This window comes from Danio aesculapii, chromosome 22, assembly GCF_903798145.1.
Source record: "Danio aesculapii chromosome 22, fDanAes4.1, whole genome shotgun sequence".
Classification (NCBI taxonomy): domain Eukaryota; kingdom Metazoa; phylum Chordata; class Actinopteri; order Cypriniformes; family Danionidae; genus Danio; species Danio aesculapii.
This window is the reverse complement of record NC_079456.1, coordinates 16,677,663-16,749,751: the sequence shown is the minus strand read 5'-3', so window position 1 is coordinate 16,749,751 and position 72,089 is coordinate 16,677,663. Positions and strand designations below refer to the sequence as shown.

Below are 72,089 nucleotides of genomic sequence, written 5' to 3'. Positions count from 1 at the left end.
TGTGATAAACACCCATGCCTGGTAATGATCTAATCACCACTTCTGCCTCTCTGAGCTGGAGGCGAGGAGTTAATGCCCTATTTGCTGACATGAGAGCAGTCGTTTTGTTTTGGTTAGTTGTTTGGGTTTTCTAATGGTTAAACATCTGGGCTCATAACCAAGAGTTCACAGAGCAGAATCTTAACGGGAAGTTAAAGGGATGGTTCACCTAAATGATGAACACTCTGCCATTTATGCGTACACGAGTTTTTTTTTCTGATCAATTTGTTTTTATTCTGTTGAACGCAAAAGGAGATATTTTGAAGAATGTTGGAAACATGCAACCATTGACAATCTCTCTCTCTCTCTCTCTCTCTCTCTCTCTCTCTCTCTCTCTCTCTCTCTCTCTCTCTCTCTCTCTCTCTCTCTCTCTCTCTCTCTCTCTCTCTCTCTCTCTCTCTCTCTCTCTCTCTCTCTCTCTCTCTCTCTCTCTCTCTCTCTCTCTCTCTCTCTCTCTCTCTCTCTCTCTCTCTCTATATATATATATATATATATATATATACACACATACATACATGCGCGCGCACGCACACACACACTTATATATATATATACTATATATAAGTATTGTGTAATGTCATGAGAGAATGAGAGATTAACGTTTAAGAGGAAAAAAGTAATGTAAATTGTGCGCTTTATTTTTTGAATTTTTAATTTTTTAAAATTTTTTTAAATATAATGTAGCAGTTTTAAGTCACGTTGAGATGGTTTGTGTCTTCTCTCAAATGTGACTTAAAATATTGCAATTTCTTGTATAAAGCTTCATTGTGAACGATATAAACTTGCAATTATAAAAAATAAACCCATTTTCAGAAGCGATCTGATAATTGTAAAGAATTATATTGTTGCAAATTACAATAAATATTTCTTTCTTAATTTATTTTACAGTGCATGTACTAAGTGTTCTTAGAAAGTACTAGGTTATATAAGGTAACTACATGGGTTAAAGTAAGGGTCAGAGCTGGGGAAGCTTTAAGGCTGATTTCTACTTCTGCATCAAGTGATCGACGTGATCCATGCTGCCTGTCTTATGCGTAGCCGTGCATTTGTGCTGTTTGTGTTGCTCTGCAATAACACTTCCAAAACGCTAGCTGGCAGTAGGTTTTCATGTTTCTCTGTGTCGAGTTTCTTTGTGGGTGTTTTTTTTTTGGTTCTTTTCTAAACGTTACCTTAATTTGAAAGTAGCTAAAACTCGCTTGTTCAGAAGGTTGAACCGGCGGGCATGCAACACCTTTAATCATAAGGTAAACACAAAACAACAGTTTCCATCTGGAGCTCCTTCACGGGACTCAACACTTGTAAACGCTTCCTCCAACGGGCTCATGCGGCTCTCGGTCCCACCCACACTGGTCACAGCTACCAAGCCGACCAATCACAGAGCTTGCGATATCCATCATGACATGTAGTTACATTTTTTTTGTGAGGTGTGCGTCGCTGTCAGCCACAATGAGGGCTATGCGACTGCGTGAAGGCTGCACCAGACCATACGCATGCACTTGATGCATAAGTATAAATCAGCCTTTGGGACAGTACCTAGTTATTAACCAGTTTATGTTGTGACTATATACATGCATATTACATACGTTTAAAGGACTGTAAAGAGAAGTGCCATCCTTACAATATTATGTAACTATTATTGATTTATTAATGATTATATACCAATATATTTTCTATAAAATATGAGCCAAAGTAACCACAACCTATTAAACTGTTTAGGCATTACTTTAGGATGCTTTTTTTTACCCACAAGTTTCTAAGTGAAGTGACTTTTTAGTACACTGTTACAGCAACAATCCTTCCTGCAGCATGCTGTGGTCAAGTGTAACAATCGAGGACACAGGTTGTTTATAGATTACCAGGCCACTAGTCTCTGCAATTAGCAGTCCGTTCAGGCTTCAGATTCAGGCCATACTGGTGGTAATTAAGTGCAGCTCATCCACACCGTCCGTTGACACTGCACAAGAGGATTTCTGCAGTAAGCTCTTCGTCCAGTCAGTAGTGGAGGGGAGGAGGGAAGCTGCGCTCATTCGATTAAACCTGACCAGCCCAGGAACAGTTACATAACCACCGGCTGAGAGTTAGACGGCCTGCTGTATCGGATGCACACACATCTGTCAGTACACCCAGACGGAAGAAACAGACACTGCCGCCTATTGTGTGTCTGCTCCTGTGGACTTCAGTGGGACTTGTTTGTGTTGGAGAGCTGCAAAAGGCTCATACCTGAGCACACTCAACTGATTGCTCCATTAGAGTGATGTAACTCTGCCAGCTTTTGATAATCACTCACCTGCTGTGCCCTCTATCAGCACCGATTAGGTTTGATAAAACCATCCATCTCGGGACAGCATGTTTCATGTTTGGATGGGATTAGTGATGAGTCTGTGACTAAAATGTGTTCTAAAGAAAACGTACAGATTTACTGTGTTAACCCTTTCAAGACCCTGGCTTGTCACAGATGAAGTTATTATAGTCAGTCGTCTCTTAACTAGTCCACATCTTAAGGTCGGTGTTGCTTATATGCCAAGTACACAATCACTTTTTGTAATCGGTGTGTTGAATACATGGGAGACGAGTAGAAATAAAGCTCTAAGCAACTCATGCAAGATCCAAATTATGGGTCAGAGCATCTCAAGTAACTTGTGGGTTGGTCAGCAGTGGTGAGAATTTGTGAAGTAGTCCTGGAGGGAACAAACCACAAGTCTCGAGACAGGATGTTGAGCAACCAAGGCAGGGGACACTATCCCCTCTGACACAAGTCACATGCATCACACGGCCTAAAATAACCCGTCAAAAAAAACATTGAAAAAAAACAATGGATGTGTAATCTTTCATTCATTCAATTTCTTTTCGGCTTCCCTTTATTAATCTGGGGTCGCCACAGCGGAACTTATCCAGCATATGTTTTTACGCAGCGGATGCCCTTCCAGCTGCAACCCATCACTGGGAAACATCCATACACACTCATTCACACACATACACTACAGCCAATTTAACTTACCTAATTCACCTATACCGCATGTCTTTGGACTTGTGAGGGAAACCAGAGCACCCGGAGGAAACTCCACACAAAACATGCAAACTCCACACAGAAACACCAACTGACCCAGCGGAGGCTCGAACCAGCGACCTTGCTGTGAGGCGATCTTGCTACCCACTGCACCAGCGTGCAGCCCAGATGTGCAATGTTCAGAACCATTTTTTTTTTAGCATCTCATGGCCAGGTGCATTTTCACCAGAATGCATTGTGTGTGACAAAGTCTGGTGGAAGAAATGTGAAACCCAGGGTCCAGCCATTCCCTACATACATTAGCTGGTGCAGTTGTAGCCTAATGGTCAGAGAGTCCAAATTGTAAGTAATAGGTTACAACCAATAGTTTAACCAACACTACTGCTCTACTACTACACCTCAACGCTACAGCTAAACTACTACACCTCAACGCTACAGCTAAACTACTACACCTCAACGCTACTGCTCAACTTCTACTACACATCAACACTACTACTGCCCAACTACTTTTACACCTCAACACTACTGCTCAACCACTACTACACCTCAACACTACTACCACTACTACTACTACTACTACTACTACTACTACTACTACTACTACTACTACTACTACAACACCTCAACACTACTACTACACATCAGCACTTCTGCTTAACTACTACTACACCTCAACACGACTACTTCTACACATCAACACTACTGCTCAACTACTTCTACACCTTAACACTACTGCTCAACCACTACTACACATTAACACAACTACTACTACTACACATCAACACTACTGCTCAACTACTTCTACACATCAACACTACTGCTCAACCACTACTACACCTTAACACTACTGCTCAACCACTACTACACATTAACACAACTACTACTACACATCAACACTACTGCTCAACTACTTCTACACATCAACACTACTGCTCAACCACTACTACACCTTAACACAACTACTACTACTACTACTACTACTACTACTACTACTACTATACATCAACACTACTGCTCTACTACTACACTTCAACACTACTGCTCAACTACTTCTACACATCAACACTACTGCTCAAGTACTTCTACACATCAACACTACTGCTCAACCACTACTACACCTTAACACAACAACTACTACTACTACACATCAACACTACTGCTCAACCACTACTACACCTTAACACAACTACTACTACTACTACTATACATCAACACTACTGCTCTACTACTACACATCAACACTACTGCTCAACTACTTCTACACATCAACACTACTGCTCAACAACTACTACACCTTAACACTACTACTACTACTACTATACATCAACACTACTGCTCTACTACTACATATCAACAGTACTGCTTAACTACTACCACTAATACACCAACACTACTGCTCTACTACTACTACTACTACTACTACTACTACTACTACTACTACAAATCATCAACACTACTGCTCTACTACTACTACTACTACTACTACTACTACTACAAATCATCAACACTACTGCTCTACTACTACTACTACTACTACTACTACAAATCATCAACGCTACTGCTCTACTACGCATCAACACTACATCTATGGTAGTTATTATTAAGGAGTGAGTAAACAAACAAACAAACCCAAAACTAAACCAAAATCAAAAACCTTGAAGCATTTTTGTCAGAGGCAGATGTGTTCATTTCTACTCGGAGCAGTGGAAACCTAACATTTCAGACTCATCTCTGATTGCTGTTTTTCCCTGCCTAATCGACTCGTGGGCATTTTTCCTTAATCTGCTTCCTCTGCTACTTTTCATTAGGCACCAGACAGACTGCTTCAGCCTCATTAGACTGACTAATTGCTTCAATGTTGTCAGATGGATGTGTACATATGTTTAGTGTGGTGAAAGGAATTTTTAGGGTTTTTTTGAAGGGGAAGTCCACCAGGTTCGATTTGTTGGCATATGACTAATGTTAATGAACTTTTTTTCAGGCCCTTCAGCATGGATTCCTGAACTTCGAGACTTTCGACGTTAACGAATATGAACATTATGAGGTAATGATGCCCCTTTTCACCTCCTCGTTATGAAATGCGACTTGCTCACGCTCATTAGGCAAACCAGCAGGCAATGTTTTACCCAGAATTACATTCATTGCTCCTCAAGCCGGTTACATAATCATGTTTATTCCGTCGGGCCCAAAGACATTTTAACATAATGACAGTCTCGGCTGAATCAATTGGATTTAAATCGCACACATCGTCCAAGTGATTATACGTTACGTACCTGTTTGTAATCCACTACAAAAGTTGTACATCTAGGGTGTTATTTAGACAATTGCTGGAACGATTCACGCCAAATGAGCATTCAATTGATTTGTCCGTTCGAATTATGTAAATTTTCCAGCTTGTGCTAATCAGTCACCCACAGTGCCCTCCACTTTGATGGTGTTACGAGTCTTGTGCAACCCTGCGGTTCAGGACAGCACAGCTCACCGATTATAAAACAAACTCATTCAGCTTGTTTTCATTGTACACTTTTATCATGTCTCCACTCATTTTCGGGGGATTCTCTTGTTTATTTAGCGTGTTGAGAACGGAGATCTGAACTGGATCACCCCAGGCAAACTTCTTGCTTTCAGTGGGCCTCATCCCAAAAGTAAAGTAGAGAACGGTAAGACTGCTTGACAGCTTTTTTTTTTTTTGCAAGTACTTTGTCATGATTTGATGCATTTCATTCGAGTGACAGTAGAGGGCGCTCTTGTTTTAGTAATGAATTCTTGCATCACACACACTTAATATGTTAGGAGAAATGTACTCAGCCAAGGAAGTTAAGGTTTTACCCAAAATTGTAATGCTGCTACTTGCATATAAAATATATTTTGGGGAAAATAGAATTAATTAATAATAACAATTTTATTTATTTATATAAATACATTAAAAAATATACTGTTACATTTATTAAATATACAGTTTCATGATTTACAAATCAATGAACTTTGTAAAATATAAAAAATGTAAAAAATTTTAACCTGAAATTACCTTAAAATTAATTTAAATTCTATGTAATACTAAAATCCCTTTTAATTTTATCATGGGTTAAATGGAGAGGGTATTTAATACTAATATATTTACATGTCCTTTTCAAATAATTATTAAATGCATTGTTTAATATAACACTAAATAGGTAAATTGATAAAACTTTACATAAGTAATGGTGACATACATTTAATAAATCTATATAAATTAAATTAAATATACATATTTAAATTTGCTTTCATATTTATTCAGTATATAAACTATAAAGTGAATCCACTTTTTTTTTGTGCCATAGGTTACCCTCTACATGCGCCTGAGGCGTATTTCCCGTATTTCCGCAAACACAACGTCACGACCATAGTTCGCCTCAACAAGAAGATCTACGATGCCAAGCGCTTCACAGATGCCGGTTTCGACCACTATGACCTGTTCTTTGTGGATGGCAGCACACCCAGTGACATCATCACCCGTCGCTTCCTGCACATCTGCGAGAGCACGGGCGGAGCGGTGGCTGTGCACTGCAAAGGTGAGACGCCACTTAAATCAAAGACATGCAAATGACAGCATAGCCTCGTTGACCTACTTATTTTGCGCTAAAAAGAGGATAATTGACAGCAAAATGGCTTTGTTTTTTCTGCATTCGAGATCAGACTTGGTTTGTTAATGTTATTTACAAACATTAGCTCCTAAAATACATTTGCTCCTATTTCCACCTGCTATTTACATGCGTTTCCTCGGTCATGTTTCTTGTGACCACATGTGTTAAGATTTGTTGAAACTCTTACTTTATCATGGTCTACATCACTTTACCAGGAGTGCTCCATGTGAGATACAAATTTACCAAGCAAATTAAAAGGAGATGGATAGCAACTATGATGCTATACTGTAGCCATTCATGTGTCTGCAACAACATTAGCATTTACATTTTGAAAAGTAATCATATCGAATGTGTTTTCAGCTTCTAGGAGTCAAAATATACAAGCTTAAATAATTTTAGGTCTCGTTTGCATCAGCGTTTACATTTGATACCAGGTGTAAATGGAGGCAAAGTAGTCAAAAGTGGGTTTGCTTAAACAAGTTCACACCGTTTTTTTTTTTTTTAAATATATAATAATCTTTTTCACCTTTATTGATAGGACAGTGCAGGGTTCATATGGTTGTGGAAAACCTGGAAAAGTCATGAAATTTTGACACGGCATTTTCCAGGCCTGGAAAAGTTTTGGAAAAACGGAAAAACCCACAAAGTTTTCGAAAAGTCATGGAAATTCGCTTAACAAATATCTGTATTCTTGAATTAGGGCTGCGTGATATTGAAAAAATCTGACATTACGATATTTTGTCTTCTGTGATATTAATTGTGAACAGGTTTATTGAGATTGATTGGGGGGATTTTGTAAAGGAGTGAAATGTTGAAATGTTCACACAGTCACAGGCCTTAAAGGGACAGTTTAATCAGATTAAAATTTACTCATTATTTACTCACACTTCGCTTGTTTCAATATGATAGGAGTTATTAAATAATTCTTTTTGTGTTCATTGTAAATCAGAAAACTCAAAGTTTGAAACAAGTGAAGGGTGTAATGAAAATGGTAAATAATTTTTGGGTGAACTATCTCTTTAAAAACGCATGCAGATGATAAACGTTTTCTCCATTATGATTAAACTCTATATTAAACTATAATCCCAGCATTGCATATCTTGCGACGTGACTATTGCGGATGCGCACATTGTGATATCGTTGCTGAAACGATATATTGTGCTGCACTTACTTGATTATAGGTTGGTTGTCTTTTTTTCTGTCCTTAGCCAAAAACTTGCTCTCACGTTGTTAGTGCTGTGTAAGCATCATCAAAATCAATATAAAATCAAATGTAAACAAACTAGATTGTTGCGTGTTCTATGATGTGCTGTAATAAATTTGAACGTCATTGTTTTTCTTATTATTTACCATGTATATGTAGACATGAAACATTACGTCATGAAAATGTGCTTGAAAATTCTGGAAAAGTCTTGGAAAAGTATTTTAATTTTAGTAGTAAAAATCTGTATGAAACCTGACAGTGGAGATTTACAGACAGGAAAGTGTGGGGAGCAGAGATGGGGGAAGTATTAGCAAAGGACCTCAAGCCGGGAATCGGACGCTGCGAGCACCTGGGTGCTATGTGTCGACGTACTAACCACTAGGCTATTGGCGCCGACCAGACCCTGTTTACACCTGGGTTTAGAGTTTACCTGTGAATGGGTTGGCCAAAAGGAATCTTAATACCAGGTGGAAATGAGGTCAAAGTAGTCAAAGCCGGACCAGTTCAGATCCAGTTTACACCTGTATAGGTGTGTTTATTTGCTTAATGTTTATTTCAGGTGTAAACTTACTGAAGTATTCAAAAGTGGACAAGCATAAACAAATTAAGACGCAGTTTATTCCTGTATTTAATTTTGTCCACTTGTGATGGGATTAATGAAAATGCACATTAATGTTACGTGTAAATAGACCAAAATGGTCAAAAGTGGACAAACTTGAATCAGTTTAAACCCAGTTTACGTTTAATTTTGTATTTAATTTTGTCCTCTCAAATTATTTTCTGGTGTAAAGTGACTGAATTGGTCAAAAGTTGGCAAGCTTAAAATGTTTTTTACCAGGGGTGGCCAGTCCTGTTCGAGGAGATCTACCTTCCTGCAGAGTTCAACTCCACCCTGATCAAACAGTAGGACCTGAAGGAGCAATTGGTAATTAAAGACAGGTGTGTTTGATCAAGGTTGCAGCTGAACTCTGCAGGAAGGTAGATCTCCAAGAGCAGGATTGGCCACCCCTCATTTAGACCATGTTTAAACATCGAATTAGCATTGTGTACTTGTGTAAACGAGACCCTAAAAACGATCTAACCCTTTTCTGTCCAATCACAGCGGGTTTAGGTCGGACGGGCACTCTGATTGGCTGCTACCTGATGAAGCACTACCGTTTTACATCTGCCGAAGCCATTGCTTGGATCCGCATCTGCAGACCTGGCTCTATTATAGGACCCCAGCAGCATTATCTAGAAGAGTAAGTCCCACAATGCACCACTTTTAGCCTCTCAACGCCTTCTTTTCCTCTATTGTGTTACTTTTACATAACGCAGACAAGTGCTCTAACTTTGGTGTATTTGGAGAGCGGTTTTCAAGTGCGCAGATCTATAAGTTCAACTCATGTTTGCGTTCTGCCTGAGTCATCCAATTCAGGCTTGGAAGTTTGACTTGGCGTTTGTCTATCAATTTCGTGCAGCATATAGCCAGATTGTGGTTCATTGTCATGTGTGAGTTAAAACAGAGCACTGGTCATGCGAAGGTCAGTTCAAGCTAATCTCGCAAGTGTTTTGTTTTGATGCCGCAGTGTAATTTTTGAATGCCCACCACGGGATAGATGAATGTTATCTTCAGGCATATTTTCCTCCTTAGGCCATTGTGAGACGTGTGAGATTCTGTTCCTGCTTGTTGAGCACAAAGTATCCGTTATCTGGCATTGAGTGCATGGTTCAGTCCGAGTGCAGATTTTTTCCTATACAGCTCAATTGTTTATGCAAAACACCATATCTTCAGGACATTGAAGGGGAATTGTTGTCTTTTGTACCTGTACAGGAAGCAGGCCGGTCTCTGGGCTCATGGCGATCTTCACCGGTCCAAACAGCGGCAGTATCAGGACAGATCCGTGCCTCAGCTTATCTCCAGCATGGACAACCTCTCCATCAGCACCTCCATTTTTAAATCCCACAGCTTGGATCGGATGGAGGAGGTGAGGCCTTCAGGGAATTTTTTTTTAAATTATTTTTTATGTATAATAAAAAATGTGATTGTTAAATAAATCATCAAATGATTTATATTGGGCATTACTGTATAGTTTTATATAATTTATTTTATAGTTATTTTATATAAAATTTTAGCCATTTAAGCTCATTTCAAAGTGTTAAAAATGTAAAATTGTACATATTAAATTATTTAAATTTTATTCATGTCAACTATTTAATGATTAACTGCTAAACATATTTGTTTGATACTTAGTATTATGGGAACCATATGAAGTATCATGAAAGAAGTTGATAAGTCTTATATTATTCAAGTAGTTAAGAAAATACTTTATGCCTTTAGCCATATAATCCTGAAGTTAAAGGAATTGTTCATCCAAAAATGAAAGTTACTCCATATTTTAACTTAAAGCCATCCTAGGTGTATGTGACTTTCTTTTTTCAGACTTGCACAATCTGGGTAGTTTTAAATTTAATCCATTCTCTTCTATGCTGTAAAATGGTGTTGGATGGTGGCTCTTATTTTGAAGCTTCCAAAAGTGCATAAATCATTCATTAAACTAACCCATACACCACCAGGGGGTTAGCCCATGTCTTCTGATGTAGGCCTGTGTTTTTTTGTAACAAAAATATTTTGCGTTAGCTACGTTTCCATCCACTTATTTCTATGCGCATTTTGGATGTGCTCGTTAAAAATCGGTTAATGGAAATTAAACAAGATGGAAACAAAATTTTGAAAATGCGCATAAAAACGTATGCGCATAACACTAAGAAACTTTTAATTCGATAAGAAAAGATGCGCATAAACCAGGAAGGAAACACTTTTACCAATCAAATTCCAGTATGCGCATTAAAAAAGGTCATGTGATTTTTGTTATAAGAGATCATGTGGTGATATAAATATGTGTGATTGGACAAACCAGCAGGCTGAGCATGTTGTAAAAAGTCTGAAATGTTGTTTTGATCATTCTAAAATCCCTTAACTATTTTGGTATTAGTGCTACTTTATTATTAATTACCTCTAGAACTGTCAAGAGCGTCTATGCATCGCGTCTTACGCCTTCAAACGCCGCCATGCGTTCATTGCGCGTCAGCATGTCTTCTAAGGAACAAGTCATTTATTAAATAAAGAAACCCAGCTTCTCCTACCGCTGCAAATTCCATTTTTTTCTTTTAATATTTGGTGCCAGATAAAGGAATGACTATTTTTTTATTTATTTATTTATTTTTTTTTACCGCCAACTTATCCAGCATGTTTTTACACAGCGGATGCCCTTCCAGCCGCAACCCATCTCTGGGAAACATCCACACACTCATTCACACTCATACACTACGGACAATTAAGCCTACCCAATTCACCTGTACCGCGTGTCTTTGGACTGTGGGGGAAACCGGAGCACCCGGAGGAAACCCACACGAATGCAGGGAGAACATGCAAACTACACACAGAAACGCCAACTGACCCAGCCTAGGCTCGAATCAGCGCCTCTGCATCGCCCGCTAAATATATATTTTTTTAAAAACACATCGATTCTCTTCGTAAGATTTGACACTTTTAGAAACTTCAAAATAAAAGTCACCATCCAACACCATTATAAAAAATGGAAGAACCAGGATAAAATTTAAAACTACTCCAACTGTTTGTCTGACACGAATCATTCACCCAGAATGGCTTGAGTAAATTATAGGTAATTTTAGTTTTAGGGGAAACCATTACTTTAATATCGGTATTTTACTACTTGGATAGTAAAATAGTTGGATAGTTTTAATGCTTTAGTTGAATACTTTGTCCAAGTTCTAAAAAAAATACAATGACGTTGGTGAGGGTTGAAATTACTGTATAGACCTTTTTCTTAGAACGCAAAATGACCATTACGCTTTGCATGTATGCGCAAGGAGAATGCTAAACTTCCGGTCGGCAGCTGATGCGTATATAAACGGTCACAGTTGGAAAGCTTTAAAATTATAGTTTTACTCTATTTTACTTGCTTTTAATGACTTTGAACTAATACTGTTGTCTATCAGCACCACCTCCTGAACTGATTATTTAAAAAAAAAACCGATTCAGTAGGATGGAAAACAACTGCCGCGAGTCATTTACCCTTACCGTCAGACTGCATCTTTGTGCGGTTTTAATGGAACCTCGCCATCGCTAAAGTCAACAGTTTCTGTCTTTTTTCAAATATATAACCAACCTAAACAAATGTAATTCACCAAAATGTTTGACACACACACACACACACGTCTTATCCCACTGACACATTGATTGAAAGACTGGCACAAAGTGAAAATAGGCGTTTTGAAATGACAGAAAAAACATACCGTGGTAAATACTACACACAAACTAACTAAATGAAACATAAATTGCTCCTGATTAGAATCAACATGCAGAACAGCCAGCAGAGTATCAGTAGCGCATGTTTATTGGTCATTTTTGTAAATTGCATGACTTGCATACCTGTTAAGTTTTATGATAGTAATCTGGTTTGCTCTATAATGCAGTGAAGTGATTGGTGCGTGCGTGCGTGTGTTTGTGTGTGAGTGAATTGAAGAGCCGCTGCGCTAACAGCTGACAGGTCGGGAACACGCGCACACACTGTATTTCTGACGGCAGACACGTGAACTAGGAGAGCGTTTTTCTCTCGCGCTTGAACCACATCTGACAGATCAACGGCTTTAACACACACCTTTCAAAGTTTTGTCACAAAAACACTCCGTAATCCACTCAAAACACTATTGAAACCCACTTTCGGAGCCCAATTACCAGTTGTAAACGCTGTAAACGGAAGTTCTAAACATTCTACCGGAAGGCGCTGGTCGCTATGGCGCCCTCCATGCAGCAGCCAAGAAAAAGGTCTATTCACATTAAGAGAAAGACGCAATGTAAACTACTACATTTAGGTCTCCTCTAACTCTCGACAGAATGATTATGCTGAGAACGATCTCGGTATGACGCAAGGAGACAAACTGCGTGCCTTAAAGGGTCGACGGCAGCCCAGGTCTGCGACCACTGGAGCCATAAGGTAAGACGCCATTCTTTTGTTTTATACGAATGGTTAATTTAAGCACTTGTCATCTTACAGTAGCGCCCCCTCTGGCAGCCCTGAGAATCTTCTTTAAAATTGCGCTTTGAGGACTTTGGTGATGTAACACATTATTTAAAGCCCAAATCTCAACCTGGGCATAAAAAGCGATGCTGGTACAAGACCACTATCACATCATCTATTCAGGTCTCCATATGCGTAGAGTAATGAGTCACATTACATAAATGACCCTCGTTCCGTCCGCTCGTGAATAAGGGGCCTTTTATCACGACTCTTTCAACTTCCATTAGCTTTTAGGTCCGTGAAGAGCTAAATGACGACAGGCCATAGTTAGTGTTTCTAGTCCACTCTTAAATGCAAGACACAGAGCGAAAATAAATACAAAAGAAACCCTGCGCTGGTAAGAGCGCTGATGTACCAGCTGGTTGGCATAGTAACATGGCGCTCTTGTCGTCTCCGAGAGATGTACCTCAGGGTGGGTACATGCTGCTTTTAGATGCTTTTTTTTGCACAACAGGCTTGAATGTGAAATGCAACGCTAGCAATACTGCTTTGCATTGTATACGGCATAATAATTTTCTTTCAAAATGAATCTTGCTTTGAAGTGCACTAGCATGCTACTATTTCTTACTCCACAGTGTAATATGTATATTATGTGCAGTTTTTGTAAACGTAGTATGCAGACAGATTTTTTTTTTAAATGCTTGGTTTGAAGAAGAACACTAGTATGAAACATATTGCACGTATCTGTACTGTGTACTGTTTGCAAAAATGCTAATATTCAGTAAAAATTGCATATTGTGCACTGTTTTTTGTTTTCGATTAGCATAAAAATTATGTATTTTTGGGAAAAAAAAAGTTTAGCGAATGTTGTAGATAACCGGAGTATTTGATAGATACTTAAAATGCACTCTCCATACAGCCCTACAAAGGCAAAGTGCAGTAACTACACATTTTGTCAAAGTTGACTTAGACAAAGAGTCCTGCTTCAGTTTGGTACCATTTTAGAGAAACAAAACTGCTGTCACTAAAAAAAAAAGTTAAAACTTTAAACTAAAAGGCATTTTGTTTAGTTTCAGCGTCTCTGTAGATAAACTGCACTTTGCATTTGTAGACCAGCATACCAATGCAGTGCTTCCCACACATAGACTTTACCTGGGAGGGCCACATATATATAAAGTGAATTTTTTTTACTATTATTATTATTATCCTTTTACTAGGGAAGCTCTGGTTAGGATTTTCGCAGCCGATACAGAGTACCGATTTCTTGTGATGGTAATCGGCCGATACAGAGTACTGATTCTGATGCTTCAAGCTTTATAATGCAGAAAGCACATTTTTAACAGATTATTTAATTACAGAAATATGTTCTTTCACCATTCATTTTGGACTTAAAATAATTTTATAGTTACATAACTATAATTATGGTACTAATTATTTATTTGATAACTGAAAAGAATATTTGTACCAATCAGTTTACAGCATACTGATGCCCTGTTTTTTTACATTATTGGTGATAATGGTTTATAATAAGTAATATATTTGTAGAGCAACCCATGTTCTGTTGTAATTAGTATTTTAATAGGTAGAACAAGCAAGTGATGCATCAAATTTTGATTTATATCAAATATATATTGAATGGTTATAATCTTTATAAATTAATAAATTAATTTTTATAAATAAATTTATAAAAATATAAAAAATAATTAGTTTAAAAATCTTGAATAATATTAATGATATGACGTAGTTCTGAAAACGTCCTACTTCTATGGTTATCTGTCTGATTTTTACGATGGGTTTCTTTTGACCGCCCCCCTGTCGTTTTAAAGAATATTACAACGGCAAACGGGTCAAGTATAAAAGCCTATAGTCTGTTTCGTGAGGTGCGTACGCAATCAGTGGAGGTGTGCAATGCCCATGAATTAATTTTATTAATGTCTACCCCAACCCTATACCCAACCGTCACAGTGATGTAAAAACAGATCTGGATCTGAAGTCTTTAATAGTTTAGTTGATTAACCATGTGGATGGATGATAACAGCCCTCTTAACCTACTAGTAGACGCAGAAGGCCCCTACTGACCCATATCTATCAGCTGATAACCACTGATAACGCTCATTCAATCGAGTGATAACATTCGAATCGGGTGGTATGACAGAATTAAATTATTGTAAAAAATGTCATTGTTTTGTTTGTGGCATGTAATTAACTATTTCTGTCATGTGGTAAATGGTGTGTTTCAATCCAGCTAACACTGCAAGTATATTTCAAACTTGTGGGAAGCACTGCAATGCATTTTAAAACACAAAACAAATGCTGCCTGTTAATTCAAAATACAAGCGGTATGTAGGATGCATTTATTAGCAATAAATTCACTCCCTTTTTCAACTACAGTTTATATAACCATCCGGTGTGTGCTTGAACCCAGTGTCATCTCAATGTTTTTCCAACAGAGTCGAGGATGTGAAGGTGCACACCAGGTCTCCATCTCAGCCTCTTAGGTAACGTTTTATTCTAAGCTTGCATTTTGCTTTCTTTAAAAGGCCAGAGGTCAATAGCATACAAAAGCCTTAAAGGTACGAGAGTGCAACCACCTGTTTAGGAGAGAAAATGGTTATGTGGCTTTTCTTTGGTGTATGAAAGCAGTTTAAGATCAGTAAACTTAGTTTACAGTTTTACAGTTTAAGTCATAACTGCTGACTATAAATGATTTGGGGAAAGCTGTTGGCTCAGTACACGTGTTGTTTTACCTCCTTGAGATTATTAAAACACTGTGTACTAGAGTCTATGCCTTTAAAGACAAATTGTACCCTGGAGTATCTTAATTTCCAGTACTCGTTGTGCATAACGCTAATAAAACGAGATGTTCAAGTACTGCTCGACGAGAACAAGATGCCGCATCATTATGTGCACGATGATGTCGTCAATAATTTGAACAGGGCCCGTTTTAGCACGTTTAATCCAGATGTAAATGGAACACTCCTTTGAGAGCAAGTACATGGCCCTTAATTATTATTGTTATGAAGAGCTGAAGAGGGCACTCGGATGCAACTGGCCCTCCTCCTCCCCCTCTTCCTGTCCGCACGAGAGTGAAGGCGAGCTCTTGGCAGATTTGTTTGTTTTTGCCTCTGAGAGACTAAGAGAAGAGAAGCAACTGAGAAGAGAAGTCATCATTTTATACATGCATACTGTGTAAATGAATAATGTAGAGTGTTTAATGTATTAATTAGTGATTGAAAGGAATAACTGTTAATCATATTTTCAAGCTTTTTGGATTTATTTGTGTTATATAATGTAAAATCGGGCTGCACGGCATTGGAAAAACATGACATTGCGATATTTTGTTTTGCTGCGATGTATATTGCGATATGAATATATTTTGAATAGCCCTATTCGGAAAGATTAATTTAGATTGACTGGGTGTGATATGCATCTGCATAAAATATAATACATTATAAGCAAATAAAAAAAAACAGCAGAGCAAAAATAAAACTTGATGTAAATCTACCTTTATTGATTTAAAATGAATAGAAAAGTAGCATATATTAGGTTGAATACACTGTGAAATTGTTATTGGCTTGAAAAACTATTAGCACATAATATAATATAATGTAACAAACTGATTAATACTTAATAAAACCACCGCTAGCGGTTTATTTTAAAACTTCATTGCTTGATTTTTTTTTATTTATTTTTTTTTTTTCCATTATTTCGTTGAGATGAACCTGAGTCAGAGTTTTTGGAGTGGGTGAAAGAGCAGGAGGAACTGTGTGGGAGACGCTGATTAGTGGCTGGGAAGCCAACTGTGCACTTCAGAATCAAAACCGAAAGAAAAAGAGTGGAAAATGGGCTCTTTTCCCACACCGATAGTAAAGAGGAAAGCATTAGATGAGTAAAGTTCCTAAAGGTTAAAATGACTTTTTAAGAGCTTTGTTTAGAGGTTTCTTTTAAGAGAACTCAAAAGTCACTAGCATAATATTGCTTGCACTAATTAGCATTGCGTGGTATCAGAAATAAGCAGTTTTCTAGCATCTTTAGTATTGTTACTATGGTTTAAGGACTTTGCTACCATGTTTCTGTCACATTGCTATCATGATAGTGTGAATTAGCATACTGCTTGCTTATATGAACATCGTGAGGATGTATTAGCATGGTGGGTAATACGTAAGCATTTAGCTAGCAATGCTGTGTAACATTTTATTAAGCATTTTAAAATATTCACACCTTCAGTTAAAGTCTAATCTTTTTTTTTAGATTTGGTCATGTTTGAAACTGAAAGTGGGATTCGTTTTAGAAAGCAAAGCATGAAGTTAGAAGATCTCGAAGGTCTGGCCTGAGTGTGGCTTATAGTATTCATAAATGTATATAAATTTGAAGACTAAATTATCAGCCCTCCTGTGAAATTTAAATACTTTTCCAGATATTTCCCAAGTGCTGTTTAACCAATTTAAATGTCTAATTACTTTTGTCTTTGCCATGATGACAGTACAGGATATTTTACTAGTTATTTTGCATCTTTACTACTCAAGGAGAAACGGTATATGGAGTGGAAGTATGAGTTGTTTTGGTCAAATGTAATTGGAAGATGATTTGAACCTGTGATTCCTCTGAGCTGGTTTTCTCGACATGCTTGGACCTTTGCCTTTGCATTTCCTTTTTTCTTAATCAACTATATTTTCCCTGCAACAACGCCTATTTAAATCTGCACATCTCTTTTTGTGTCTAGCAGAAGTGATATCCTGATTTGTATAAAGCTTCTTCTAAATAGTTTCATTCCTGGAAGACGTGTTTGGCAAGAACAAGAAACCCTGTTAGAAATGTGCTCAGGAATGTGAAGTGAAAGCTGGGGATTTTTCATGAAGCCAATCTTTTGGGGAATCTGATGATATCTCTGCTATTAAGACAGGATCTTGTTTATTCAGTGCTATGACTAAGACCTGCTTTAGTTTTCTTTTTACTTAAAATTCATTCAATTCCTTGAAATACTGACTGAAATCTTACTAGCAAATATATCAGAGATCATACTAGGCCTGTGCACAGTTATTAATGTTTCCTATTGTAGTTTGAATGTGTTATGTTGTGACTACAGATATGGGATGTTTTGTTTGGTAATAAGTATAGTGTGGGATGACTTTTTCTTTTGTTATATTATGCATGTTTTTACGTAATGTATGAATTACACTCATTTTGAATTTATTATAATGCAGATTAGTATTTCATAAATAATATTTATAAATTTATATGAAGTTGAAAGCTACTTTATTAGCCCTACTATGAATTATTTATTCTTTTTCAAATATTTCCAAAGTGCTGAGATTTTATAATTTTTTTTCAACGCAATTGTTTTAATAGCTTGTGGCGATGCAAGGAGTAACACCCATAAACAAACTGTCCGCCATCTTTGTCCATATCTGGAAGTCCGTCAATTAAGGGGAAAACATAAAAGTGAAGCAATAGAGGGAGAGAGGGTTTTCCTGGATGAGAGAGCAACCCGATTTACCTGAGAGCTGACTTCCACGTCATCCAAAGGCTGGCACTCTTGCTGTATCCGCTGGAGTAACGCCAGTAGCCCTAAAAGCTGGTTGCAGTACATTGTTGTTTATCCCTGCTGAACTTCAGGAACTATTCATCCTCAGCATAACTACTCCGAACGCCACTAATTTCTAATTTTTTTTTTCTCTGCCATGATGACTACTTGATATTTTCTAGTCATTTTGCAAGATCCTATTATTCAGGTTAAAGTGCAATTTAAAGACTTAACCAGGTTAATTAGGTTAAATAAATATTTAATATAAATATTTAGTTAGATTTTAGAAACAATAATGTTTTTAGTTATTTGCTAATTAGTTTATTTACTTGATCTCACCTGTTTAAAGAATCAGCTGTTATCAACAAATAATTCAGTAAATCACTCATTAAAATGGCTTATTGCACAACAGGGGATTGCTATGTAGCCAATTGATTTTTTTTAAGGGGCTAATAATATTGAACTTAAAATTGCTTAAATATTTTAAAAAATGCTTTTATTTTAGCCAAAATAAAAGAAATAAGACTTTCTCAAGAAGAAACAAATGTTATAGGAATTACTGCAAAAATTTCCTTCAGACAGCGCTTTGGAAATATTTGATAGTATTAATTACATAGACAGGCTTCTATCTTTCTGTCTGTTTGCCTGTCTGTCTATCTATCTCTCGATCTGTCTATCTAGTTATCTATCTCTCGATCTATAGATAGATGGATGGATGGATAGATAGATAGAGAGTGAAAGAGAGAGAGTTATTATTATTTTATTTTTATTTGATTACTCGTATATTAGCTTTATCTGATGTCAGATGACCTTGTGTTTGTGTGTGTTTTTACAGCCGAATGAAACCGCCTGCCTCCAGCCAGGGCTCCATCTCCCCCCTCAAATCCTCCAAAGTCCCAGCGTCGTCTTCCTCCTCTTCCTCCTCCTCCTCCGTCTCTGCCTCTGCCAAGCGAATCGGCCGCTCTTCATCTTCATCCACCAACCTGAAGAGGTGAGCCTGACCTCTGTCCTCCTCAGCTCTCCTCCAGTCTTCTCCACACTTCCACTCCTGTTTTCTCACTCGTCCACATCTTACACTTGCTCTTTGTTTCCAACTCTTTTTGTCTAACTGATTCATTCCTCCTTTTCTTTTCTTTTCTTTTCTTTTCTTTTCTTTTCTTTTCTTTTCTTTCTTTCTTCCCTCTGCTCTCAGTTCGCTGGTGGCCTTCTTTCCTCTGTGTGATTATCCTATGATCTGAAACCTCGGAGTCCAGCTGGTTGCTCTGTGCTGCTGTTGGTGCTCTGCTCGTTCGCTGTTGTTTATGTAATCTGATATCTTTACCTACTACTGTATCACTCTCTCCAAACCCATTTTTGGATAAAGTGCATGTATACTCGCTACTTTCTAGTACTCTGCCGAAAGCATTTTGGATAGAACTTTTCCAACTCTTTAGACTAGGGCTGGGCGATGGGTAGGCACATTTCACCCAAAAATATAGGTTTACATTGTGCCCTAACCACACACGACAAGATTTCAGTGACGAGCAGTTTGGCTGTCTGCACCAAACGCGACATGACAGAAACATTTAGATACCAGCCACTGCACTCCCAAGTCTTTTAATCTCATTAATACATATGAACTTTTTTTAACATTATTAATAGGAGTGATTGGTGGTTTGCGCTGAATAACTGTAATGGCACGTAAAATGGTATTTAATCTCACATCGGTAGCATTTAACACTGAATAAAGCACATAATCTGTACCTGAGGTGATCATTGTCACAGTAGTTAATGCCATGTTCAGCCGCGATGTTGCTGAAATGGAAAGCATTTCTAAAATAAAATATTTTGCGTGATGTCATCGAAGATGGTTAGGATAAAACTCCTTTTATCATGAAAAAAGATACGTCGCAACATCAAGTTGTGTGTTTTTTACACGGTGTTACTCGTTATTTACGCACTCTCAAGTGTATTCAAACCTTTTTAGTTTCTCTTTTTGGTTTTTGCGCAGGATGATATTTTGAAAATTGGTAACCGTTGACTTCTAGTAAAAACATACTATGGAAGCCAATAGCCACTGCTTATCAACATTTTTCTAAATATCTACTTAAATCTAAGTAAATGATGGTGGAAATTTCAGTTTCGGGCGAATTATACCTTTAACCTAATCCAGTACAAACATATTTATGCTTTACATTGGTGAAAAATGTACAATGTGATGACGTACATCGTATATTATTCTCTCTGCCAAAAACAAACAATTTAATCTGTAAAGGTAAAACAATAAATGTTAAGTAATTTCACGTAAGCAAAAATGAAGTTTTCCCAAATGTTAGAACATGAGGTCAATCACAAAAGTGGTATTAATTTTTATGCAACAAATAAGATGTTAATATTTAGTTAGTTAGATTTTAAACACAATATGACTTTTCCAGAAATTTAGATAATTAGGAAAAACATTTTGATTGGTTATTTACTTGACATTTTAGCTGAATTGTAAAAACTAATGTTGCGAGGACATTTTAAAAGATGAGAACATTTTTGTACATGTGTGTATATATATATATATATATATATATATATTCGTTTTAACACTTAACAATTAGAAGAAAGGCATCGACGAAGTACAGTTGGATAATTTTCTTTCATCAGCATAAATGGCAAAACTACATACTAATAAATTTGATCAACTGAGTCGCAACAACAACTGAATGCTTAAATCAAACATCTTTATTTACAAAACTAAACTATCAATTCAAATATAAACATACTTGGCATGGCTAATGTGTCAAAATATGAACTCCATTAAAGTCAGTATTTACAAATGAGGAAAAAGTATTATTGACATTGTAAATGATCAGAGCAACAAATATATGAAATGTTTAATTAATATTCACTCAAAAATCACTTGTTCAAAGAACTTTATTTAAAATGAGTTGAAACGACACCATTTTTTTGTCAAAGTTTTTTTGGATTGGACAACTTAATTGATTTATGCTCAATCCACCTAACTTAGTAAAAAATGACTTAACTTAATCGATTTGTGTTGAACCCAGCATTCTTTACAGTGCTTAAGTCGCCCAGCCCATTTCAGATTTATTGATTTATTTGTTTATTTATTTTATTGATTTATTTTTTTCTCCAGTAAAGTTTGTTTCCCCCACAGTGCATGCTCTCCTTGTCCCCTTGTCTTTCATCCTAGACACAGCTAGGAGTGGTTTTTTTTGTGTCCACCTGTCCCACACCCTTCATGTATATCCTCCTCCTCCCGTCCTCCAGCACCAGGTTAGCCAGTTCTCTGGGCAACCTATACGAACCAAACACCAAAAGCATCAGCTCCGGAAAGCCGCCTTCCCCGTCCTCATTCACACCCCATCCCGTCCGCACTACCTACAATTACCACTATGAAGTCAACAACAACAACAATCAGTATAGCACCACCAGCTCCCCGAGCAAAAGCCTGGGCTACAACCTGAACCATAGCGGCACGAGTGGAGCGTCTGCCAATGCCCGGCTGTCGGCCGGTGAACAGGGGCATCAGCGAAACCCTCCGGCGGGGCTGAGCGGCCTCTCCACCCGACACCTCAGCCGATCCATTCCAGTAAGTCCTCCATCCTCCCTGAATCACAATCAGCAGCAGCATTACACCATAACATGTACAGTGGTGACTGTTGCTTCCTGATTAAATCGATTAGGACATTATTAGATATTAGGAGTCGAGCAGTGTTGTTTTTTATGAATACTAGAGGAAAATGTGTTGATAAATTGAACATTTTGATAAATTGAAAATTACGATTGGTGAGTCGTTTCAAATTGAATGAGTCTTTATTGCATAAAAAAATAACATAGTATTTAATATAGCTATGTTTAAAATTTTGATTAGTCAGTTTATGTTTGAACTTATTCATTACTAATTAATATGAGATTGTTTTAATAAATTTAATTATTTCGTTTTTACTTTATTGGTCATTTATAATGTGTAATGGTTTATTTCAAATTTAATGAATCAATAATTTTTTAAGTAATTAACATCATAGCTGTTTAACTTGATTGGTCAATTCATTTTTAAACTCATTAGTTAATAGTTAATATAAGGACTGTGTTAAATTTAATTTTGTTTTTAATCTATTGGTTATATGTAATGTGTAATGATTTTTCAAATTTATCAAATCAATATATATATTTTATTTTAGCATAATATAGCCGTTTAACTTGACTGGTCAATTTATTTTTACATTTATTAGTTGATAATTAATATAGGAGAATGTTATATGTTGAATTATCTAATAATAATAATAAATGTATTTATAATGCACTTTTCTCAAACTCAAAGCACTACAGAACAATAGAACAACAATAAAAACATAAAATATTTGATCTTTAACTTATTGGTCACGTATAATGTGTAATGAGTTTATTTATTTAACGAATCAGTCTTTTTTTAATTTGACATAATATTATAGTTACATTTTAAATTTGGACTAGTCAGTTCATTTTTAAAACTTATTCTTTATTATTAACATGGGAAAATGTTAAGTTGAATTATATTTTGTTTTTAATTTATTATTTACACTATGTTGTGTAATGAGTTATTTCAAATGTAATGAATCATCATTAAAAAAAAATATTAAACGTAATTTTATAATTTGAAAAATCAATTTATTTTTAAACCTATTTATTATTATTAATATAGCTAAATGTGTTTAAGTTAAATTATATTTAGTTTTTAATTTATTGGTCATATATTATGTATAATGAGTTTTCAATTTGAATGAATCATTAAAATTGTTAATTTAACGTAAGTATTGTATAGGTATCTTTATAATTTGACTAGTCAAATTTTTTGAACATTTTATTATTATTATTGATATAGGAAATGTTAAATGTTTAATTTATTGGTTACTCATTATATTTCAAGTGTAATGAATCATTAAAATTGCGTTAATTATTTAACTAATAGCTTTATAGTTGCATTATTTTTAAACTTATACATTAATAATTAATATATGAGAATTGATAAATATATAGATTGTATATAGATTAATAATTAATATGGATTTTTAGATTGTTATATACAGTAGATTGATGAATTGAATTGTATTTCAAAAAATGTTTTGGTCATATACATGAGTCTATTATTATTTTTTTAAATTTATTAATTAATATTTATATGAGAGTTGAGTTATATTTTATTGTTCATTTATTTGACATTTATAATATGTAATAAAAGTTTATTTAAAATTTAATTAATCCATAAAAAATTGTTAGTTGTTTATAATTTATCGTTATTTCGTTGTTGCATTTAAAATTTAGTTAAATCAATTTATTTTCAAATATTTAGTTATTTTTAATACAGGAAAGTGTTGATAAATTGAGTAAAATATAATGTGTAATGAGTTATTTCAAGTTTAATGAATCAATAAAAAATTGCATTCATAATTTAATGTAACAATTTCATAGTTGAGTTTAAAATTTCACCAATCAATCAATTTAGTTTTTTTTTTTCTAATTAAATTTAGAATTTTTTTTGTCTTATATTATAAAACTTGAAATGAAAACTTTATTACGCATTAACACAATATTGGAATCAAAATCTGAAAATAAATATTGAAGATTGAAATATAATTTAAAAAAAGTGTAGTTAATAATAATAATGGTGATTATATGGTTTAATATAAATAAAATAGAAAACATTTTCCAGCAAAGATGATGAAATGAAGAAATTTAATTAATAAACTAATTAAAATTAAAATACTTATTCACAAAATATATTTGCTAAAATTCCAAAAATCAATGACTTGTTTTATTAATAGATTATTTTAAGCAAGATATGATAGATTTATTGTAATATTGATTTAAATATTTACCGAAAATAAAACACAACAAATTTAAGTTGTCAATATAATTGATAATATATTTTTTATATTTATTACATGTTATAGTTTTACATTTATATTAAAGTGGAATTTGAAATTGCAGAATAATATTATGTTTATATAATACTTAAGATATTAGAATTAAGATACTTAAGATAAGTCCTTATTAAGGTGTTAACCTGAAGCAACAGTTACCATGCTACTTTTTCTTTCTCTGGAAGTCTTTTTTTCTAAATCCTCTGCTTCAAATCTAACATGATCTCCTGCAGTCTATTTATATTTAACAGATGCTCTGAAACACTTCCCAAAGCATGTTGCATGTTGTCTATTTTTACCAATTACACACTTCACATGCATGCCGTGTGTGTACTTCCACAACTGTCACGTATAGCTCTCTGTACCGCTGTCCCTAGTGTCTTCTCATAAAGCTATTACTCCATTATCTAATGTTTACCTAATTGCCATTGTCAAGTGAGCTTTAATGGAGTGGTGGGGATGAGACTAATTTTTTAATTATAAACTAATCCATTGCCCTTTACCTTCTGCAAGTGCATCCCACGCTGCACGAGAAAATAAATGCTAAATAAACTAATATTAAAAGCCACAGGGACATTATGAAGGCTTTAAAATGTGTTTGACTGACAGTGCTGGTGTGGTTTGGCTACTAACAAGTACTAAAGGCACCTCAATGCTGCTGTTTGATGCAATGGGAGTGGTGTGCGCTGCAAAATAAATGCAAGCGTATCGAATATTTGTTGCATTTATCAAACAAGTAGTCCCCCGCTTCAAGTAGTGCTGCACTTGCTGTCATTTTTCACCATCTTCCTGCAAAACATGCTCATATTTTAAATCTAATCCAGAATAAAGCCAGTCATATTCTTATTAGTTACTTTCTTAGTTTCTGAATGAATCTGCAGTTTTGAATGAGTAGATTGAATGTATGATTAAGTGAATTATTCAATAATACACAGTCCTGCCACACACTACTGGTAGTTTTATTGTCTTATTTATACATTAAAACCTAAACCCACACTTTTATTTGATTTTATGCCCATCCCCCTGTCACACACACACACACACACAAACACAAACAAAATATAGATTAATTAAATGTAAAAATTTCGTTATTATTGTACACTCCTAATTTGAGCTTTGTCTTTGTTTTTCCGGTGAGTGATTTTCTAAATGAACAGGTGCTCATGCTCTTCAATTGTTTTAATTTTTAGTAATTTTTTGTCAAGTATTAATTCAAAGATCAAACTGGTTCTAGATACTTGGAGGTATTGAATGAAACTTCAACAACCATTCCACATTCAAAGTCACTTAAATCACCTTTCTTCCTCATTCTGATGCTCTGTTTGAACTCTGTTCGACCGCGTCTACATGGCTAAATGCATTGAGTTGCTGCCATGTGATTGGCTGATTAGAAATTTGCATTAACGAGCAGTTGTACCTAATAAAGTGGCCGTTGCACGTATATATATTTTTTTATTAAATAGTATCTAAATGTTTAGTAGATCCACCTTATATCTAGCATCATTCATGACACTAAGGATGGTAAATATTTCTCAAATTCAGAACTGAATCCGATTCAATTCCCTCTGCATATTTTCAACGACTCAATAAAATCTTATTGACTTATTGAGCTTTTATCTTGTTTGTATTAGCTTGTAAGACACACTTGTCTTGCGCTTTGAGCATTAGTTTGTAGTATCCATCGCGTGACCCGAGGACCCTCTGGCCGGACGGAAAGGTTGTAGGCTTGATTTTAGTGTGTTGTTCTTGGACTTTCTCCCAGTACTTATGGAAGTTGTTTTATTGGCTGAAGTTCAGTAGCTTCCCTCACAATTTCCTGTTTCTGTCCATTGTGAAATGCAGTTTTTTAAGCAAATGCCACTGTTCTTGCTAATCACGTGATTTCACAAGTTTCTAAGCAGTCTTTCTCCCATTTATGTAATTTACGACCAGCTTGTATCGAGCCATCCTGGAGCGCAGTGTGCTGTCTTTGTTGGGAACATCATAACGCCTCCACATACAGCAGGAGTGACTCAAAGTTTCACCGCAGTCATGATGAATATCGCTTTGCATCTCGCACTGACAACAGAACTGCGCCGTGTTAAACATCCTTCCTCAAAGGGCATTCGGCTGACAACGGTTTTTTGATCCTACATGGCGTTTACAGGAAGAGATGTAATTTCTGTGGAGCTGCTAAAAATGGCATAGCACATGTAAATTAGTGTAGCACAAGTTTTTCTCATTTCTAAACCTAGTGATGCTGTTGGACTTAACGTATCTGTGAAAGTGAATAACTTTAAATAGCAGAGACCACCTTGCCTTATGAATTTATTTGGATTGGGCTTGAACATGGTGAAATTGAGTTGGCTGAGCAATGTTTCTGTAGATAACATCATCAAATTAGTCAGATATACAAGTAAATAATTCCCTTTACAGCACTTATCAGGTAAAACAGGGCTTCACAAATCATCGGGTCTCTAACGGGCCACAAGAATCAATCATTTTAAAGAGTCAATATCCATATCTGTGCACATTGCAGAGCGAATGCCAGGAAGTGCCGCTCCAGCACTAGAGTTTTAAACATTTTGTTTCCTGCAAGAGTATAAACACCTGCTTTCTGCTTCTGTTTGGCATTGCAGCGGCGCCCATCTTTATTGAGATTCAGCATTACAGCATGAGTGAGAAACAAACATCCCTGTTATGTTGAGTTGTATATTATTTTTTTTAAGTTTGTTGTTGCATACATTTGTGAATTAGATGTAATTTCACGTACATAAACGTACTTGACATTGCTTTCAGAGACTCTCTTTCTATTTTTTTCTATCATAAGAGCCTAATGTCTGCATTGCATCATACAGCGCTCCTTGATCAGCAAGTTTATCCTCCTGAATAGACAACTTTATATATCAGCAGATTGGCTTGTTCAACCACACACACACACACACACACCTCACAAATTCAATCTGACAGCTCCCAAACGTTTTGCCAAAGTTAAAGATTAAAAAAAAAGTAATCTGCATCAAATTGGTCCAGATTTGGAAATCCCATGTGTTGCTATCTAGGATGAACTGATCCATCGTACTTTTATGACAGTTTTTTTTACACAGGAACATTGTGTTGGATCACTAATCCAAGTACCAAATTTTGTTTACCAGAGCCTTAAATAGAACCAACAGTGTAGCCTACTGGCTTAAGCCACCTTTCCACTGCAAACGTCATTCATTTCCAATGGAGAGTAGTCCGGGAGCTGCGTGAAGTTCCGATCATCACCGTATACAGAATTATTGAATTATCGGATTTGAGCTGCGAAATCGTTAAAATATTTGAACTCCTGCGACTAGACCGTATGCGACCAGCCGACCGTATGTGATGTATTCTAGTGTTGTCCATGCAGGTCTATGCGTGGGAGATGAGAAATAGGAGTTTCATTTTTTTTTTGAATCAGAAAAACTGTAATAATTAAGTACACTTATTTTTTTGAACCTCCACCCCTGATGAGCAGTAATGAATAATTAGCATGTTGTACACCTGCATCTTCTAACCCAAGTGGCCCTTTTTCTGCACAAAGTCAGACACACACACACACACACACACACACACACACACACATTAAATGCAAATTCATTTCCTTTCTAAGCTTTGACTTCATCCTCATTTACATCAGCCAGGGCTGCAATAGTAATGTCTCAGGTTGGCTTTTTAGACTATTATTTATCTACCCTCTGCCATGTAATTTTCTGTAATTGCGTTCAGCATTGTAATCATTTTATTCTCTCCTTTTTCCCCCCTCTCATTTGCAGTCCCTTCAGTCGGAGTATGTTCAGTACTAAAGCCGCCATTTTCCGTTAACCCGTGACGCCTTCACTGTGACCACCAATTCGGGGAATGAAGCTGAAAGGAGGCGCTTTTGAGACTGGTGAACGGTCAACCTTACGAGGGCCTCTGCAGTCTGCTGCATGCTGTTCAATAACACAAACTTGCCTTGGCCGTCCTTTTTTTTTTTTTTTTTTTTTTTTTTTTTTTTTTCTCCATGTATGAACATACATAGATGTCCTGAACAATATTTTTAGAAGATTTTTGTACTATTTTATCTACAATTCTTATGCTCAGCATTAAGGTTTGTTTGGTATATTTCTGTATCTTTGGATTGGGGGATTTGCTCTGACGTAAATATCACGTTTGTGTCTCTCTCGAGTATTTACCGAGTAACATATCAAGTGCGAGGGCTATTTTTGAAAGGTGCAAAATGGTTCGACAGCTATGTGTCGCCTTCAAAGGGATTTTTGGGCGGCAGAAGCGATTAAAGAGTGTTGTGTTTTCTTCATTTGGGGTCTAAGGTGGACTCGTCTCCACGCAACGGCGGACGGCTAATGAGACCACGACTACGATTTGCAAGCAAACTTTATTTTTTCCTCTCTGGAAAATGAAGGGCTTTGTTTGTTCAGCTCAGGGTGGACTCCTTTTTATTTTACATGTTTTTGTCATTGTGACATCATAATGTACGTTATTATCGAACTAATTCAGATCTGAGCTTTTAAAAAGCTTCAAGGGCTTTTGAAAACGCTTCATCTTCATGAGTGTCCTTTCACCAGCACTTCAGCACAATATAACATCTCATCATGTACGAGTCAGTTGGTTTCATTAGCCACAATTTTCTGATATGAATGATAAAGCATATGAAGAAATCGCTCAATCATGAGCTGCAACTTTCTATTACAGCAGTGTTTCTCAACCACGTTCTACCAAAACTGCATATTTTGCATGTCTCCTTTTTCTGTCATACCTATTACAGGTCTTTCCATCTCTGCTGATGATCTGAATCAGGTGTGTTTGATTCAGGAGACATGGAGAATGTGCAGAGCTGGTGGTTTACCAGGAACGTGGTTGAGAAACACTATTACAGTACAAGAGCTTGGGTTTTGGAGATGATGTGAATTACAAAACCCTTCATGTTAGTGCACATAATGAATGTACATTATTACGGAAGTAATCCGACTTTAAATTCGGTTCATTTAGGATGTTTACAGTCATGTGCAAACCATTCATCAAACAGTGTTTGTGTAGGTTTACCAGGAGATTTATGGTTAGAAAAACCTTTGGATTATTTATATACGTCACCAAAAAAAGCACAGTAGAGTCAATTCGACTTGAATTTATTTCGTTTGTGAAACACAAAACATTTTGTGCAATTTACTGAGCTCTTTTTACAAAATGGGACTGTTGACTTTCGGATGTACCATAAAATTACTTTGTTAATTGGGTTGTAAAGACATTTTATGAAATTTTACTGCTTTAAATTGTAATTGCTGTGGAATGAATGAAGTAATCACTATTCCCGTCATTTGTTTTATAAAATCTTTCCATTATTTATTTATTTTTTTTATTATCTGCTTGATCCAAGTGTGAAATTGGGAAATTTAATAGAAATAATATAAAATCTGCCTTTTTATTATTACTATTTTAAATCGCATAAAGCCATTTTACACCTTTGTTATTATATAATCCAATGAAATGCGACAAACCAGGCAAAATGAATATACTTTTGGACCTCAACAGCCCTATTATTTTACATTTAAATGAATAAAAAGCAGCTCGAACACTTTATCTAGCGTCATCTTTTGTGTTCCACTGAGGAAAAGATAAGTCATTTATGTTTATATTAGGCGAGTAAATGATGACTGTTCATTTTTGGGTTAAACTAACCCACATGTATTTGATCAAATACTCCATTTTTATGCAGTTGTAACCGAATTGACTGTTCTGTATCTGCATCTTTTAGCTCATGTAGCACTCTGTACATTCCAGACGGTGTTATGAATAAGGTATGTGTGTATATACGTTTTGGGAGAATCTTATTTGATTGAAGTATTCTACCTCTTTCACATATACATGATGTAAACTACTATCTTGCTTATGAGAAAAATATACATATATATATTTTTGGAGCAGTGTGTAAAGAAAGTCTAACAATGTTAAAGCAGTGTTTGCTTTTCACATACTAAATGGACATTAAAATACAATGTAGTGGATTGTACATTACTCTCTTTTTCAATGTAAACACGATTTTGAAGACCAGAATGAAAATAAAAGACTAATTTTGCTTTAGCCTGTTTGTTTGGGTTTTTTTTCCCCCCTCCTTCTTGTATTTTCTCTCAAGCGCAGATTCATAATTAGTTTTCTTCCACCAATTATGTTTTCCTGTGACTGCAATACATTTTCTTTTAAACCGTTCCACGGAAATAAAGGAAGCAGCGACGGTAAACTCTCCCTGACAACCAGCAGAGTGTGAACTGCAGATCGCCACACATTTGTGCACCAAAGTCTTTCATTTTGAGTCTCTCTGGCAGCAGGCGTCGGGTCGTGGGCGTCTGGAGACAGCTGTGAAAATGGCTGCTAGTCGAGTGACTGTTCGCAGCTATGATTTCGCTTGGTATTTCCAAATGTCAGTTTAATTCCTCCACGTTTTGATGCTCAAATATGTGTCACGAATTTCCCTTCCTAGTTTTAGAAAGCCATCTTTTATATAAAAAAAAATCAATTCATATGAAGCGCTCATTCTTAGAGATGTAATTCACTTGTAGTTGCGGTACTTGCGCGTTATAGGTGTAATGGATTTAATTGACACTGTGGCCTTGTGTTTTTGCCCTTTCATTGGGTGGCCTTGTGTTTTATCCGAGCCCTTTGATTTGAGATTATAAAGGTGTAATGTCTGTCTTTTTGAATACGCAATGAGCTCAATCATCAACTCAAAGAAAATAGCAGGTTTCAAGGCTGCTGTCGGACTCTATATAATAATAATAGTGATTTAATATCTTTGAAATGGTTCAAAACTGTTATGGTTGTTCTTTCTGACTTGTGCACTTTGAGAATTGGATGAAGAAAATAGTCATGCTGCTCTTTTTATCTGTTCTGTAATGCGTGTTCTTTCACCAATGTTGGGTTTATCAATATTTGACCCAGCATTGGGTTACAACAATGCATTAAGTTTGATTCCTGAACCTTCAAATCACTCTTATGAGCTCGTACTTGTATCGAGAGAATAATATATAACACAATCTGAGACTGGTTTAAAAGGGTGGTTCACCCAAAAGTGTGTGGTTTCAAACTATTGAATATATTTCTTCTGTCGAACACAAAAGAAGATATTTTGAAGAATGTTATAGGAATCTACAGGAAAAACTAATACTATAGAAGTCAGTGGCTACTATTTTTCAAAATATCATCTTTTGTGTTTGACAGAAGAAAGAAATTTTGAAATGTTTGTGACAAGTGAAGGAGGGTTAAATGATGAGAATTTTCATTTTTGGGTGAAATATACCTTTTAATACAACTTAAGAGCTAGTGTGAGTTTGTTCTTCTCGTGAATCAAAAATGCAACCTTATTCAAGAAATGAGTAAATCTTTTGAGTTGGTTCTCATAATAATTCAGAGACAAATAGCAAGACAAGCCCAATTGCCAAACTAATCCTATCAAATAATAATAATTCTTTACGTTTATATAGCGATTTTCTGGACACTCAAAGTGCTTTACAGATTTTGAGGAAATCTCTCCATCCACGACCAGTGTGCTTTACAGATTTTGAGGAAATCTCTCCATCCACGACCAGTGTGCCGCATCCACCTAGATGACGTGACGGCAGTATTGCGCCAGACCACTCACCAGCTGATTGTTGGAGAGGAGACAGATTGATGAAGCCAATTATAATATGGGGATGGTTAGGGGTTATGATGGACAAAGGCCAGTTGGCATATTTGGCCACAATGTCTGGGTTAAAACCCTACTTTTTTTTCGAAGGACATTCTGGGATTTCCATCGACCACAGAGAGTCAGGACCTCTGCTTTAACATCTAAACCGAAAGACAGCGCTCACTGAGCAGTATAGAGTCCCCTTCAAATAACTTGAATGGCTTGGTTATTTACAGTGCAGTCAGTGGAATAATTTCTATAAAAATACTTTTACATCTGAATCGAGTTACTTCATTCGTTTAATTATTAGAATATTTTTTTGTGAATCAACAACTCGACATAGCCAGTGGTTGTCTACACTCTGAGAGAGAGAAAAAAAAGCTGGGTTGTTGTAACCCAACGTTGGATTTTTTCCAGTTATGTTTAAATTGCACTTCTTAATCCAACGATATCTGACCCGACATTGGGTTTCAACAACCCAGCACTTGTGTAATTTTCTGAGTGTTTTTTTTTTATTTATTTAATCGAAGCAAGCAATAGTCTGATTTGTTTATTTTTACTGCATCTAAAGGCGTAATGCATTTTCAGGCTGTCAAAAACAGTTATTAATCAAAATGAACTGAACCGCGGTAACAGGTTAATATGAAAATGTGTATATTTTCTCATTTTTTTAAAAGCTGTAAAGAATCAGTCCTCTCTTTTACATTGTATGAAATGGGGCAGGATGAACATTAATCTAGAGTTGTTGTTTTTTTGGGGAATAAAAAATATGTTTAGCTGACTGAAACAACATGAAGGCTGATAAAAAGTGCCAAAAAGCAGAGCTGTGATATAACAGATGTTATTGGCTGTTTTTTTTTAAAAAGGGGAGGAGATACTATAAGTCCCGCCCTGTCTTCATGTTTCAGTTGTGATTACGTCAAAATATCGAACGATAATGCAGATTTCAAAGCACTTCACGAGACCTTTAAATTAGAGCTGGACAATATGGCAAAAACATCCGTTTTTCTTTTTCAACAAGTTGTTAGAGCAACTGACTGTAGTATTGGTAACCTAGCAACAATCCGTAATCAAGTCAAGCATAATAGTCAGCTGATTAGTCACATGGTTTTAATGTTCGCATTATCAGAGTTTATTCGGCAAATGTGTCTCCAACTCCCATTTTTCACGTTAACTGTTTTTGCACAAATCTAAAACCACGTCAAGTGAGCGTAAAAACTTCGCAAATTACAAAAAAAAATTAATATTTTTATTCTAAATTTGCTATTTTCAGCACTCGTGTTGGTACTTCGAAATGCGCATTAACACACAGGCGACTGAAACACAGTTACTGTAGTCTGATTCTCAAACAAAACAATGACTCGTAACTTTTTTACTGAATCAAAAATACTTCTAACCAGTGGTAATCTGATTCTTGTACAAAAGACTCGTGGCTTGAGTCAGTTCATTTTTATTGAATCAGATAAGATTTTTCAATAGTCTGATTTCCGACTATTTTTTTTATATGAATATTATTATAATTATTATTATAAGTGCATCCCCAATGGTAAATTATTTTTTGTTGCGTAAAAAAAGCTGAACAGGTAAAGAATTATTGTCAAATCTAGAATAAAATTTAAAATTTCTAATTCGAAAAGCTGCACAGCATCAGTCCTCATTCACTTAGTATGAAATAGAGCAGCACGAACATTCTGCAAAACATCTCCTTTTATGTTCCACAGACAGAACAACAAAGAACGCCCTGAGGGACAGAAATTACATTAATTCACATATTAAATTCCTCCTTTAACCAAACCAGCATCCTTTTCGAATCAATAGTAGATAGACTCCACGTATCCCTCCTGTTCCTAAACATTCTCATTATAGTGTGCGCTATTGATTACAGCCTCAATCCTCAATGAATAATTATTTGCCTTCGCGGTGATTGTGCACCCCCTGGGGATAATGAAAGACACGTGAGAATACAGCGTGGGCTCTCTCACGCCTCTCCGTACACACACACACACACACACACACACACACTCATATAAAGCCTGAATCTCAATCGCAGCATCGCCAAAGGGAGCTCTCTCCCGCGCACGATTCTCCACACAAGATAAGATGAGATGACAGGATCTCCACCATCATGCCAAACGACACAGACGTGCCGCTACTGGTGTGTGAATTGGGACGCGGATCTCGCATCTCTCTCGCCACCGTCTATTCCTTCATGTGCGTTCTGGGAACCGTCCTCAATCTCCTGGTCATCTATTTAGTGGTCACGTTCAAGAAGCTCCGCACAGCCAGCAATGCGTTCATAGTCAACGGCTGTGTGGCAGATCTGCTGGTCTGTGCTTTTTGGATGCCCCATGAAGCGGTGGCCACTTCCACAGGGACTCTTTTAGTGGTGGGTTACCAGGCATTCAAGGAAGCCCTGCTGTTTTTGGGAATCACCGTGTCGCTGCTTTCGCATTCTCTTATTGCAGTCAACAGGTACGTTCTGATCACCAAAACACCTGCTGTGTATCAAAGTCTCTATCAGAAGAGAAACACAGAATGGATGATTGCAGGATCATGGCTCGTCTCTTTGGGCTCCCTGTTCCCTTGGCTCACGTCTTTTCGGTATCCGACGAAAAGTTGTCACGACTCTGCCGACGGATCTTTCGCAGTCGTGTCCGTTTTGTCCAGTCGTTTCGCGGCTGGGACTTTGGCGTTCACCATCATCGGACAGACTCTTGTGGTGGTTTATTGCTACTTTAAAATCTTCCGTCGTGTGCAAATAAGCGTGAAGAGGGTTAGCATTTTAAATTTCCAAATCGTGAACAATCTGCCTTATTCGTTCCCTAGAAAGGACAAGCGACTCGGGTTTTATGTCCTTGCGGTGTGTTTTATCTTTATTTTCACAACCGAACCCCTTTTTTGGGTTCTCGTTGCTGGATTGTTCGTCCCAGTGTCTGTCGCACTTTGGACTTCGACTTGGATTGTGTTTTGCACCATATTTGTTTCCAATCCGTTCCTGTACACGTGGAAGAACGAGGAGTTTCGGAAGTCCTTCAGGTCGGTGATGAGAGGAGATTTCTTGCGGGGGTCCACGGTTGGAGTCGAGCCCATCACGATCAATACTATTTCTCATATCTTTCCCAGACAAAACAGCCGAAGGGCGTTTCTGGGGGAGATGAACTGAGATAAACATGCACGATTGGTTGTGTCGACAAAAATTCGCTTGTGCCTGTTGAAGATGCTTCTACAATCTGCTGTTTTATTCTGTCGATCAGGATTAAGCTGCATGTGTTTACTGTGATTTGTAAAGCCAGGGTTTTGTAATATTTTTGTGGAAGTGTGAGGTGTTTTTGCACAGCTGTGAATGCGACACTGTCACTTTTTTTAAATAAGAGATGTTTATAAATGTTCAAATAAATCTGAATATATCTTGACCCATTTTATTCTTTTTTTTATACCTAGTTTTTTTAGAAACATATAGCCAGTGGGAACAAAACAAACAAACAAAAAATAATAAAACATACATACATACTGTACATATATCCTTATACACAGACCAAAATATTCTGTAATTTTACTTTTTTTTTCCCGGCAGCTGTGGTTAAATTACAGAAATTTACCAGAAATTGTAATTTAAGGAAATTTCTGTAATTTAACGTCTGTTATGATATGGTAAATTTCTGTAATTTAACATCTGTTATTCTACAGTAAATGTCTGTGATTTAACGGCCGTTATTTTACGGTAATTTTTTGTAATTTAACCTCTATTATTCTATGGTAAATTTCTGTAATTAAACCTCTATTATTCTATGCTAAATTTCTGTAATTTATGTCCATTATTCTACGGTAAATTTCTGTAATTTAATGTCCGTTATTCTACAGTAAATTTGTGTTATTTAACATCCGTTATTCTACGGTAAATTTCTGTAATGTAACGTCCATTATTCTATGGTTAACTTCTGTAATTTAACATCCGTTATTCTATGGTAAATTTCTGTAATTTAACGTTCATTATTCTACGGTTAATTTCTAAAATGTAACATCCGTTATTCTATGGTAAATTTCTGTAATTTAACATTCATTATTCAACGGTTAATTTCTGTAATTTAATGTCTGTTATTATACGGTAAATTTCTGTAATTTAACGTTCATTATTCTACGGTTAATTTCAGTAATTTAACGTCTGTTATAATACGGTAAATTTCTGTAATTTAACATCCGTTATTATACGGTAAATTTCTGTAATTTAACGTCCGTTAGTGTATGGCAAATTTCTGTAATTTAATGTCTGTTATTGTATGGTAAATTTCTGTAATTTAACGTCCATTATTCTTCGGTAAATTTCTGTAATTTAACATCCGATATTCTATGGTAAATTTCTGTAATTTAACGGCTGTTATTTGATTTTTTTTACTGTGCAAATACATCTATTCCACACATGTATATCTATATACATACATAAAAATAAAAATATTAACCTAATCAAGAAAATTAATAACTAAACACAATAAATATAAAATAAAATGTTGCCAAACATTCTCACAATGATACATAACGTCAAGAATTATGTAAATGTTAAAATATGTAAAAATATTGTCATTGTGGAGAAAGCCAGCCATTTACTCCATTTCTTTTCAAAGATCTCTATCTGTAATGGAAGTGCATGTGTCATTTTTTCCAATTTCTCAACTTCTGCTATTATTTTGAACCATTCATCTTTAGTTTGTGGGTCTTCTTTATACCATTTCCAGGTTATAGCTAGGGCCAGACAGAATCTGCAGACATTTTTTGCTATTTCTGCGGAGAGTTTTGTAAAAATCTGCAGATTTATGCAGAATTATTTTGGGATAAATAGATATCATAACTAAAAACTTCATATATGAAATAAAAAAGAACAGCTTTTAACTTTTATTTAATGTTTACAATGCAAATCTAATTAGATCCACTTATTTGGTAATCAAAGCAAGTCTCTCATATAACATACTAAAAGACAGAAAATATTACTTTAGAAACAGTCTTGTAAATAAATCAAATGAACACTTTCATAGTCAATATTATTACTCAAATAATTTAAAAACTGAATAAATATAAATTTACACACACTGACACAAGTAAATAAATAGACTCAATGGTGGACTAAAAATCTGCGGATTTCTGCACGTGCAGATTCCGTGTGGGCCTAGTTATACCTTTTTACTTGTCAATAATATCTTAAATAGATATCTATCCTCCTTTTCTAGTTTAATAGGCATATCTCCTAGATAAAGTACATTGAATTATCAAAAATATCATTGATAGAGGAGCGTAGTTTTCCAAAAACTATGAATTGAGCGCTGCCAGAATATATGCGCATGATGTGCCTCTTCTACCCCACAGTTCCTCCAACAAGGATGAGTCCCCGATTGTAAGGATTTAGTTCTTGGTGTAATAAAAATCGAATCAAATTTTGACTCATTTTATTCTTGTCTTTATTTATTTGTTTATAAGTTGTTTAGTTCATAAGTTTAACCAATAATAATGTGAATTAACATAACATTATTAATTAAAATATTGTAGTTCTCAAAAAATTTGCATAATATATAGTATATTGTTATTATTAATGCTTATTTTACGAGCATCTAAAATGTCTGTCTGTGTATCTGTCTGTTTATCTAATTCATTCTTTCCTAATTTCTATCGATCTATCTAGCAATATAAGAACTCTATAAATAATAAAAGCTATCTGTCCATCCATCCATCTTTCCATCTGTCTATCTATCTGTCTATCTAACTATTCATTCTTTCCTTATTTCTATCGATCTATCTAGCAATATAAGAACTCTATAAATAATAAAAGCTATATGATTTACAAGTGTTCAAGACTGTATTTTATGTAGCAGCTTATAAATATAATATCTATTATATTAATATTGTTTGAAATGTCATGAAATGATTTATTTTGAGAAAATGTTTATTCTTTAATTGACTGAAAGTTTAATCTACTAATTTTAAAAAAAAGTTTTGAACTCAGTGTTGAAGGTAATGAGTTAATTAAATACCTCATTACTTCAACTTAAATGGAGTAAGTTCACAGTACTCGTTGATAAGTTTTTTTTAAACTCAAATGGTTTGAGTTGCCTTAACTTATTGGGTTTTACGGAACTCAATTGGTTTGAGTGCTCTTCATTTATTGGGTTTTACTCTGCTCAAATTGCTTCGTTTACTCAAATGGATTAAGTTCACAGAACTCATTAGGATTAGTTTTTAAACTTATAGTTTGAGTTACCTTAACTTTTTGAGTTTTACAGTGCACTGAAAGTTGCTATATATTATTAATTATTCTACTATAATTCATAATATTGTAGAAAATGCTTGGTATTTTATTATTTTGATTTATAGGTTCAGTAAATGTGTTATATAAAATACTTAATATGTTTACATTTAGTTTAACATTTGAATATTACTTCAAGAATTGAGCAGGTTTGTAATCTTAAGTGTAATTAATACTATTTTTATAGCAAATTTTCCAGTTTGCTTGGTCAGATTTTTCTTTAAATATCTCTAAACATAACAAATGTAGCCACATCAGTCATGTAGAAATGCAGATTTTTATGTGCAGGACAACAGAGGTCATCTGAGCAATTTGAACCCTGATGTAAAACTTTGACACTAATAAAAAAAAAAGCTCCATTCTTTCATGTCCGCTCTGAAACGCTCTTTTACATAATCGTTATCCTCTATTGTTTAAAACCTGAGCAAGCATCTGTGCAACTGACCTGGAGGATGACACTGGTTTGTTCAGCTGCTTCTTGGAAAAAAAATGAGGGGAAAACAGCAGATTCACAGAGCACAAAAATCAACAGTAGAATCAGAACACCTGAATCATGATGAGTAGCATTCGTGAGGCGGTCATTATTGTTTAATAAGCTAAAAGTTCAGCTTTAATATGAGCTATATATTAAATAATAATGATTTTTTTTAGATGTAGGTATCAATATGTTAATCGTAACGATATTTATAAGCTAGTGTGCTCCAAAACACTGACTAAATTCACATTTAGAAGAAATAAACACTCAAAGCTTGTAGTTTGTCACTTCTGCCTAAATGAATCGACACATTTTTTTTGATGTCACCCAATATTTCAGAGTCTCACCAAATCTTCTGACCAATCAAATGCGCTCTAGTGTCTGATGTGCCCCGCCCCCTTCAAGACGCTTCTCATTTGGTCTTAATTTGATGCTCTTGAGCTTAACCACACTCACTGGCAGAGCGGTGATAAAACAGAAACGCTATTGGCTGTTTTTTTAAGGGGAGGGGCTACTATAAGTCCCGCCCTGTCTTCGTGTTCCAGTTGCGATTACATCAAATATCGAACAATAATCCACATTTCAAAGCACTTGATGAGACCTTTAAATGCTTGCCCTCTTTTGAGTTAGGTGAATTCTGATTGGCTTACATGGTTTTTATTGTACGTCGAGTGAAAAAGAGAATCTTCTGAAAGCGTTTTCAGTCATATCATTATTCGTTATATCGTATAACAGTATTTGCAATTGTATCTTTCATTAAAAATTATACTATTAGCAGCTGACAGCTTTGTTGAATTTAATTGCGCCATTCAGTTTTGTTCTTTGTTTAAAATTGCTCGTAGTTAGATTGTGATATAGTTTAAAAAATTAATAAAATTCTGTTGTCATTGGCTCATCCTACAATTACATTCCTTTATATTTAAGTTTCTTTCTTAAACACAAAAGAAGTTATTGGCACCCATTGACTTCCATATTTTTTCCCATATATTTAAGTCAAGGCATCCCAGCAACCAGCATTCTTCAAAGTATCTTCTTCTGTGTTTTACAGAAGAAAGAAACCCATAGATGTTAAAACTATGCGATGAGGTAATTTTCATTTTTCGTGAGATCATATCCCTTTAAAGCCATATGTATCCTGATCATTCATCAACTGAAAACATCTAGGCTATTACATTTTATAAAAGCATATAACATGTTTTAAGAACTATATCATTAACAATATAGTTATTAGTTTAATGTGAACATGCCTTTCAAGATATTTTTAAGTTTACACAGTATATATAACCAGGAAAAGATTCAAGCAAATTTGGCTGTCCAAAGGGCACACCAGACCTCACAATATTGCGAGACGCCACAAATCAATCAAAAATCCCAGCCAATCAGAAGACCGTGTGGGCGGAGATATCAGCAGGCGCACTGACTGCACGTCGCAGAGAAACGGATAAGTAGCCTACATTATCTAATAATTCATATATAGAGCATTTTGACATGATTAAAAACACATATTGTGTCACTAATAGATTCCTTATCATGGAAAACACTTGCTGGATAGCACTAAGTCGACCATGTTAACGTTCATGGTTTTAATCTATTTTTAGATCTGAGGTAAATTATCCATTGTCGCCTTCATGTCTATACAGGTCAGTCTACACGACATAAAGGTTTAAGTATGGCAACTTGCAAGTGAGATTCAAACTCTAGACACAAAATAGAGCACATAGTTTATTTTTATTAGGCTATATCATATTTTTATGTCTTCTTTTGCAGAAATATAACCAACCGTCGCAGTTTTGCGCTTGCTAGCTGTTAGACGGTAGTGTCACACACAACACATTTATTGCTACACTTACATAAGCAAATGTTTATATATATATATATATAAGCCTATATATTTTTATTTATTGATTCATATTTATATAATAGCCCCCATCTCAATTAATCAAGCTACTTTCTTTTAGATCAAGCATTTCAGGGAAAACAAAAAATAAGTTCCCCAAGCTTGTAAAAAAAGCGTTGGAAGTTATTTTAATGTGTCGCCACTCACTAATTCATAAAGGAAAGGTTATCTTCAAAGTGTACACACTGGTTTCCTGGAAACCCCGTCAGGACAGCAGAGGGAGCCTGTGGTGGATGGAGAACTTCTGCTCGCCTCTCTTCTTGGTCCAAACAAAGGAATGAGGGATGGGGAATTCCTTCATGGCTTATTTAGGGCTACTCTCCCACCCCCTTCTCATATAAATGAGATCCAGAACTGAATGAAAGCAAGATCACTAACTCATTTTCACTCCCTTGGAGCACTTGGAAAAATTCTTCATAAGTGGACAACATGGATTCAGCTTTCTTGCTGACTTTGCTTTTGCCAGTTGCAGGTAAGTTTCATCTGCTGGTAATTTAACTGCATATGCTAATAGACAACATGCATAATTTAACATATTTCACAATCTTGCTTAACATTTCTTTTGGTTGGTTTCTTATACTTCCAATGGCTGCTTTTATTTCTGTAGTTATACTATTTTTTTTAGAAAAATGATGACAATTTTTTTTATTATTAAAGGATTTGGCTGGTAGTATCAAATGTTTTAATATTTAACCCCTTGTTTGTATTATCCACATTGGAAAAATGTATGATAAATAGTTGATTATAATTAGAAGTTATGATTAATAACTGATTCAATTTTAAATAAATGTATTTATTTGTTTAATTTTTGCAGAAATTGACATTTGGTGAAAATAACAGAAATTATTATTTAGATTATGAAAATTTATTTTAATCCTTAAACACATAACCTATGTTTTGATTACAGAAGAGTTAATAAATCAATATTGAGTGGAATAGAACAATTTAATCAAAACAAATGAATATATATGTACATTTTTTGTGGAGCTTGGAAAAAATGTTATGAGACCTTAATAAAATATAACAACATATTAACATTTCCCTTAAACCCACAACTAACAAATCCAGTAAGTTCAGAAATTGTAAAACAAGTTCACTATACATTGTAAAACATAATTTCTTAGTTGTAAAAGTTGTAAATGAAACAAACAACATTTTGGAAGAAAATATACATTTTGTTGTCATAATGTTAATTCTTAAATGTTAAACTTTACATTTCTTTACTACTTGTGCATTTTACAAATATCTTTACTGTCTTTACTCCTGTATACACATAATATTGTATTTTTATTTACATAACTGAACTGCATATTCAAATTTGAGACTTTATTTTACAGTGCAATTGAACAAGCATAAAAAATTATACAAAGTTTTTATATTCATGATTTAATTAGTTATGCAAATGTTTTATTTCAATATTCAAATTCTGTAATTTAGTCAGAAATGCAAATGTGTAAATTATAAATCATAACAATCAGTGCTTTAAATAAGATTATGTAATAAATGATTGATGTTGGAACTGTTGTCTTTTAGTTGTTTCCCACATGCTAGAGCTGCCGCGCAGTGTTCTATTCAAAGTGGGCGACAGGAATGAGTTGAGATGCAGCATGCTATCTTGCCCAGAGAAAGTGAAGTTTGTTTGGACCGCGTTAGAAGACAAACCGATTTTTGCTACTCCAAAGACGGGGGATAAAGAAACTGTGCTGATCTTTGACAATGTGATGAAGAATCACGCCAATGCCATAATGTGCAGAGCTACCTGTGGAAAGGAGACGAAAGAATTGATAACAGAGGTTAAAGTTTACTGTGAGTGCATTAAATGTTTTCAGTTTAATCATTTGAGTCAGGATTCAGAATACACTTTCAGTTGTCACTTTTTACCACAGTAAATATTTCTCAAACTATGTCTGACTTGACATTGGAGGTTACCAAAATGTATACAACTATATTTGATTTAAAGCAATTTTTTAAAAATAAAAAGTGAACAGTAAACATTGATTTGACGAACAGAACATTTGTGAAATTAAACTTTTAGTTCAAAACTTAATATTTACTAAGATAAACATATACAGCTGTCAACATTTCAAGTGGATCAATAAAAAAATGTCTTTTGTTTATTAATTTTAGGAACTTTTTATGAAAGGTTTTGATCCACTTCAGATGTTGACAACTGTATCCCTGCTTACTGAAATACTTTGACTTATACTTTGTGCTTTTTGACTAATCTTTAAATTTTGGAATACATTTCAGCTTTTCCAAGAAACCCAGTTTTATCAGGATATGATCACTTGATAATGGGCAAGGAAAACGTTTTGTCCTGCGAAGTGTCTTCTGTGTACCCGTCAGAGTACCTTGATGTGGAGTGGATATATGAAAACAGGGTTGTTTATAGTACGAGTGGAGACTTTGAAAAAGATGCTGTATCCATTCCTTACACAATTACACCTTCAAGCGAGGATGATGGAAAGGCAATCACTTGCAGAGCATCCCTCAATATTGAAGGTGTACCACCCGAAGAGAAGACCAAGGAGACGTCTAGACACATCAAAGTACTTTGTAAGCTACACGTACATATTCAGACTTAAACCATCTTTTAATTAAACCCAGAACGGATGTGGGAATAGTGTTTCCTCTCTGAAGATGGTGACCCCCATGGTTATTTATTTTTCCCATTGCTTTCACAGCTGCACCGCATAACGTTAATGTATCTGGAGAGACTGCAGTCTCACTGGGATCCAGTTTAACTTTGACCTGTAAGGCTGAAGGCAATCCAAAGCCTGCTTTTACATGGACGGCTCTTAAACCAGATGGCCAATCTGTTGAACTGGGAAAACAGCGAGATCTCTTCGTGCATAATGTGTCCTTATCAGATGCTGGAACTTACCAGTGTAATGTTAGTAACGTCTTGGGAAACCAGATAGTCAATGTTTCAGTGGACGTTCAAGGTTAGATGTGCATTCAATTCCTCCAATGTGTCTTAAAATGTTTTTGATCCTACATATCGTAATTTCCAGTTTCTTTGCAGCACCTCCTGTGGAAACTCACATTGTAGCAAGTCCACAATCAAGTCTGAAGGAAGGAGACTCCGTAACCATTTTCTGCAAGTCCAGTGGAGTTCCTGTGACACGTGTGGTTCTTAGCAAGAGGGTGGATGGTGTAGATTCTGAACTAAAGGCCAAAGAAGGAGCTGAAACATCAGTTACCCTCGACTCAGTCAAGCTATCCGACACAGGCATGTTTGTTTGCGAGGCTTTCAATGAGTACGGCAGTCAGAGGACCACTCTTAATCTACACGTTGAGGGTAAGACATTGGTGCATTTGGTACTAAATTTGGTCTGTTGATCACAGTCAGAACTTGGACTGTAGTGGTGGGTAAAATAAAAATGAGAAACCAATTGTAGGCCTTTATCAACTCATTCATTCTTAAAGAGCAGGTCATGCAGGTGTTCGAAGTGATGTTTTGTAAACAAATTTCGGGAGGAGCATGCGCAGAAGTTTCAGTATCAAATACTTCATTGACAATTATTCCATTAGCCAATCAGTTCTTGACCAAACCCCTATATATATATACACCAAAGCTGTCTTACCTGCAGCATCTCACGACTTTAGCATCCCTCCACCACCCCGACACCTCACTTCTTAAGCATTACAATCCCGGGGGAGCGTTCTGGGGCCGGGCTAGATACTTTGCTCGAATCCCAATTCCTCTCTGTTTCCTGATAAGGGGAATAACTCGAGTTGGGGTGTTTCCCTGAGCTCAGAGCCCTCTCCCCGGACAGCACGCCAAATACGCTTTATTCTGAAACGATTGCAAGTGTGAACTCGTGAAAATATCTTATTTGAAGTTTGTCTGCTACTGATGTCAAGACGATCAGCGTTATATATTTACATAATCCCTGCCTGGCTGTAAAATATGAACTCTCTGAACTGGGCATTTCATTTCCTAACACCGTATAGATATGAAAAGACCAATCAAAACAGACATGGCCTGCTGACCAATAAGAGAAGAGTTGGGTTACGGAAGGATAGGGTTTACAGACCTTGAGATCATAATTGATTTATTTTACCCAATTTTTTCTGATCTCAGATGCATTTAAACCTATAGAGGACTCCCAACACAATACTGGACACTTTAAAATACCACATAATCTTAAAAAGCTACTCAGAAAGTGATGAGTAACATTGTGACTATGTTCTTGGAAGTGACACGGTACAACTCTTAATTTTCTCTTATTTGCCTTGCAGCTCATTTGCTGGAAGTGGAGCTACAACCAAATGACACAATTGTGTCGGACAGAGGCTCCAGTTTGGTGTTTTCTTGTCTGGCTTCAGGTTGCCCTCATCCCAAGTTTTCCTGGAAGAATCTTTTAAATATGCCAATCCACAGGCAGCCTAAAACCGATGGCTTCCTGTCCCAGCTGCTCTTTGATCCGGTGGAGGTGGAGGATGAGGGAACTTACCTCTGTGAGGTCACATGTGGCTCTATTAAGAAGTCCAAGCAGACGGAAGTGAAGGTGTTTTGTAAGTATCTCTAAAGGTGTACTATTCAGTCTCAAGAAAAAAAATAGGATTTTATCAGGGAAAGCTCCTCAAGGGATATATCAAATTCACTTGCTGAATGGTGAAGGTATAATGAAGTTTTCAATGTGTCAACAAAATCTAAATTTTGAATTAAATATGCAATTTCCAGACTCAGGGGTGTCAGATGGGGGTAATAGAGTATGCCAACCTGATTTCACCAAGTAGGACATGTTCCTAAATTAACATCTTTGTTGATCCTTGAGCAACATTCAAATCAGCCAATCAGAATTAGGGATACGCTTACCGTTTATGTTAAGTTTAGGCTTACAATTAGGTTTATGCACTTCTACATAATTGTTATCCAACTGTTATTCCCCTCTGATTTGGGGAATAATTTACAGTTATAGTTGGGTTTAGGGGTGGGGAGAAAGGTATGGGTTACATATTCGAACAAAAATGATGTTCCTGGATCAACATCATAGGTCTCTGCACAGTTTTGCTTCAACCCTAATCAAACCCAGTTAATCCAAATAATCAAGGTATTCAGGACTACTAGAGACTATTAAGCAGGTGTGAGTTGGAGGTGGTTGGAGCTAAACTGTGCAGAGCTGCGATCCTCCAGGAATTGAGTTTGAGACCATTGATCAACATAGATGTTAGTTCAGGATCGCATTGTACTTGGCAAAATCATGACGTGCAAATAGAGTAACAGGCGCCCTACAGACTTAGATGTGTAACAGGAGCCCAACATTTCTGGAGTGTCTATCTTCAACACACTTGTCTGGTAGTTTATATTAAGCTTGAGGATCTGGTTCAGTTGTGTTTAATTGGGTTTAGAGGATTAGAATTGGATTTAGAGAATTAGAGTTAAACTTTGCTGAGCTGTGGACCTCTAGGAGAAGGTTTGGACACTCCTGTCCTAATATGTTATATTGACCAAAACATAAATTTGTTTTGGGAATGTTGCTTTGTCTGGCTAGTTTGGGTGCTGAAAAGGCATCAAAATACAGTAAAATTATTATAAGGTAATCTTGCTTTCAACGTAAAAGTTTCCTTTCATTCCAGCTCCACAGTTTTGGATCACAATTAACCAACTGTTAAACAAGTCACCAGTAATTCAGTCTATTTGTGGAAAGTTTTAATAATAGCTCACCATGACATTGATTTAATGGACTACGGATATAAAGTAGTTCATCCTGTCAAGATGTAATGCTTTTCTGTTAAATGTTATTGCTTACAAGGTCACAGAGACTTCCTCAAAATCTTCTGTTGCTCTCTGAGGATTTTAACTCTTAGAATGTGCGAGGGAGTGTTGCTTTGTTTACATTATGTGCAGTGCTACATATTGACTCTGTCAGAATGACGATGATCTGCCCTAATTTGAGGATCTTCTTATCTCAAATGTATTTATTACTTCTGGTTTTTATTTATACTTGAAAGTGCTTAGATATTCCGTTTTCTTCTCTTATCAGCATTTGCAACAAGTCCTATCGTAAAAAGTACTGGACCTTCTCTGACAGGAGAGATGATGAAATTGACCTGCACTATTCGAGACGTTTTTCCAGTCAACCTTTTCCAAATCCTGTGGATTGATGGAGAAAGAGAAATCTGGAGAGAGGAATCTCAGTCATTTTCAAGTGGATCAACAGATCTGACTTCGGTTTATTCTTTCCAAGTAGACACCGAAGACCAGGACAAACACATCACCTGCAAGGTCTTGCTGGACATGTATGGTGTGCCACCTTCACAAGTAGTGAAGACTGCATCTACTACATTGTCCATTCACTGTAAGTCAGTGTTATTTTTTTAGTCCACTCAAATTTGGCATTGTTCTGTATGTTTGTGACATTTCGCTCCTTTTACAGATCCCCCCAGAGCCACAAGGATTATTGCCAGTCCACTGACAAAGTTGAAGGAGGGAGAACCTGTGAGCTTTTCTTGCCTTTCTGACAGCTTTCCAGTAGGGCGTATGGTGCTAAGCAGGGTTGTAGATGGCATACAAACAGAGCTAAAGACCATTGATGGGGTTGAAACTTCATTTACCCTACCTTCGGTTATGCTAGATGATGCTGGCATCTACGTTTGTGAAGCTTTTAATATTTATGGGAATCACAGCGACAGTGTGGAAATTACCGTGAAAGGTAATTTTTTTGCGGTATTCAATGAAAATCAGTCACCATACCCTGGCAACAGTGTTAATATCTTGTACAGTTTAAAAAATCAATAGTTATTAAAAATAAATTATAATTTTTAGAGTGCCTTGCTCTCCATTTTGCCTTGTTCTCCTTTTCATCACAATTGATTAATTTCGCTTCTACTGTATTGTTGCCCTTAGTTCTGTCTAGGCAACTGACAATTATTGTGCCTCTTTTAATGCAGCGCCTCCCAGGAACACGACAGTGGAGATCTTCCCATCCACAAATGTTCAGGAGGGGCAGAATATCACCATCTGTTGTCGCTCCGTGAGTTTCCCTCCACCTGCGGTGGTCCTCAGCAAGCTGGATAGTGAGACAAACATCTACTCCCTTGATGGGGTCTTTATACTAATGAACCTTACTCCAAACGACACAGGCCTATATCAGGTCAATGTCACAAATGACCTGGGTTACGAAACGGAGGTTTTCAATATCAATGTGATAGGTGAGTGTAACCATATTATATCAGAATAATTAGACTTAGATGCACTCTCTAGATCAGTGGTCCCCAACCTATATCTTCGTGGACTTGTCAACGATTGACAATTTAACCACGGAAAGGGGGGGTTGTAGGTGGTGCTAGGTGACCATCAACCGTTTTCCGACAAAACAAATCATTGCTGTCATTCTGAAGTTTTATTTACTGGTGGTTGAGGATCACTGCTCTAGATCTCAGCACAATTAGGAGTCCATCTCTCTACTTTTCACCTACAGCTTTTAATGGAATTATGGCCTTCATCAAAGATGATGATTTGTGAGGAATTGTTTTCTCATCGTCATTTTAAAGTGATGAAACAAAAAATTTAAACTCTCTTACTAAGTTTCAAATAAATATATCAAGTAATTATATAGATAGTTTCTTGTATATATATATATATATATATATATATATATATATATATATATATATATATATATATTATAAAAGGTCTTCAAAAGTCTTACATTTACCCTCATAAACCTGCAGAAACCCTGTATTATGAATAGATACGCTACATTTTTTTGCTAATATATTAGGGATGTATATTTGAATATTTGTGCACTTGTTGTTGCATTTAAACTTGGTTTGACACTGACACTTACATCGTTATGTTTGATTTCTCGTTACAGAGAAAAGATTGGACTCTCCATTGGGTTGGACAGACTTTTTAACCCTAGCCATTTTCTTAGGAGGTGCTGCTGCTCTGCTTGGTCTTGTGCTGTATGTGTGGAGAGAAAGAAAGAAGGGGTTTTATGATCTTACGAAGGGCATTATATAGACATTGAATAGACCCCAGTAAGTGTATCAGAAGCAGCTATGCTGTCGTATCAGGGCCCCGGGGCCCCCTAAAGTGAGAACTGCAGGTGACTGGATTGATCATCTGAAACTTCAGGTGAAAAAAATACCCCAGCCCGCTGTGAACCTGCGGTCTCCACAGGCAGAGATCATCAACGTTCCTGGGATTTGGTTCCTCAGAGGAGGTAATCTAAACTTGTGTGGTTCGTTCGTGGTTTGGGATACAAACTGTGAAACATTAGCATTTTAGCATCAAAAGAATGTAACCTAGCCACCAAATTTGGTACATTTTAGATCACAACAATCAATTTGCTGTACTCAAGTTGATTAATTTTGTGTGGTGATTTTATCAGATGTTTTCATTTTGATATTTATTAAACAAGCAGCTTTGTCATTTGATCCGAGAACGCGTTATGGGAAAATCCAGGGAAATTCCCAGCATCTGATATGGCTTCACTTTTACATTTCACTTTTACTTTTCGTTCTTCCCACCATACTATCTGTGAAAGCGCATATTCACTTATCAGTACAAGCCGTTTCCTAAATTCCAACAAGACAGGAACAAGTTGATCAAAATAAGCGCTAAGCACACCTTCCAAAAATAAACCACTCCACAATTGTGCTCCGGTCCTTTGAAGACCAATCAGAAGAGAGACCCTCAGAAAAAAACATCCCTTTCTTCTTCCCTTTTATTTTAGCCCTGCACATTAAGACTAACTGATTCAAAATCGAGTTCCTCGTTCCCTTTTTAGAGTCTTGTATTGATTTTCTTTTGGTCTGTGGTCCTATAAAAGGCTGTTGCCATGGTAACCATCCAGATGCAATAGGAAAAGGGGGTGGGTTGTGTTTTTATGTTCCACAGGGAAAAGAAGGAGAAGCAAGGTGCGAATGGAACAAAGATGGAAGGTTCATCCATTTCTTTCTTTAGCCTCTGCTCAATAAATTTAATACAGCCATTTTGAACAACTAGCAATGTGCAAAAAATGTAGTCTGCAATCATATTTGTGTCTTCACTTGGACAATATGTTTCGAAAGAGATGAATGACTAATAATAATAACAACGATAAATGACCCACTTGAATCCTGATTTATAAGTGTGTTTTCCAGTAAAGCACTTAGCACATCCTTATGCGTCGTGTACTTGAAGTGTTTCCGAACATGGTGATTATGTGAGGATTGTTTGTTATTGGTATAAGTGGTGTCCTTGTGAACCTACTATCAGCATAATTGGATGACGGTCAAGAACAGCTCATTCTTGTCCTCTGAGTCTTTTTGTTGGAGTCTGATTCTATAGACTTAGACATTAAGTATTTGTCTTACTAAACATAGAGTCCAGACAAAGGAAACAGAGAGCCACTGGATATTTATCATAGTTTCACTACAAATAAATTATTTGTTTTTCGTTGTTGTAAATCAGAAAGTGTTATGGAGTTGTATTTTGGGTTAAAATGATCAAACCCTAACTTTGGCCATACGTTGGTCCTGAATTATAATAGAAAGTGGGTGTTTTTTTGTTTCACAACATAAAATACCTCAAAACCCTTTATTACTACTTTATTGACCATCATAAAAAGCTTTAAATCTTATATTGCATCAAGAATTAACATAGTAACTGTAGTTTAATAACTGTAGTTGATGAGCTGTATGAGAAAATAAAAAGCAAATAATTATATATATATATATATATATATATATATATATATATATATATATATATATATATATATATATATATATATATATATATAGTAAATGATGTTTAAAACTGTTAACGTATTGAAACAATACTTTCTTCAGGGATATTTTAAATAAATACCATTATACTAAGCTGTTTGACTATCAAAGAATCACCGTAAATCACATGACTAAATGTTATTTACTTTGAAAACATGACGATGACAAAATCAAAATGGACTCCATAAAACAAAAACTGATTATAAAATCTGATTATGAGCATTTTTAATGTAATGCACACATTTTTTTTCGGGATCTAATTATCTAATCAGTTACTATCCAGGGGTGCATTTCCCAAAACAATGGTTTGCCAACTAAGGTCGCAGGTTTTGTCTTTACAAACATAGTTCCCAGTTGTTCTATTCCCAGTTATCCTCCCTATGCCCTATTCCTTTCCAATGTTCATTTAAACTTGGAATGATAAAAAAAAAATCATGGCAAGTCATCTCTCTTAATTTGCTTTCAAAGTATTTTTACAGTTCAGTTTTAGCGATCCATATTGACAATTGTGTTCCCTTCGCAGTGCACTTTCAAAACATTTATGCCATTTTGAACACAGCCATTGCTCATGATGAAAGCTATAGGTGACCTATTATGTAAAAGCGGAATTTACGAAAGCTTGTGAAGACAAAATATTTAGCATTTGTTAATGCTTTTAATTTATATTAGATTATTTATTAAGAAATGTTTCTGTAGCCTACTGTATATGACATGGGTCTGTTGGTTAGAACATTTCTGCAGTGGTTTGAATGTGTCAAAGTTGTTAAAATGTAGACTTAAAAACATTCTAATAAAATAAACAATAAATATACAATATCCTACTTAATAATAACGAAATAACAATAGTAATTATTATTATTAATACTTAATAAATAGCCTACTGTAAATTACAACCATTAACAATTTATATGATTTATATATGAGATTAGAATACATGTTAGCCTAGTGGTTTTTATCTTTTAGCATGGATTATGGCATATTCTGAATTATATTTGTAAAGGAAACGTAGGCTATAACGATGGATCTGCGACAAAGCAACTACGGTTTTGGGAAACACTCATCACTACATTGTTAATTTCCCAAACGATGCATCATACTATGATAGTTCAGCCATGAGTTATGTCGATGTTTGGGAAACGCACCCCAGCACTGTGCAAAACAAAACCAAAGAGCTGAAGCACTTGTGCCAAATCATACCAAGTTTTCTCTTTAAAATATAGTTTGTATATGTATTTAGGCACATTTTGTGTTGATATTACCAATGTAAAAACTCAACTTTTTGACTTACTCTGTTTCCTGAATAATCAATAATCCTCAGTTAAATATGTAAACTATACCAAGTTAAATAAACAGTTTACACAAAACATAATTATTCTATGCTATTTTTTTATTTGTTTTGTGTCTGTCCCTACGTTCTAGTCAACTCTGTTACATCCGCTGTAAAAACTGGCGAGAAACTCTGGAAAGCATCGAGGCACCTCATTATACTTCTCTAATTAATTAGTAAAACAATTTTAGGATAAACCAGAAGCAGATTAATTATGTCAACTGTGATCCCAACAAACACATCTACGTTGTAGCGATGTCTGTACAATGTTGCATTTTTTTCAAAGGCAACATCACCACTTACGTGCCCGCTACATTGTTACAATGGAGAAATGTAAGACGTTAGAAGGCTGTAGCAATGTTGTTGTGTGACACTCCAACACAATCTCATGGCAATTCGTAACTTTTTGATTTAGTGGCTAATTCGTACGAATTCGTATGATCTAATTCGTACAATTTAGTACGATTTGCTCATCCGCTAATGACGGTTGGGTTTAGGGATGGGGTTAGGTGCCACGCCTCCTTTTTACAATCGTACAATTTAGTACAACTGAACTCGTATGAATTCGTACGAATTAGCCACTAAACTGTCAAAACGTAAAATACTTACGTTTTCTCGTGAGATCAGGCTAGACATTCAGCAACCATAAGACGATGGTCTGTTGAAATTGAAACTGATTCATTGATGATGAGTAAATGTACAGTGCTCGTTTAAATGGCAACATTATGACACCATTGTGACAACCTTCAGCAACAACGTATATCCTCAACCTTTTTACAAGGTTGGTACAGCATTGTGTGTTTGTTAAAAATTCCTCGTTCACTTTTTATAAACAATATGATGTAAATACATAAGATTCTGTTTTTAGATGCGTCATGTGGTATCTGAGGTTAGCATCTTGAGCTAAATCCCAAAATGCTAAAAAAAAAAACCTGACAGAATCAAATCTTACCAATCATATTTCAGCATTTTGCATTATTTTTAATTAATGATGGATTCAGTTTACTGTAAATGATACATTTGCTGTTGTATATCAGTCCAGTTCGAGGAGAATTATTGGAAAATGCTTGCAATTCTGGAATGAGTGTCACAAGATAATAATTTAGCTTGTTTTTTAGTATCTGCTGCATCGTTCCCCATCAGTTACAGTGTGTTTTTATTCTCTGTTTGCTTAGTTGAGGCGAATGAACCATTGCAGTGACATTTAGCACAAAAAACCCTCGGGAGGACGAGAAAGATCGATAGTTTATCCAGCTTGCGAAAGCACCAGTATTTTAAAAGCGTACTTATGAGCAGTTTGTTCAAGTCTGTGACACATTCTAACCCTTGGGCCCCTAAAAGCCCCTGCTTATGTAACACTCACAAAAAAAGAGCAGCAACAATGATTTGTGCCGAGCGCTGTCTTTTTTAATCGCTTAAAGACACTGGTATTTCCTGCCTCGGGGTTGCAGTGTGGACACACGGAGCATCTCTAGAGCGCGGCTGCCTCCACTCCAGCTTGTTTGTTTGATTGCCGTTTAAAGAAAAACACAATATTTATGGAGGCAAAACCTCCTGGTTCAGCAGATGGTGTTTGACCCAACGTTCTTGCAGCGCATCCTTCACCAATATGACAGATCAGCAGCTTTTTTACAACGTCCCCACTTGCTTTGTCTTTTTCCAAGAGACCCGTTGTGTTTTGTATTGTTTCCGAAGCACATTAGTCTTTTGTTGATACATATTGTAGATGCAGAAAAGCGCTAAAAATGCCCACAGCTGGCCTACAGAAGCCTGTCTGTGTGTGTTAACGGACAGATGATCTCTTTCCAAGAAGCCAATAACACGAGGAATGTTTCATTTGGCTGGCAAGTTTATCGGTGTGGGTCAGATGAGTTTTCTTTTCATCACTAACAGACCGCTCCATGCTGACTCCCCAAAATGTTGCTTTTGAACTTCAAACATGAGTGCTATGACTCCAAAAAATTCCCTAGTACTCTGCCTTTGTAAGGGAATATCCATTTTGATGAAACAACATTTATTAGATGGTTTCCTGCATACGTGTTTTCGGTAAACGAATAATGTGAGTACATGTATTGTTTTTTTAAGGGATCCAACATAGATTTTTTGTCCGATATGAATCACCAAAAACTCTTAAGATTTGGAGGATGATAACCGATATATCAGCCGATAAGTTTAAATATATTTTAAAATGTTATATTTTTATACAGTATACATCTGATTTTATTTTAAAAACTTCATAAAAGTTTGAACTGATCTTATGAATTCAATAGCCTACTCAAAGCAAAATAAGCCACCCATGCATACGCAAGGCTAGCTGTTCTGTAAAATTACCTAATCTATCAGCCTAAAGATAACATCCTAATTTCAGAACGATAACGATAACAATAAAAATATCAGCCGATAATGGTATGACCACCAATATATCGTGCATCCCTAGTTATTTTGTGTGATTTTGCAATGTCAAAATGATCGCAAAAAAAAAAAATAATAAAGGATAAAACACTGTATTAATCATGCCAGGTGTTATGAAGCGGACAGGAGACAGAGGTAAGGAAACGTTAGGGTGTTTATTGAATGACAACAAGGAGCACATGAAGGATAGCCAGGAGGATCAGGAATGATGTTGGGGTCTTTTCCTCCGTGGCTGGGTAACAGGAATACACGAGGATGGACAGCACACACCAGATACAGCTGACAGAGGATGACACAGACTTGGAAGGACTGGAAGACAGGACGATTCGGGAGGACCAGGAAGACTAGGAGGAATACAAAGAGAACAGGTAAGTAAATCGTTTGTTTAGCTGAGGATGACTACGCTGAGTGGTCGCTCAGTTGTCCGCTTTCGTCGAGACGAGCCCGGACAATGAGCGACTGGAGTGCTGTGCTTTTATCTGGTGCTCGTGAATGTGATGCAGCTGTGTGCTCATTAGAAGTCAGGTGATGGTGATCTTCGTGAGTGGGGGTCGTGAGAGCCTGACCAATCCATGACAGTACCCCCCCTCCCCAGGGCCCGCTCCTGAGGGCCGACACCTCCGACGCCGTGGTGGTCTCCCTCTGCCTCTAGGCGCTGGGAACTCAGGGTGGCTCTCATGAAACTCCACCATGAGACTAGGATCGAGAATATCAGTTCTGGGAACCCATGTCCTTTCTTCGGGGCCGTACCCTTCCCAGTCCACCAGGTACTCCAACTGGCCACCACGACGTCGGGAACGCAAGATCTCCTTCACTGCGTAGACGGCTCCTTCTTCTAGGAGCAGTGGAGGAGGGGGTTCCTCTTCGTGGTCAGGCTCTGTGGAGGGAAGAACAGGATCGTGATAGGGTTTCAGGAGTGATACGTGGAATGTAGGGTGAATACGGTAGTGAGAGGGTAATTGTAGTTTGTAGGTGACGGGGTTAACCTGTTCCACGATGGTGAAGGGACCAACAAATCGGGGACTTAACTTGCGAGAGGGCAGTCGCATGCGTATGTCCCGGGTGGATAGCCACACCTTTTGTCCGGGTGTGTATCTGGGTTCTTCAGACCTTCTTCTATCGGCGGTTACCTTGCTTCGACGGACTGCCCTCTGCAGATGTTGATGAGCCTCGTCCCAGACTCTCTCGCTCTCCCGGAACCAGTGATCCACTGCGGGGACATCAGATGGTTCGCCATCCCAGGGAAAGAGCGGTGGTTGGAAGCCCAGGACGCACTGGAATGGCGTGAGTCCGGTGGAGGGTTGCCGCAGTGAATTTTGGGCATATTCTGCCCAGCCCAAATACTGGCTCCAGGAGCTCTGGTGACCACTGCAGAAGGTCCTCAGGAACCGTCCCACCTCCTGAATCTTCCTCTCTGTCTGCCCGTTGGTTTGGGGATGATATCCAGAAGAGAGGCTGACGGCCACACCTAGGAGCTTGAAGAAGGCTTTCCATAGACGTGAGATGAACTGTGGACCTCTGTCCGACACAATATCTTCTGGAATACCAAATGACCTGAAGACTTGATTAAAGATATTGTCGGCTGTTTCAAAGGCTGTGGGAAGACCTTTCAGAGGGATTAGTTTGACAAACTTTGAGAATCTATCTACTATGACTAGAATACAGGTATTACCTTCTGACGAAGGGAGATCAGTGATAAAGTCCACTCCTAGGTGTGACCAGGGACGGTTCGGAATCGGCAAGGGATGGAGCTTTCCAGCGGGTAGATGACGTGGGCTCTTGGATTGGGCACAGTCCTTACAGCCCTGAACATATTGCCTCACATCCCTTGCCATGTTTGGCCACCAGAATCGTTGGGATACTAGCGAGAGAGTATTGTTGATCCCTGGATGTCCAGTGCCTAGCGAGGTATGTAAGGAGTGGATCAGATCTACCCGGTGTTCAGGTGGTATGAACTGCCGATGAGGAGGGCATCCCGGCGGAGCAGGGGCTTCCGGAGTGGCAACGACTGGAGGAGCGTTCCAGGTGATCGGACAAATGGAGATGTGTTCGGGAAGAATCTTCGTTGGGAGTTCTTCATGATCGTGATGCTCGTGTAAACGAGAGAGAGCGTCTGCTCTTAGATTCTTGGGTCCTGGACGATAGGAAATGGAGAAATCAAAACGTGAGAAGAAAAGTGACCATCTGGCTTGACGTGGACATAGTCTCTTGGCCTCTTTGATATATTGGAGGTTTTTGTGATCTGTGATCACCTGGAACGGATGTTTGGCTCCCTCCAACCAGTGACGCCACTCCTCCAAGGCTAGCTTGATTGCTAGCAGCTCCCTGTCTCCTATGCTGTAATTCTGCTCCGCCGGGCTCAACTTCCGAGAGAAATAGGCACAGGGATGCAGTCGGGGCGGTGTATCATGATGTTGAGATAATACTGCCCCGACGCCGGTGGTGGATGCGTCCACTTCCACCACGAAAGGAAGATTTGGGTCAGGATGAGTCAGGAGTGGGGCCCTTGTGAACTCCTTCTTAAGAAGGCGGAAGGCTGCGGCTGCTTCTTTGGTCCACTCCAGTCCTTTGGGTTTACCCTTGAGGAGATTAGTGAGAGGTGATGTAATCCTGCTGTAGTCCTTGATAAACCGTCTATAAAAGTTAGCAAACCCAAGAAACCTCTGGAGCTCCTTAATGGAAGTGGGTTCTGACCAGGATAGAACAGCCTCAATTTTCTTCCCATCCATACGTATACCGGTTTGATCAATGATGTATCCCAAGAAATGAATCGACTTCTGGTGGAATGAGCATTTCTCCGCTTTGAGGTAGAGGTGATGTTCTCTCAATGTGTGTAGGACCTCCGCAACGTGTTGGCGATGTTCGGCCTCACTCCGGGAGTAAATGAGGATGTCATCTATGTACACTATTACAAAGTGGTGAAGAAACTCCCGGAGGACTTCATGAATGAAGTTTTGGAATACGGAGGGGGCGTTGACCAGACCGTAAGGCATGACCTCATATTCATAGTGGCCAGTAGGGGTCACGAATGTTGTCTTCCATTGGTCCCCCTCACGTATTCTTATCAGATTATACGCGCTGCGGAGGTCCAATTTAGTGAAGACTTTAGCTTCTCGGAGCTGTTCCAAAGCGGCTGGTACCAGAGGAAGGGGATATCGGTATTTTACTGTACCGTTATTTAGGACCCTGTAGTCGATGCATGGACGCAGCCCTCCGTCCTTCTTGGCCACAAAGAAGAAGCTTGAGGCGGCTGGTGATTTTGAGTGACGTATGTACCCCTGACTCAGAGCCTCCCTTATGTAATCTTCCATTGCCTGATTCTCTGGAAGCGAGAGCGGGTAGATCCTACCTCTTGGCAACTGGGCATCTGGAACTAGGTCGATCGCGCAGTCCCATGGCCGATGCGGCGGTAGCTGGGAAGCTCTCTTGGGGCAGAAGACATCATGAAAGGAGCTGTACTCCTTAGGAATGTGGATAGACTGCTTCTCAGGAGGGCTCTCGACCGATGTTGCAAACAAAGAAATGGGGTTCCGACCTTGAAGAGGGAGATTTGGAAAACAGGTAGGTGTACATCCAGATCCCCATTTCTTTATCTCTCCTGTGCCCCAAGAGATGATGGGATCGTGCTTCACCAGCCACGGGCGCCCTAGAATGATGTCCATATTTGCACCCTCCAGAACCAGAAATTGAATCCTCTCTTGATGTAACAGCCCCACTTGAAGAAGGATGTCTTCGCATTGTCGATGGATACGGGTCGAAGATCGAGTGCACTGGGTTATCGGTTGTATCTGGTATATATGCGAGGACGCCTCAGTACGGAGGTGGAGTTGACGACAGAGGGATTGGGAGATGAAGTTCCCTGCTGACCCGGAGTCGATGAGGGCTGTGACAAGGAGAGAAATAGAGGCAGTAGTTATTTGTACGGTGGTAGTAAGTGGTTTACATTGTTCAATATTCGTACTGAATACACTCACTGAAGTCCGAATGGGACGAAGGGGACACTCCATACGGGTGTGTCCACTGACACCGCAGTATAGACACAGACCCCGGGTCAGCCTCCTCTGTCGTTCCGCTGATGTCAGTCTTCCAGACTCTATTATCATGGGTTCTGGTTCTGGAGAGGCTGTTGACTCAGGCGATTGGAGGAGTGCAGACGAGGGGGTGATGGTGTCCTGTTGATAGGAACGGAGACGATCGGAACATCGGAGAGAATGTTGGATGAATCTCTCCAGACCCATTGTATCATCTAATGTGGCCAGCTGGATTCGGAGAGTGGGTTCCAAGCCGAGCCGGTACGTGGTCAACAACGATCTCTCATTCCATCCACTTGCAGCTGCTAGAGTGCGAAACCGGAGAGCATATTCCTGTGTAGATAGAGTACCTTGCTTTAGATGATACAGCTGCTCTCCAGCGGCTACTTCCCCATCAGAACGTCCAAACACCTCTTTGAAATACTCCGTGAAGGTAGTGATGGAATTCATGACCGGCCCGGCTTGGTTCCAGATCGTCTCAGCCCATTTAAGTGCAGGTCCAGAGAGTAGTGATACGATGTAGGCGATCTTTGACTTATCTGTGGGATATAGAGAAGGTTGCATTTCGAATATGAGGGAACATTGTAACAGAAAACCATTGCACTCCCCCGCTCCGCCTGAGTAGGGCGCTGGTCGGGCCATGGGACTGGAAGGAAGGGCCGAAGAAGAAACTGTGGAGGCGGAAGTGCTCGGTGCTGGTGGTGCGTTGGAAAGTGGAGCTGGTGGCTGTAGAATCCGCTTCAACTGGTCCACCAGCTCTTGAAAGTGATCGAGGGTGCTCATGTTGTCGTCGTTATGGGTCCGGGCTTCTGTTATGAAGCGGACAGGAGACAGAGGTAAGGAAACGTTAGGGTGTTTATTGAATGACAACAAGGAGCACATGAAGGATAGCCAGGAGGATCAGGAATGATGTTGGGGTCTTTTCCTCCGTGGCTGGGTAACAGGAATACACGAGGATGGACAGCACACACCAGATACAGCTGACAGAGGATGACACAGACTTGGAAGGACTGGAAGACAGGACGATTCGGGAGGACCAGGAAGACTAGGAGGAATACAAAGAGAACAGGTAAGTAAATCGTTTGTTTAGCTGAGGATGACTACGCTGAGTGGTCGCTCAGTTGTCCGCTTTCGTCGAGACGAGCCCGGACAATGAGCGACTGGAGTGCTGTGCTTTTATCTGGTGCTCGTGAATGTGATGCAGCTGTGTGCTCATTAGAAGTCAGGTGATGGTGATCTTCGTGAGTGGGGGTCGTGAGAGCCTGACCAATCCATGACACCAGGCCACTAGATGTCAATGTCAGTTTCCAAAGAAACACTACGTATCTGCGCACATGGATCGTGCATTCCAAATAATATGGCTGCATCTGAAATTGCATACTTCCATACTATATAGTGTGCTAAAACAGTATGCGAGCTGAGTAGTATGTCCGAATTCATAAAATTCGGAAAACAGTATGTGAGAAGTACCCGCGTGACCTACTACTTCCAGTGAGATTCTGAAGTGCTATGCTATCCCATGATTCTCCGTGAGAGAATTCATGAATGGGAGTAAAGCGATGAAACTGACGTGGGTAGATCTTGTGATTTTGACAAAATGGCAGATGTAGTATGTCCAAGTTCCATTCATACTACTGACATTCATACTGTATAGAACGTACTTTTCTAACAGCCAAGTAGTACGTTTAAATTCAAATGCAAAACCTACTGAGTAGTAGGCGATTTCGGACGCAGCAAAGACACCACATAGAGCTTGGGAATCTACGTTATGGCAAAGACAATAGAATACACAAGACATGTCACTCATTGTTTTGAATGAGGAAAAGTGTAACAGTCAATATGGCAAATAAAGCCTGTCTTCTAGTACAGGAGCCAATCATCAATCGCTATAGACTTACTATAATCCGGAGGAGGGGCTCGGACCAGACATGAATTCTGGAAATTTTGTGTGTTTAGAAATGAAACCAAAGACACAGATGTTGTTTAATTATATTGTTGATTCTTCATATGAAATTCAATCGTTAGCTTGGCAAGCAATTTTGGAGAATTTGATGTTTCCCCATTTAAACAGAATGCCCGAGCATACTGTCCGAGGGGCGTTTCAAAGATGGCTGCAGAGTGAAATTACTTGTCTTAAGGAGGCTTTAATTAAGGTGAGTTGCGTTTTTCCAATGTTAATGTACAATGTAAACCAATTGAAATCACAACAGAAAAAAAGGACCGTTTTATTGTAATATAATTTGAAAAACACTCGGTGTAGGCTTTTTGTGTGTGTGAAATACTGAAAATATGCTTTCCATAACATTCTGTCTCCAGCGGTGAAGTGTAACTGGAGAAGCCGAGCACAGACGCAAAGGGGGACGGATCCGGAGCGGATCAAATAAATGAACAAGTTTATCTGTAACTGACAAGGTATCAATGAGCTAATGCAAGAACATTTCCATATATGATTTTCTTCTTTATTTGTAGTGTGAGTGCTGATGGATATATGATGCAGCAAATTAATAGAGATCAATGGGAATCAGGCTACCTTGTCCTAAAAACCCAGAATGCATTGCGCTGTAACAACACATTCCTATTCTCTATTGAAGTGTCATTCCAAGTTGTTCCAAAAGGGCTCAAAACTGGCCACCTCAAAGTATCCTGAATGAAGAATTTGGATGCTTATGGTTTTATGGACACTTAGGGCCCCCATGATCCTTTGCGCAAGCATGTTGTTTGGTGTCAAACAGCATGTTTCAATTGGCAGGGCTCACCCCTATTCCCTAATCATTTTGAAGCTGTCACTCAGGAGGGTAAACTCTTCAATGGGAATTTTTTTTTGTCAAGTATACACGCATGAATATTGACAGAATATACAGAATACAGTTTACTATGAATTCACGTTTTTAGTTGATGATAATTGTATCGCTTTCAAAAACTTGCTCTGTGTAACTTGTTTTCAAGCTAGCCATTGTTATCTAAATAAATAACCAAACTGCAAAAATCTATTTCAATGCTAGAAGTTATGTTATGTCTATGTTATGTTAACCTTCTGCCCTCACTTGATCTTCTGAATAGCGTAGATTCCTTATCAATCACTGAATTTCACATGTGAAAATTCACCAAACATTTTCCAATTTGACTGCACCAAATATCTGGAATGATTCTACTGATGACATAATCACCGTATTAGGTCTCGGTCCTCAAATACACAGCTAGATTTAACCCATCCCCAGTTTTTCCTAGACTGTCTGATGGTCCGATATTCAAATAAAATTCTACTTGTTGCACATAAAATGATGCCCTACTTCTCTATGTCCAACAAGATTTCAGTATCAGCCACGGTGCTACAATACCCATTTGCACATTTTCACCATTTTGGACAAAATGGCGGACAGTGATGGGGGCTCAGAATATCAGCGTTATGATTGCTCGGATCATCTGTCAATCAAACGGCAGACAAAGGGTCGATTAGCATAATTATACGATTCCTACAAGCAAAAAGCATTCATATTCGCATGACACTCGTTATTTCACTTAGTAAATCTGTACAGCTTGGTCCACAGAATAATTTAGCGCTTTGTTTAGTCATTAATAGTGTCGTCATGGTATAAACACAGCATTACTAAATATCACACAAAACACCATTTTTTTTTCACGCCTGTCGGACAAAATGGTGGACAGGTGGACGGGGACTCAGACTTTCAGCGTTATGATTGCTCAGATCATCTGTCAATCAAACTGCAGACGAAGGGTCGATTAGCATAATTATACGATTCCAACTAGCCAAAAAGCCTCATGAAGCTCATTATTTCAATTAGTGAATCTGTACAACTTGATCAACAAAGATTACTTTAGCGGTTTAGATAGTGTCGCCATGGCATAGACGCAACCTTATTAAATATCACACAAAACACCATCTGACCAATAAGAATCGAGGACTGAACTCTGTAAGTGATATATTTTTCCCAAATTTTTTTGGCTTTTTTAAAATACGTAGCCTTAAGTGTGAAGTATTTTCACTTATGTTACGCACATTTAACCCCCCCCAGTCCTACACCACCCAACCCGCTCCGAGCTGGGATCGAACTGGCGACTTTCCGCAAGGGAGTTGGTTGCTCTAACAAGGAGACTAAAGACCATATCCTCTAGCGTCTGTTGCTAAAGCACCTTTAGAGGTCAGAGGAGTGAGGTTTACCTGCACAGCACTTCACTAGCTGGCCAGTGCTACACTCACCCCCTAAACCTCACTCCCATCCGGGTCACGGCACCAATGTAACCCCACCGATCCTACACCACCCAAACGATCTTCCACATGAGATTCAGGTTCTCTATCAAGAAGGCTAAAACGTCACTATCTGGCCTCTGCTACACATAGTATTCGCGGCCATCATGGAGATAATTGGATGTAAACAACAGCATGAACTGCATGGTAATTACACTTAATATTTATTAGTTCTGTTTATTTACGCTACATAAAAATATGCTAAAATCATGTAGAAAATACTTAAGTAGGAAAAGGTGTAATAATTTGACAAATGTACTCTAACAGGAGTTATTCTGCTTAATTTGTCATCATTTTTGGCAGCCTTAGGTACTTTAAATGTTTTTCTTTTTACCATATGAATAATTTTGTATGACAACAATTGATCATTTTCAACAATTAGCAAAATATGCAAGTTTTGTTCAGTTCAGTGGCAGTGTTTACATACTGCTCTTCAAAATGGCTGACTGGTGATGCTGATGATATAATACAATGTAATATAATATAATATACTATAATAGTTGGCTATTCATTCCGCAGTGGCGACCCCTGATAAATAAGCGACTAAGCTAAAAGAAAATGAATGAATATAAAATAATAGTTAGTGATTCTAGCCTTCTCTCAGTAACACAAACCCCACTATAGTCCTTGTAATGTGAAAGTAATGCACACATCAGTTTAACCTATATAGATAAGCACTCATAACCACTCACATATTCACAAGAGTAGTCTATTTTTAATTTGAAACGACCTTGTATATCATCTGCCCTCATTCCAGTCAAGCTCCTGTAGGTTTTCCACCTTAACACAATGCAAACTCAAACTCAAACCGCCATTCAGGATCTGAGAGGATATGATAATACATTCATAACACAACATATATGGCACGAAGCTCCTGTTATTCCACAGGAAGCAGAAGTTTGTGTTTTCTCTATCAGCATGCAGTCCGGAATACAGATTGACCCCTAAATTAGGCTGAGTGACCTTCCTACAGTGTTCATCTTGACGATCGTGACTATTAAGATATATCTGGCATTAGGCCGGAGTTGCAAACCTCAGCAAAAGCTTTGCCAAAACTGAACTTTAGTTGTTGCTACTGTCCTGCCACAGCATGACCTTTAAGAGGTCAGGGAAATAGTATTAAAGACTATTAAAGCACTAATTTGAGCTTGTTTGTTCGTTTTAACAGGATCATTTTGATTAATGTGTTGAGATTAATCATTATTAGTGATTTTTCTAATGTCATATTTTAGATGTGTGACCACATTGTTTCCTTAATGCTAATATTAATACCTCAAATCATAAACTTGTTGCTAACGTTTCTAATTAGTTGTTGGGCTGGATGGTATATCGAGTTTGTGTGATGCGCCAATGTATTTATTGTTAATAAAACTTTAAAAAGCAGTGATTCTCAACCACGTTCCTGGAGGACCACCAACACTGCATGTTTTGGATGTCTCCTTTGTTTGTCACACCTATTATAGGTCTTTCAGTCTCTGCTAATGAGCTGATGATCAGAATCAGGTATGTTTGGTTAAGGAGACATGGAAAATGTGCTTGGAACATGGTTGAGAAACTCTGGTATAAAGCAATGAATGCTAGAGTTATGCAAAAATGTCTATGTATGTGCAGTACTTGTGTAATCTTTTTGTGAGGATTAGATCAGAATTATGCATGTCGTTCCAACTATTAAAGTATTTGTTAGTACTATGTTTGAAAAAACTCCTTAAATTATGTTTGAACAAACAGCAAACGTCATTTTTTGACTGTGTTTTTGAGAATAAATGTAAAGCGTCTCACGAACAGACGATTTACCAGCGAATGCTACATTTCTCAGAGGATCACAACCTTTTGTCGATTTTTCCAAGTAAGCTTTTCTGGGAAATGAAACATTTTCAAGAGAATCTAAAAACACTGAAAAAATTCCCCTCTTCATACATTTTTTCTATCTCCCTTTGGGCATTCAGATCATTAAATCTTCATGATCATAGTTATCAGTCGTGGTGTGAACTGCCCTTTAGCACTGTCTATAATGCCAAAACACGAGGACTGACTTTGTAGTCAGACCAAGTTTCACCAAAACCAAGCGAATCCGAGGATCATGATCTCATCTTACAAGCGCTTGTTTCCATAAGGGAATGAATGCAAGCTAAGAATATAAACACAAATAAAGTAGGCCAGATGTGCGTCAGATGAATTCTGTATGTGGTGAATGTATGGAAGATGTTGGAGTTTGGACTGGCGAGCCTGTATAGATACAGGATGTGAAATCGAATGTGAGAGGACTCTATCTGGCTGCATGAACTGCAAATTAAACAAGAGGAAGGTAAGAATGTTTACTTTGGCTGCTTTGTATGTCTGATAAAGAGAGAGAAAGAGAGAGTCAGTGGGGTGTTAGGCTTAGTGGGAGATGTTTTTCAATAACATTCCCATCTTAAGAGACAATTCAAGTCAAGGCTGTTTTAATAGCCATTAATTAACTGGCACAGTTAAGCTAGATGGCTGACAAGTGGTTTCCTTATGGAACTTTATTAAAGGTTTTCTTTATTCAAGTGGAATATTTTTGGCAGGTGTAAAACATAATGTGAGTTCAACTGGTTAAAATGACGCAAACAAAACGATTTTTAAGGGGTTTTTGCCACAACTCAATTGTTTTATGTTAAATCCACTTAAATGTGTAAAACTTAATAAGTTAACTTAATTTCTTATTGTAGGGGTGACGCAGTGGCGCAGTAGGTAGTGCTGTCGCCTCACAGCAAGAAGGTCACTCGTTCAAGCCTCGGCTGGGTCAGTTGGCGTTTCTGTGTGGAGTTTGCATGTTCTCCCTGCGTTTGCATGGTGTTCCTGCGGGTGCTCCAGTTTCCCCCACAGTTCAAAGACATGCGGTACAGGTGAATTGGGTAAGCTAAACTGTCCGTAGTGTATGTGTGTGTGAATAAGTGTGTATGTGTTTCCCAGTGATGGGTTGCGGCTGGAAGGGCATCCGCTGCGTAAAACAAATGCTGGATGAGTTGGCGGTTCATTCCGCTGTGGCGACCCCAGATTAATAAAGGGACTAAGCCGAAAAGAAAATGAATGAATGAATGAATGAATTTCTCAATGTTGACCCAACATAAATCGATTTTGTGGAGCCCAGTATGTTTACAGTGTAAAAGAATAACTCATTTGCTCATAAAACCATTGTGTTTCCCCAAGAAATGTTGCATTTATTCACATTAAAAAATAAAATTGTGCTTGTTCTAACATGTCTTGTTTCAACACAATTCTTATTTTTTTTATGTTCAGTCCAAATGTTTTGGGTCAAAAAAGTTAACTTAATCACTTGTGTTGGGTCAACATGGTGGAAATGTGTTGGTGGAGCTATCTGGTCAGTGGGAGTGTAGTTCCAGCCTCACGAGGAAACGTAAGTATTTTACATTTTGTCAGTTTAGTGGCTAATTCAAGTTCGAGTTTAGATGTACAAAAATGTACAATGTTAAAAAGGAGGCACCAAACCCCACCCCTAAACCCAACCGTCACTGAGGGATAAGCAAATCGTACTAAATTGTACGAATGAGATAGTATGAATTCAAACGAATTAGCCACTAAATCAAAACGTTACGAATTGCTGTGAGATCGTGTTGGTAGTTCCCAGCATGCTTTGGCTAGTGTGAATTAATAGGGAATAATGTTGACGATAAAAGTAACCTTGTGTTAAAATTAAAGGTAAGACTTAGGCTTAAATTAAGGCTTTTTAGAGTTTAAGTTTGATTTAGTTTTTAGATTTATGTGCTAGAACTCGATTTATACAATAAGCTGCAGTAGCCTATTAACAGAAACGTCCAATAATTTTTTTTTAGTGCAAAAACGTTTTGCACAATTTAACCTGCTGAAATTCCCATCTCCGACTGTATGTGGATCGCAGAATGAATGTCTATATCAGACTATATTCATCCATCAGACAGAAAACAGCCCCATACACACCACCCCAGCTCACTCACTCAACCAATCACTCAGTTACACACACACACATGACTTCATGTTGAATTTGGTCTTTGGTTTTCCATTTATTTTTTACATGTTTATTTTGTAATACATTTTCATTTGTATTTTCATAAATTCATAATTCTATAAATTCATATTAAACCCTATTTTGAGACATTGTTCGCAGCTAAAGAATGTAGAATAAAAATTTGGAGGTGAAAAATGTCCTTTGTGCTAATTTAAGAGCAGTTAAAACAGACCAGTCAATTTTAACTGGGAACACTAAAGTAAGGCGCGGGAGCTGAACATGACACAAGGGTTAAATAAATGCTTTGTTTATAATGACGAGGACATTTTGAAACTTGTCTGATGTTTTCATGGAACAAAGACCTCTTATACATCTCCAAATCAGAAAAAGTTGGGACAGTATGGAAAACGCAAATAAAAAGGAAGGTACTTGACTGGCCTGCCTGCAGTCCTGACCTGTCTTCAATATAGAATGTGTGGCAAATTTTGAAGCACAAAATGTGACAACGAAGACCCCATAGTGTTGCCTTTTTGCAGGAAGACTGGGACAAAATTACACCTGAAACACTTCATCACTTGGTGTCTTCAGTCCTTAAAAGTGATGTGAAAAGGCATGGCAACATTACAAAGTGGTAAATGCTTTACTGTTCCAACTTTTTTTTTTAAATGTGTTGCAAGAACCAAAATTGGAATACATGTCTGTTTAAATATATATATATATATATATATATATATATATATATATGCGTACTGGGTGTATGACCATACACAATAAATGTGCTATATAAATACACATTACAGTACAATCATTAATGTATAAAATAACTGGCAGTAATTAACAGAAACTTCTGGTATATTTTTGAGTGCACAAAAGTTTTGCATACACGAAGAATTTAACCTGCTGAAATTCCTACCTCTGACTGTATGTGGAACGCAGAATTAATGCCACTGGGTGGAGCCTATTCTCTAGAGGCGGAGTCTGTGTAATACTGTGACGCCACATGTCACTTCACATACAAATGCCCTACTTCAAGAATAGTCTGAGAGGGTTTTTTTGTCTTCCCCTGAAATGTGGGATGCTTGTGTATGGTCGGAGGGGTCCAATTTCACTACATGTAAAAGTGTATGTGACAAATAAAGGCTTTTTATCATCATCATAATCATAATCATCATCGTGAGTCACTTTTAGCAGCCTGATTTAATAAATGCTTTGTTTATAATTAGGAGGACAATTTAAAACTTGTCTGATGTTTTATGGAACAAAGACCTCTTACATATCCCCAAATCAAAAAAAGTTGGCACAATATGGAAAATCCAAATAAAGAAAGGTACTTAACTGACCTGCCTGCAGTCCCAACCTCTCTCCAACATAGAATGTGTAGTACATTTTGTAACGCAAAATATAAAACAAAATATAAAACAACCAGTGGTGTAAAGTAACTAATTACAAATACTCAAATGACTGTAATTGAGTCGTTTTTCTCAGGAATTGTAATTTACTGAGTAGATTTAAAAATATGTACTTTTACTTTCCCTTGAGTACAGTTTTAGTGCTGTATCAGTACTTTTACTCCACTACCACTCCTTCAACCTGCAGTCACTACTTTATTTTTTCTTGTCTATGGGGATTAGAAAAATCAGTCCTGCTAGTCCAATCAAATCATACATGGAAGGTAAATCGCATCAAAATGAACTACCTCAAGACATGGGCGATTTATAATTGCAGCAAACTGTTTGGAAGTATTCGAAGTGTCCAAGAAGATGTCCAAAATCTTTATACGCATTGACCCAGAGACTGTTTAGATCCATGTCACTGATGAGAAGATGACAGATGTGTACAGTATGATGACCAAAATGGCCTTAAACACCCAGCAGGCACAAGACATCAACATGATGTCAGATTGACATTGTACCCCAACATCATGGGGACGTTGCATTTTGTTTGGAAATGAAAATCGAGTTGATGTCAGAACTCAACGTTAGGCCAACGTCAATGTCCAACGTCCAACCTAAAACCAACCAAATATCAACATCTAATGATGTAACAGCCTATTGTTGTGTGGACGTTACCACTATTGACATTTATCAGATGTTGGATTTTGGTTGCCATACCTGATAAATAAATGTCTGTGTTTGACGTCAATATGATGTTGGTTTCAGATGTTGGGTCGACGTTGGATTTTGGTTACTTTTAACAACCTAAAACATCAACGTCATTTGACGTCATTACTGGACATCAAAATAACGTTGTCCTCAGACGCTGGGTAGATGTTGAATTTTGGTCACCTGACATCTCAACCTAAATCGAACCTAATAATAATGTCTAATGACGTTGTGTGCCTGCTGGGCAATAACTAGATGCACTACAGAATGTTACGTTTACACACATCCACAAATTACATGTAAACGCATCTGTTTTTAACAGCGTAATACTCACTACTCACTACTCTTGAGCACTTTTGCTTAAGGGCTACTTTTTACTCATACTTTGAGTAATATTTACAACTTACAATACTTTTTACTCTACTTGTACTACATTTTTAGGCAAGTAATGGTACTTTTACTTGAGTATGATTTTTCAGTACTCTTTCCACCACTGGTGACAACGAAGACCTGTTGCCCACCTCAAGACTTTTTTGCAGGAAGAATGGGACAAAATTACACCTGAAACACTTCATCACTTGCCGTGTTCAGTCATTTAAAGTGTTAAATGCTTTACTGTTCCAACTTTTTTTATGCAAAATCCAAAATTAGAGCACGAGTTTATTTAAAAATATATTTAAAATCACTTCTCTCTCTCTCTCTCTCTCTCTCTCTCTCTCTCTCTCTCTCTCTCTCTCTCTTTGCGCTTACCACACTGTGCCAAATTTTCTGATTTAGAGTTATAATATATCAAAAGATCAAGAAAATTTTGATTGACATGTCCTTAAATTTAAATGATCGTCGTGGGCGCTAATACATGTCATTTTCATTCTTAATATGAGAAAACAGTTTGAGGATTTCATACTCCACATGCAACTTTCTCACAAAACCATAACTTGTTGAATTCAAAACCGGAAAAAAGTACACCCACAACGTCTCGCAGGAATAACGTTGCACAAGATTTCTCATACGAACCACTGGTTAACTAGGATGTTCTCAATGCAGTGTGTGTGCGTGCGTGTGAGACGCTCTTCTAAAAGGTTATTATTAGAAACGCGCTACAAGTTTGCTGATACTCCTGGCCTAACAAAAGCCTGCACTACTCATGCATATTAATGAGATTAATGAATGAGACGTGCGATGTCTTTGAGAACACAATTTCTCTCTCTCTCATGCCCTTTAAGACGCTCAAGCGTGTCAAAGCACGACTCAGCATAAGGATCCAATTGTTCAAATCAATTTCAATATGCAAAATGTTGATCAAAACGGCAGATGGAGTCTGCGGATCAGTGTAGAATTATTACTGAGCAAGTTAATAACTCCGAATCGCGTATGATAGGCGTTATATAATAGTGTGTGATTTCACATTTGTGTAAATCAGGGAAGCACATTGTGAGCGTCTGCTGATCGGCAACAGGCTGTGCTTGAGTTCCCATTCCCGTCTGCTGAAGCTGTTACCATGAGAACACCCTTTTTTCTCTCTTGGATCGAGGGAGCACTGAAGTGTTGTTTTGAGGTATTTAAAATGCAGGTCTTGCACAGTTTAGCATTTTGTTTCTGTTCATCTCTGGGTGTTAAAACGTGTGATTTACTAAGCTTTTACTTCCTTGAAGTCCTTTATTCTTTACACTGCAGGTGAATAGGGCAATGTAATGTAGGCTATTCAAAGTTATCACTTCCTCGGTTGATTGATTGGATTAATACTTGCAGCAGTTTTTTTTAATTCATTTTAATGGTAATATTTGAAGAGTGTAGATGCAAAAACCTCTAAATGCCGTCTGAAATTTTCCTCTAAAAGGAGCGTTTTTATCCTGCTTCTGTGTGTATTTTCAGTAATATCACCTTATAGCAAAGAATAAGTCCTTTTCCTGGTCTTTAAAGTGAAATATCTCAACATAAACAAAGAAGGCCGAGAAAAATATTCATTTTCGGAGGAATTTGCATTTGAACTCTTCATTTATTCATATTTTAATATTATTACGATTTCTAAAATGCAATATTTTCAATATGCAAATTAGATATTATTAAATATATCATTATTATTATTATTATTATTATTATTATTATTATTATTATTATTATTATGAACATTGGAATCAGTTAAAATATTTTTTACAGAGGATTTTAAAAATGACTTTATCCCCCCCCCCCCCCCCCCCCCCCCCCTTCGCCATTTTTTTATGGAGTAGGCTTTCAACGAACAGCCAGAGGAAAAATCAATCTTTTAAATAAAATGTACAATACATTGTAGAATAAAATGTTGTCTAATCAAACACATTATTCATTCATTTTCCTTCGGCTTAGTCCCTTTATTCATCAGGGGTAGAAACAGCGTAATGAACTGCCAACTTATCCAGCATATGTTTTACACAGTGGATGTCCTTTCAGCTGCAACCCAGTACTGGGAAACACCCATACACACTCATACACTAAGGCCAATTTAGCTTATTCGATTCACCTATACCACATGTCTTTGGACTGTGGGGGAAACCGGAGCACCCGGAGGAAACCCACGCGGGGAGAACACGCAAACTCCACACAGACATGCCAACTGACCCAGCCGGGACTCGAACCAGCGACCTTCTTGCGGTGAGGCGACAGTGCTAACCACTGAGCCACCGTGCCGCCCTTCAAACAAATTATAAAATAAATTATAAATGTTAATAAAGTAAAAGTATTTTGGACGCACACACACACACACACACACACACACGCACACACGCACGCACGCACGCACGCACGCACACACACTAAAATAAGGGCCATCAAAAGACAACGATTTATGTCTCTGTCACTTTTTTTTTACAACAAAATGCTACTGTAAGCTAAAAATTATTTTATTTGACAAGGTTTTCTGTAACAATGCAGACGTATTTTCAATTTTTATCTATCATAATTTATTATTCTTACAGAAAGGCCTTTCATATGTTTGTGGACAGCTCTTTGTTCAAAGTTTTCTCTAAAATCATGTGCCAATTTCTATTACTCTAATGATAAAAGAGTGACATCTGGTGGTTTGGTGCTGCAAAAATATATAACATTAACTTTGAATGCTTCAGCTGAGCACAGTCATTTCCCAACACTGCATATAATCATAGTAATTTTCTCATATTAATGATCCATTTAACATGTAATTAATAATTGTTCGTCTATAATATAAAAAACATGATTTAGTATATTAATAATAATTATACAGAAATATGAAATTCAAATATTTTGGGGAACACGAAAACAGGTTATTTATATATTTAGATATTTATATAACTTCTTCAAACTAATATGTTACAAATATTACAGATTGCTTGCTATTTGATGAATTTGTTACCATTAATAAATTACTGAAATAATAACTTGAATTATGATAATTATGATGAATTGAATTATGATTGGCGACACAGTGATTCGGTGGTTAGAACTGTCGTCTCACAGCAGGAAGGTCACTGGTTTGAGTCCCGGCTGGGTCAGTTGGCATTTCTGTGTGGACTTTGCATGTTCTCCCCGTGTTTGCGTGGGTTTCCTCCAGGTGCTCCGGTTTCCCCCAAGGTCCAAAGACGTGGTGCAGGTGAATTGAATAAA

At 37.2% G+C, this 72,089-nt stretch overlaps 3 protein-coding genes across 3 annotated transcripts in view; all 3 read left to right on the top strand.

Annotated features, from left to right (window-relative positions):
* Positions 1–30,396, top strand: part of cdc14ab (cell division cycle 14Ab) — a 62,317-nt gene extending 31,921 nt beyond the window's left edge. The window contains 10 exon segments of the mRNA XM_056447703.1: positions 5,028–5,090; positions 5,619–5,706; positions 6,367–6,597; positions 8,976–9,114; positions 9,687–9,840; positions 12,773–12,873; positions 15,348–15,395; positions 19,257–19,412; positions 21,680–22,001; positions 28,092–30,396. Of these exon segments, the coding sequence (XP_056303678.1) occupies positions 5,028–5,090; positions 5,619–5,706; positions 6,367–6,597; positions 8,976–9,114; positions 9,687–9,840; positions 12,773–12,873; positions 15,348–15,395; positions 19,257–19,412; positions 21,680–22,001; positions 28,092–28,121 (1,332 nt within the window). The 3' untranslated portion in view covers positions 28,122–30,396.
* A 3,457-nt stretch (positions 30,397–33,853) lies between these two features.
* gpr88 (G protein-coupled receptor 88) lies at positions 33,854–35,346 on the top strand. Its single transcript, XM_056448213.1, has one exon. It carries the CDS (start codon positions 34,104–34,106, stop codon positions 35,139–35,141), a length of 1,038 nt encoding a protein of 345 aa, XP_056304188.1. The 5' UTR covers positions 33,854–34,103; the 3' UTR covers positions 35,142–35,346.
* Positions 35,347–40,635: 5,289 nt separating this feature from the next.
* On the top strand, positions 40,636–49,030 carry vcam1b (vascular cell adhesion molecule 1b). The gene is made up of 10 exons (XM_056448084.1): positions 40,636–41,111; positions 42,173–42,445; positions 42,890–43,195; positions 43,324–43,584; positions 43,665–43,940; positions 44,885–45,160; positions 46,633–46,947; positions 47,026–47,301; positions 47,540–47,800; positions 48,466–49,030. Exons 1-10 carry the CDS (start codon positions 41,069–41,071, stop codon positions 48,612–48,614), a joined length of 2,436 nt encoding a protein of 811 aa, XP_056304059.1. The 5' UTR covers positions 40,636–41,068; the 3' UTR covers positions 48,615–49,030.
* Positions 49,031–72,089: the final 23,059 nt, after the last annotated feature.

Coding starts and splice junctions, on each gene's coding strand:
- vcam1b (XM_056448084.1), top strand. CDS start 41,069: ATGGATTCAGCTTTCTTGCTGACTTTGCTTTTGCCAGTTGCAG. Junction 41,112..42,172: donor TTTGCTTTTGCCAGTTGCAG/GTAAGTTTCATC, acceptor GTTGTCTTTTAG/TTGTTTCCCACATGCTAGAG. Junction 43,196..43,323: donor TAGACACATCAAAGTACTTT/GTAAGCTACACG, acceptor TTGCTTTCACAG/CTGCACCGCATAACGTTAAT.
- gpr88 (XM_056448213.1), top strand. CDS start 34,104: ATGCCAAACGACACAGACGTGCCGCTACTGGTGTGTGAATTGGGACGC.